The following is a 72,089-nucleotide window of genomic DNA, read 5'->3' on the forward strand; positions in this document are numbered from 1 at the left end:
AGGTGTGTCCCCACCCAACAGATATTGAGAGCCTGTGGAAACCAGCAGCAACCCAGAGGTTTCTCCCACCCCCATCACTCTCTTGGCCATCCCCTCCCTCTCACTGTCGGCCAATCGCTCCCTCCTCTTCATTCTCTTCTTTGGTGATGACGGCAGTGGAGAGATACCAACCCCCCCCCCCCGCCAGCTCCTCCACCATACCCCTCATCTCTTCCACCAGGGCACATTCCCCCCAGTCCACTTGCTCTTCCACCGTCTCCTTCTCCACCACTCCTCCATCGCTTTCTTCTCTCTCATGCTCCTCCACTCGGTTGCCGTCTTCCGCCGCTTTTCCTGGTTCTCCTACTCCCGTGCCTTCCGTTTCCTTCTCTCTTCCTTCCGCTGCTTCTTGCTCCTCCTCCTTCCTTGTGGCCTTCCCCTCTGGACCTGTACTCTGATCATGAGGCGTGCTTCCTTCCCCTCCTCTTCTTCCCCCATCCCCCGCCCCTGCTCCCCCCCCAGCCGCAGACGCATATGACCGCTGACGGGCCGGGCACCCCCGCCACAGGTGTGCTGACGAGCCACACCCATGGCACGTCTTAGGCTTGTCACAATCCCTCGCCTCATGATCCTCAGATGCACAAAATCTGCATTTTCTTGTACTGCATGAGGCGAATATGTGACCGTAGGCCATACAGCGTCTGCAAAATGGGGGCTGACGTGCATAAAACAACGTCCCCCTGTCAGCCCCTAGGGAGAACATAGCAGGAGGATGGAGGTAGCCACCATGTCCCTTTGGGTCCTCTCTGAGGAGGGCCTGGAAACCTCTCCTCCCATTCCAAAACCCAAGGGAGTCTTTGAGGTGCCTTGCTGAGGAGACGTTATCCATATATCTCCCCAGAAAAGCCCTCACCTCTTCGTCCTTAACGTAAGGGTTGTAAATGTTGACAGTTACAACCCTAAAATTATTCTTTGCCAGGCTTGTTATTTCGTAGTGGCACATCGGCCTCTCACCTCCCACTGCTCTTGCCCTTCTCAGGATATCATCGTGTTTTACCTCTGTATATAGTGCCACGTCGTATGCTCCCTCCAACGAGTTGCCTTGGAAACAAAACACGTCCTTCACCGTCAGCTTTAGAATCCCCATCAATATTATCCTTCCAAAAGATTCCCGTCCTAAAGGCTCCATCTCCTTTTCCTTCCAAGCAAACCTAATCGTGTTGGCCAGCCCAATCCCAGGGACCGACCGTGTTGATGTATTTAGCACCATCTCCGCAAGGAGAATGGCGCTCGTTCTCTTCTCTTCCAAAACAAGTGAAAAGAAAAAAACAAATGACTGAGCCTATTTGGTGCAAAACACAGAGACAGGAACAATCACCCACGAAACACTCAAAGAATATGGCTGCCTAAATATGGTTCCCAATCAGAGACAACGATAAACACCTGATTGAGAACCACTTCAGGCAACCATAGACTTTTCTAGATAACCCTACTAATTCACAATCCCAATACCTACAAAAAAAACAAGACAAAACACACCACATAATAAACCCATGTCACATCCTGGCCTGACCAAAATAATAAAGAAAACACAAAATACTAAGACCAGGGCGTAACACTATCATTAAACTGAAGACATAGTTTTTATCAAAGATTCTTTGTAATTAGTATTACACGATTAGACTGATTAATCATGTAACCGTAATTACTAGGAAGTCGGGGCACCAAGGACAAATATTCAGATTACAAAGTTATCATTTCTTAAAATAACTTATCAGATATTTTATCTGATCAATTAGTCTTCGAATTAATGAATTATTTACTTTACCTCACGTTAGTCTCATTCCAAACGTCGTAAATTGTTGGTTATCTGCACAAACCCAGTCTTCACTATGAGTCATCCACACATCAATTGTCTTAAATCATTTATTTATTACTAACTAAGTAATTCACAGAAATGCATAAACAAACAGTAAATATGGTTACATGAAATGATAGGAGAATGTGCCCTAGTGGGCTAAACTGGCATGGCGGCTTGTTAGACAAAAGGGGAAGTGGGGGTCGACTAATAAGTCACTACAGAGTTGATAATTATAACAATTGAAATGCTAATCCTTTACACATGAACGCTCACTCATTCGGGAACAATTGCAATCAATATATATATTTACGCTCAGTGTGTCGTCTTGATCTCCGGTGAAAAGTTTGTTTCTATTGTAGAATTGTCCGTCTTTCTCCCTCTCTCTAGGGTGTGGTTAAAAGGGATAGTTAAGAGTGACATTCATTTGTTTCGTTATAGAATGGATGTTTCGGCGGTTGTCGTTCTTCGCGTTCAATGATACCGAATTCCTAGCTGCAGACTAGTAATTAATATCAAAGACTTGTTCTTATTCTGTCAGTATCGATAGTCTAAGAGTTTAACCATGTGGTATGGTTAAAAGATTCAGCAATGGTCTACAACCTTTGTCTCCTCCTAATGGAGAAAAACATGGTCTGGTGATCATTTCTCAAAGTTGGGTTTTATTCGGATTGGCAGAAAAGGGCTGTCCCAGGACGCCTGACCCTAACTGGGCTCAGGGGCGGTCCTCTGATTTAGTTCAAATCCAATTCCCTTTTTGAGTTTTCCTTCATTAAACAGCCAAAATCATACACTTTTACAAACAGTATCATACTCACTCATTCATCTTATACAACAATTAGATGTAAACCTCATATCTGAGGCTATTATATAAACAGCGTTATGGTAATGTGGCCACACCATCTCCCATGAGCTTCCCCAAGTTGTGACAAACAGACCAGTTCGTAGCTGGATTCTTCACCCATCTTTTATACTTTCTCCGGAACATGAAATTTGTTCGTACCTCAAGTTCTGTGAGGTGGAAGGAATTGCTTTGTTCTCTATGAAAATGTACTCTCTCTATACTGTGTGTCCATGAGGAGATCCTCAGGAATTTACGACGTCTCTCTGACCACAGCAGCTTAATTGAAGGAGGCAAGGGAGAGGCAGGGAGAGGGGGATGGGACTTGTTATACCCAAGAGGCCAACGTCATGATAACACAATAACCCATAATGACAGACAATTTCTTTTTGCAAATATATTTTAAAAATATATTAAATATCACATTTACATATATATTCAGACCCTTTACTCAGTACTTTGATGAAGCACCTTTGGCAGCGATTACAGCCTTGAGTCTTCTTGGGTATGATGCTACACATTTCTCCCATTCTTCTCTGTAAATGCTCTCAAGCTCTGTCAGGTTAGATAAGAAGCATTGCTCCACAGCTATTTTCAGGTTTTTCCAGAGATGTTTGATCTGGTTCAAGTCTGGGCTCTGGCTGGGCCACTCAAGGACATTCAGAGACTTGTTCTGAAGCCACTCCTGCTTTGTCTTGGCTGTGTGCTTAGGGTCGTTGTCCTGTTGGAAGGTGAACCTTCGCCTCAGTCTGTGGTCCTGAGGGCTCTGAAGCAGGTTTTCATCAAGGATCTCTCTGTACTTTGCTCCTTTCATCTTTGCCTCGATCCTGACTATTCTCCCAGTCCCTGCTACTGAAAAACACCCCCACAGCATGATGCTTGGTTACATGGTTACATTGACCCAATCCTGTCTCAGAGCTCTACGGATTATTCCTTCGATATCATGGCCTGGTTTTTGCTCTGACATGCACTGTCAACTGTGGGACCTTATATAGACAGATGTGTGCCTTTCCAAATCATGTCCAATGAATTGAATTTACCACAGGTGGACTACAATCAAGTTGTAGAAACATCAAGGATGACCATTGGAAACAGGATGCACCTGATCTCAATTTTGAGTCTCATAGCAAAGGGTCGGAATACTTATGTAAATAAGGTATTTGTTTTTTTCACCTTCTCTTTTTAAAGCTGTTTTTGCTTTGTTATTTTGGGGTATTGTGTGTAGTTTACTGAGAGTCTAAACCCCCCAAATCCTCCAGTGGTGCACCTTTCCATGGCATGAATGGATGGATCAAAGTCTGGTTTACTTACGGGTTTAGACTTGAGATCAGTACTGTAATCTGGGCCTCATATTTGCTCAGAAGACTGCATGGCGTGTATAGAAGAAGTTTTAGAAACTTCCTTCTACTCCAACTCCATCCTGATTATTTTATTACCTCCTTTACAAATATTAATTTGAACAGAATTGGAGTCATCGCAATATTAGGCGTTTGGTTGCTGTGGTCCAGTGAGCGTTAGTGTGTGTTCCTTTACAAAATAGTAGCGAAGCTAGCGATAATGCCCTGGACCAAAGCTAGGCGTTTTTATATTTTTGTACACTGGTCATCTATTCAATCAGAATTCTCACATGAAAATGCAAGATACCTACAGATGTTAAACACAATTTTGCTTCGACAAACATCCACAGAATTGGAATGTGTTGCCATCAATCTGTCAGCAGATGGGGCTACATATTGTCAGCAGATGGGGATACATATTGTCAGCAGATGGGGATATATATTGTCAGCAGATGGGGATACATATTGTCAGCAGATGGGGATACATATTGTCAGCAGATGGGGATACATATTGTCAGCAGATGGGGATACATATTGTCAGCAGATGGGGATACATATTGTCAGCAGATGGGGCTACATATTGTCAGCAGATGGGACTACATATTGTCAGCAGATGGGGCTACATATTGTCAGCAGATGGGGCTACATATTGTCAGCAGATGGGGCTACATATTGTTAGCAGATGGGGCTACATATTGTTAGCAGATGGGGATACATATTGTCAGCAGATGGGGATACATATTGTCAGCAGATGGGGGTACATATTACGCTAAATCTAAAGCCATTACATTATCAGAACCAAAACTACATTAAAACATATACAATATTGTGGTATGCACAAATTCATTTGAGAAGGTGACTGTGTCTTTTCGACAAAATGAACAACAGTGAACAACAGTGTTTTATTTGACTCAGAGGAGGCTCGTTTGCTCAGTCGTGGTAATTCAAAACTCTGTGTGCAACATGTAAAGGCCCATGGGAGCTCTGTAATCATGCCCGATATCAGGTGATGCCATAATGACGTGTAACTGATATGTCTCCAGCAGCCTGAAGGAGTTGAGGATGGACGACCAGCCATGTTGCACTTTCAACCTAGCCTGGGTGCCAGTGTATTATTGCTTCGGAGCCATTGTTGGAAATCATGCAACCTTGTCGATTGCTCAAACAGTCTGGCTACGACATCCAGGCTACGTTCAACTTATTTTGCAATACGTACAGACAATTCCTGTTTAAAAGGGGAATGAACATATGACTATGCTCAATGAACACTTTGATAGTGATATCTCATATCTTTTGGGATGGACCTTCTGAGGCAGGGTTCGTCAAACCTGGTCCTTGTGCTCTCCAGGGCATGCTGTTTTTTGTTTTAACCTAACACTGTTGAATCAGGTGTATTAGTGCCTGACAAAAGCCTGCATACCCTGTCTGGATCTCTGTGACCAGGACGGAACAACACTGAATCTATCTGATCTGCTCCTAACCCTCTGTCTTTCCTTACCCAACCCTGCATCTACATGCACTAATGCCCACATAAAAGCACTTCTTCCTGGGGTGGCTATCGAGAAGCTGCCACCCGATTCCTCCAGTGTGTGTGGTTCCTCTGAGTACACACATCCATGCTTGGGACAGTTTCTGTGTGTTAGTAAGGGAATGCATGCATGCTGTGTTATGGGAATCCACCCATTCATTGCAGCCTAACATGCTAAACTGAACAAGCGCATGGCCAACCATTCATAAAGATTGATACAAGTTACACTTGTTATGACGCGTGCGCTCCAAGCCGCGCTACGCGCTAATAACTATAAACAATAACTGATGGCCGCTCTGATCGTTCAGATGAAAAGGTAACAGATTCGGTAGATTTGGGTGGATTCATGGACGCACAGATCTTCTGGATTAGACTGGGTTAAGGAAGAGAAAGAGGTGAGATCGGGCGATTGGTGATTTACTCCTTTTAATGATTTGAGATCTGGTGGACATTTCCACCTGACCTAATAATGCGCCCCTGGCCGAGCTGAGCAAGTGCCCATGAATTAAAGGATTATTCCACCAACTCCATGGGCCTTTTCTGCAGTACCTCCGTTTACTGGGTCAGATTGAATTGGACAAAGAATGGCTGTCACACCCTGATCTGTTTCACCTGTCTTGTGCTTGTCTCCACCCCCCACCAGGTGTCTCCTATTTTCCCCCATTATCCTCTGTGTACTTAAACCTGTGTTTTCTGTTGGTCGGTTGCCAGTTCATCTTGTCAGGTATTACCAGCATGTTTTGCCATTTTCCAGTAGCTTCAGTTTCTGTTTTCTAGTCCTCCCGGTTCTGACCATTTGGCCTGCCCTGACCCTATGCCTGCCTTTCATTCTGTCCCTGTTTGACTCTTTCTCGGATTACTGACCTCTGCCTGCCCTTGATCTGCCGTTTGTCTGCCCCCTGTTTTGTAATGAACATCTGTCTGCCTCCTGTGTCTGCATCTGGGGCTTTTCCCGAGTCTTGTCAGTACGAAACGGCCATGACTGACCAAGAAGACTTGGACCAGCTCCGCAACGCCATCTGCTCCCAAGGAGCCACCATTGGAAGACACAAGGAGTTACTTCAAAATCTTATGGAAGGATTCCAGACCTTGGCGGAATATCATGACCACGCTTTCAATACATTGCTGGGGCAATTCCACAAATGATTTATTAGGCAGCCAGCCACAAACCTCCCAGCCTCTCAGTAACCCCACTGTCAGCAGCGCGTCTCCCCAGCCCACCCCGGCTCCCCGAGAACCCAGCTTACCTCCTCCGGAGACATTCAGGAACCTGTTAGGCATTTCTCTCCCAGTGCTCCTTCATCTTCCCGCTGCAGCCCTCTTCTTTCCCTCAGACCACTCGAAGATAGCATACCTGATAACGCTGATGTCCGGGAGGGCTCCTGCCTGGGCTACAATAGTGTGGGAGCAACAATCCACCGTGTGCTTCAGTCTGGAGGAGTTCATGGCGGAGTTAAAAAAGGTGTTTGATTCTCCGTTGACCGGAAGAGAGGCTGCTCGGAAGCTACTCCTACTTCACCAAGATGGTCGATTTCCGCACGTTGGCTGCCGAGACTGCCTGGAACCCAGAATCTCTGTTCGACATGTTACTAGATGGATTATCAGAGGAGGTTAAAGATGAGCTCGCCGCCGGGAGCTGCCCATGGATCTCGACTCTCTAATCGCCTTGGGCGGCTACAGACGGCTACAGGAACGTAGGAGGGAGAGGAGATCTGATTCCAGTCACACTGATAGGAATTATGACATGGGAAATCGAGAACTACTCGCAGTGAAGATGGCGTTGGAGGAGTGGAGGCACTGGTTAGAGGGGGCGGAACATCCATTCCTAGTGTGGACTGATCATATAAACCTGGAATATCTCTGCATCACCAAGCTCCTCAACTCTAAGCCAGCTCGATAGGCCCTGCTATTCACTTGGTTCAATGGTCCTGCTGCCTCTCTCCCCACACATCTGATACTTCCCCATTCACTGGTGGATCTGGATGACATTTAATTTACATGATTTGATGCTGTTTGCTTTGACAGTGTGTATTTTCCCCTGCCTTGCTTTACCTTGATACACAGACAAACCCTATATTCCAATACAGAACATCTACATTGAACATTTCCCAAAATATAATCATAAATATCAAAACATAATTGTATATTGATTTCTTTAATTCTATCTCTGTATATGGTTAATCTGTGTTGACAAATGAATGTGATACCTTAACATGAATGAGATTTTTCTCATTGTTACTTTTCCAATTAGAAAGGAGAGCCGTGATTGTGTATGTTTTCACATAGTAAATTAATAATCTTCCTCCTTCTCTTCTTCCTCTCTTACAGCCATGGGGATGACTTGAAAGTCACGCCATTTGCACAGGTCAGTGTCTTATCATTACAGTATGCTTTACATTCATGATGTTTATTAGTTATTAGACCTTTCCCACTTGGCACACACTGGTTAAATCAACATTGTTTCCACATAATTTCAATGAAATTGCATTGAACCAACTTGGAATAGACGTGGCATTGACGTCTGTGCCCAGTAGGTTGTTACATTTTTGGGGACTGATATACTTCACTTGCATCATCAGTACCTCTTTCTCTCTCTCTCTATATATATATATATGTACCAGTACCAGTAAAAAATGTGTACATTCAAGGGTTTTTATTTATTTTTCCACATTGTAGAATAATAGTGATTACATCAAAACTAAGAAATAACACATATGGAGTCATGTACTAACCAAAAAAAGTGTTAAACAAATGAAAATATATTTTAGATTCTTCTAAGTAGCCACCCTTTCCCTTGATGACAGCTTTGCACAATCTTGGCATTTTCTCAACCAGCTTCACCTGGAATGCTTTTCCAACAGTCTTGAAGGAGTTCCCACATATAATGGGTACTTGTTGGCTGCTTTTCCTTAACTCTGCAGTCCAACTCATCCCAAACCATCTCATATGGTTTGGGGTCGGGTGATTGTGGAGGCCAGGTCATCTGATTCAGCACTCCATCACTCTCCTTCTTGGTCAAATAGCCCTTACACAGCCTGGAGGTGTGTTGGGTCATTGTCCTGTTGAAAAACAAATAATAGTCCCACTAAGCGCAAACCAGATGGGATGGCGCATCGCTGCAGAATGCTGTGATAGCCATGCTGGTTAAGTGTGCCTTGAATTCTAAATAAATCACAGACTGCTTCACGGTGGGAACCACACATGCGGAGATCATCTGTTCACCTACTCTGCATCTCACAAAGACAAAGCAATCTAAAATGTTGACTCATCAGACCAAAAGACAGTTTTCCACTAGCCTAATGTCCATTGCTCGTGTTTCTTGGCCCAAGCAAGTCTCTTTGTCTTATTGGTGTCCTTTAGTATCAATCAATCAAATGTATTTATATAGCCCTTTTTACATCAGCCGACGTCACAAAGTGCTATACGGAAACCCAGCCTAAAACCCCAAACAGCAAGCAGTGCAGATGTAGAAGCAAGGTGGCTAGGAAAAACTCCCTAGAAAGGCAGGAACCTAGGAAGAATCCTAGAGAAGAACCAGGCTCTGAGGGGTGGCCAGTACTCTTCTGGCTGTGAAGATTATAACAGAACATGGCCAAGATGTTGAAACGTTCATAGATGAACAGCAGGGTCAGATGGTCGTAGAGGGTGCAACAGGTCAGCACCTCAGGAGTAAATGTCAGTTGGCTTTTCATAGCCGATCATTCAGTTCGAGACAGCAGGTGCGGTAGAGGGAGAGAGTACAAAACAGCAGGTCCAGAACAAGATTTAACATCCAGTGAACAGGTCAGGGTTCCATGGCCGCAGGCAGAACAGTTGAAACTGGAGCAGCAGCACAACCAGTGGTTTCTTTGCAGCAATTCGACCATGAAGGCCACGTTCATGCAGTCTCCTCTGAACAGTTGATGTTGAGATGTTTCTATTACTGGAACTGTGAAGCATTGATTTGGGCTGTAATTTCTGAGGCTGGTAACTCTAATGAACTTGTCCTCTACAGCAGAGGTAACTCTGGGTCTTCCTTTCCTGTGGCGGTCCTCCTGAGAGCCAGTTTCATTATAGCACTTGCTGGTTTTTGCGACGTCACTTTCAAGGTTCTTGACATTTTCTATACTGACTGACCTTCATGTCTTAAAGTAATGATGGACTGTCATTTCTCTTTGCTTATTTGAGTTGTTCTTGCTATAATATGGACTTTTACCAAATAGGGTAATCTTTTGTATACCACCCCTACCTTGTCACAACACAACTGATTGTCTCAAACGCATTAAGAAGGAATGAAATTCCACAAATAAACATTTAACAAGGCACACCTGTTAATTGAAATGCATTGCAGGTGACTACCTCATGAAGCTGGTTGAGAGAATGCCAAGAGTGTGCAAAGCTGTCATCAAGGCGGCTACTTTGAAGAATCTCAAATATAAAATGTAGTTTGATTTGCATAACACTTTTTTGGTTACTAAATGATTCCATATGTGTTATTTCATAGTTATGTCTTCACTATTATTCTACAATGTAGAAAATAGTAAAATAAAGAAAAAACCTTGAATGAGTAGGTGTGCCCAAACTTTTAACTGGTACTATATACACTGCTCAAAAAAATAAAGGGAACAATTAAACAACACAATGTAACTCCAAGTCTATCACACTTCTGTGAAATCAAACTGTCCACTTAGGAAGCAACACTGATTGACAATACATTTCACATGCTGTTGTGCAAATGGAATAGACAACAGGTGGAAATTATAGCCATTTAGCAAGACACCCCCAATAAAGGAGTGGTTCTGCAGGTGGGGATCACAGACCACTTCTCAGTTCCTATGCTTCCTGGCTGATGTTTTGGTCACTTTTGAATGCTGGCGGTGCTTTCACTCTAGTGGTAGCATGAGACTGAGTTTATAACCCATACCAGTGGCTCAGGTAGTGCAGCTCATCCAGGATGGCACATCAATGCGAGATGTGACAAGAAGGTTTGCTGTGTCTGTCAGCGTAGTGTCCAGAGCATGGAGGTCCTACCAGGAGACAGGCCAGTACATCAGAAGACGTGGAGGAGGCCGTAGGAGGGCAACAACCCAGCAGCAGGACCGCTACCTTTGTGCAAGGAGGAGCAGGAGGAGCACTGCCAGAGCCCTGCAAAATGACCTCCAGCAGGCCACAAATGTGCATGTGTCTGCTCAAACGGTCAGAAACAGACTCCATGAGGGTGGTATGAGGGCCCGACGTCCACAGGTGGGGGTTGTGCTTACAGCCCAACACCGTGCAGGATGTTTGGCATTTGCCAGAGAACACCAAGATTGGCAAATTCGCCACTGACGCCCTGTGCTCTTCACAGATGAAAGCAGATTCACACTGAGCACACGTGACAGTCTGGAGACGCCGTGGAGAACGTTCGGCTGCCTGCAACATCCTCTAGCATGACCGGTTTGGCGGTGGGTCAGTCATGGTGTGGGGTGGCATTTCTATGGGGGGCCGCACAGCCCTCCATGTGCTCGCCAGAGGTAGCCTGACTGCCATTAGGTACCAAGATGAGATCCTCAAACCCCTTGTGAGACCATATGCTGGTGTGGTTGGCCCTGGGTTCCTCCTAATGCAAGACAATGCTAGACCTCATGTGGCTGGAGTGTGTCAGCAGTTCCTGCAAGAGGAAGGCATTGATGCTATGGACTGGCCCGCCCGTTCCCCAGACCTGAATCCAATTGAGCACATCTGGGACATCATGTCTCGCTCCATCCACCAACGCCACGTTGCACCACAGACTGTCCAGGAGTTGGCGGATGCTTTAGTCCAGGTCTGGGAGGAGATCCCTCAGGAGACCATCCGCCACCTCATCAGGAGCATGCTCAGGCATTGTAGGGAGGTCATTCAGGCACGTGGAGGCCACACACACTACTGAGCCTCATTTTGACTGTAGTGTGGTTTTCCACTTTAATTTTGAGTGTGACTCCAAATCCAGACCTCCATGGGTTGATAAATTTGATTTCCATTGATCATTTGATTTTGTTGTCAGCACATTCAACTATGTAAAGAAAAAAGTATTTAATAAAAATATTTCATTCATTCAGATCTAGGATGTGTTATTTTAGTGTTCCCTTTATTTTTTTGAGCAGTGTATTACTATGAGGTAAACAACAAAATGTTTGGGGTAAACTAAGACATTGTGTGTAAACAAATTAATTTCTTAGTTTATATGTATTGCTGTTGACAATACTGTATCTCACATAGTGTCTGATGTTCCAAACTGCATCCTGCCCTGTGTAGGTACTGGCAAGTTTGAGAACCTTACGGAATAACCTTGCTGCACTAACCAACTTGCAGCAAGATAGAGCTTCAAACAAGTGAGTAGAACTGTGCATTATGGCCCCACTCCGACCTGAGTTAAGTACCCTTAAATTGAATGTTATTCCTTTTTATGCATTTTGCTCTCCATTTGTATTCTGACCTTGAACTTCAGCACAACAATAGCATGCTATTCACCTGCTATTCGTTCTGGGTGGAGATCTAAGAAATGAAGGTGTGGCTGTCTACAGATACGCCATATTCTGACCTTGACGTAACCTCTCTAGGGTACATGAGATGGTAGCTTCCCACCTCTTCAACAGCCAGTGAAACTGCAGGGCGCCAAATTCAAAACAACAGAAATCGCATACTAAAAATTACTCAAACATACATGTATTTTACACCATTTTAAAGATACACTTGTTGTAAATCCAGCCACAGTGTCCGATTTCAAAAAGGCTTTACGACAAAAGCAAACCAAACAATTGTTAGGTGAGTGCCTATTCACAGAATAACACAGCCATTTTTCCAGCCAAAGAGAGGAGTCACAAAAAGCAGAAATAGAGAGAAAATTCATCACTAACCTTTGATCTTCATCAGATGACACTCATAGGACTTCATGTTACACAATACATGTATGTTTTGTTCTGTAAAGTTCATATTTATATCCAAAAATCTTAGTTTACATTGACACGTTACGTTCAATAGTTCCAAAACATCCTTTGATTTTGCAGAGAGCCACATCAATTTACAGAAATACTCATAATAAACATTGCTAAAAGATACACGTGTTATGCATGGAATTTTAGTTCCACTGCACCCGCTGTGTCAGATTTCAAAAAAGCTTTACGGAAAAAACAAACCATGCAATAATATGAGTCGGCGCTCAGAGCCCTATCAAGACACACATAAATCCGCCATATTATGCAGTCAACAAAAGTCATAAATAGCATTATAAATCTTCACTTACCTTTGCTGATCTTCGGCGGAATGCACTCCCAGGACTCCCACTTCCACAATAAATGTTTGTTTTGTTCAATAATGTCCATCATTTATGTCCAAATAGTTACTTTTGTTAGGCCGTTTGGTAAACAAATCCAAAGTCACGAAGCGCGTTCACTAAAAACAGACGAAATGTCAAAGTTCCGTAACAGTCAGTAGAAACATGTCAAATGATGCATTGAATCAATCTTTAGGATGTTTTTAACATAAATCTTAAATAATATTCCAACCAAATTGTCTTCAGAAGTGCGATGGAACAGAGCTCAATCTCATGTGAACGCGCATGGCCAGAGCATGGTCAGCTCATGGCAGACCTTACTCATTCCCTTCTCCTTCGGCCCCACTGCACAGTAGAAGCATCAGACAAGGTTCTAAAGACTGTTGACATCTAGTGGAAGCCTTAGGAAGTGCAACATTACCAATATCCCACTATATCTTCCATAGGAGCTGAGTTGAAAATCAACCAACCTCAGGATTTTGCCTGCCATATGAGTTATGTTATTCTCACAGACATCATTCAAACAGTTTTAGAAACAGAGTGTTTTCTATCCAAATCTACTAATAATATGCATATTCTAGCTTTTATGGCTTTATAGCAGGCCGTTTACTCTGGGCAAGCTTTTCATCCAGACGTGAAAATACTGCCTCCTAACCCAAAGAAGAGCAAACCTGCCGGGTTCCAAGTGGAAAAAGCATATACTCAATTTTTTCCAATAGAAATAACATCATTCTCCATGCACTGTAATTTACAACTTGATAAGAGCTATTTATAAGAGCTAGGTAAATTAGCAATCCGTTTGGATAAAGGAATTGTATATTTAAATTTCACTTGTTTTAAATCTATTTTACCTTATGGAGGCGTGAAACCAGTCATTGCCGAAAGGGTAATTAATATGGAGTTGGTTTCCCCTTTGCTGCTATAACAACCTCCACTCTTCTGGGAAGGCTTTCCACTAGATGCTGGAACATTGCTGCAGGGACTTAGTGAGGTCAGACACTTATGTTGGGCAATCGGGACTGGTTCGCAGTCAGTGTTCCAATTGAGGTCAGGGCTCTGTGCAGGTTCTTCCACACCGATCTCATTCAAACCATTTCTGTATGGACCTCGCTTTGTGCAAATAATGGTTTTAGCATTGTCATGCTAGAACAGGAAAGGGCCTTCCCCAAATTGTTGCCACAGTTGGAAGCACAGAATCATGTAGAATGTAATTGTATGCTGTAGCGTTAAGATTTCCCTTCACTGGAACTAAGGGGCCTAGCCCAAACCATGAAAAACAGCACCAGACCATTATTCCTCCTCCACCAAAATTTACAGTTGGTACTATGCATTAAGGCAGGTTGCGTTCTCCTGGCATCCGCCAAACCCAGATTCGCCCGCCGGACTGCCAGATGGTGAAGCGTGATTCCTCACTCCAGAACTCCTTTCCACTGCTCCAGAGCCCATTGGCTGCGAGATTTACACCATTCCAGCCGCATGGTGATCTTAGGCTTGTGTGCAGCTGCTCTGCCATGGAAACCCATTTCATGATGCTCCTGATGAACAGTTATTGTGCTGAGATTGCTTCAAGAGGCAGTTTGGAACTCGGTAGTGCGTGCTGCAACCGAGGACAGATGATTTTTACACGCCACATGCTTCAGCATGCAGCGATCCCGTTCTGTGAGATTATGGGGCCTACCACTTTGCGACTGAGTCGTTATCACTCCTAGATGTTTCCACTTCACAATAACAGCACTTACAGTTGACCGGGGCAGCTCTAGCAGGGCAGAAATTAGACGAACTAACTTGTTGGAAAGGTGGCATCCTATGATGCCACCTTTAAAGTCACCTTGAAAGTCACTGAGCTCTTCAGTAAGGCCCTTCAACTGCCAATGTTTGTCTAAGGAGATTGCATGGCTGTGTGCTCGATTTTATACAACAGTCAGCAATGGGTTTGGCTGAAATAGCTGAATCCACAAATTTGAAGGGGTGTCCACATACTCTTGTATATAGTGTATCAACTTCCCCACAGTAAAGTTTATGAAATGCTGCGTCATTTTGCAGAATTTTAATTCTACAAGCTTTTAACCTTTCTGATCTCCCCATCCCGGATCCGGGATCGTGAATACAGACTCAAGCTCATTACCATAACGCAACGTTAACTATTCATGAAAATCGCAAATTAAATGAAATAAATATGCTAGCTCTCAAGCTTAGCCTTTTGTTAACAACACTGTCATCTCAGATTTTCAAAATATGCTTCTCAACCATTGCAAAACAAGCATTTGTGTAACAGTATTGATGGCTAACGTAGCATTTAGCATTAGCATTCAGCTGGCAACATTTACACAAAAAAACAGAAAAGCATTCAAATAAAATCATTTACCTTTGAAGAACTTCAGATGTTTTCAATGAGGAGACTCTCAGATAGCAAATGTTCAGTTTTTCCTGAAAGATTATTTGTTTAGGACAAATCGCTCCGTTTTCTGCGTCACGTTTAGCTATGAAAAAACCCCTGTATCCAGGATTGTGTAAATCTATCAGCAAGCTCATTAGCATAACACAACGTTAACTATTTATGAAAATCGCAAATGAAATGAAATAAATATGCCATCTCTCAAGCTTAGCCTTTTGTAAACAACACTGTCATCTCAGATTTTCAAAATATGCTTCTCAACCATAGGAAAACAATAATTTGTGTAAAAGTAGCTAGCTAGCGTTAGCATTTCGCCTTAGCATTTAGCGTTAGCATTAGCGTTAGCATCCAGCACGCAACATTAACAAAAACATAAAAGCCTTCAAATAAAATAATTTACCTTTGAAGAACTTCTGATGTTTTCAATGAGGATACTCTCAGTTAGATAGCAGATGCTCAGTTTTTCCAAAAAGATTCCTTGTGTATTAGAAATAGCTCCTTTTATACATCACATTTGGCTACCAAAAAAAATCCGAAAATTCAGTCCTCAAAACGCGAACTTTTTTCCAAATTAACTCCATAATATCGACTGAAAACATGGCAAACGTTGTTTAGAATCAATCATCAAGGTGTTTTTCACATATCTCTTCATTGATACATCGTTCTTGGACACATGCTTTCTCCCCTGAATCAAATGGTAAAGTAGAAGCAGCTGGCAATTGCGCACCGAATTCGACGCAGGACACCAGGCGGACACTTGGAAAATGTAGTCTCTTATGGTCAATCTTCCAATGATATGCCTACAAATACGTCACAATGCTGCTAAGACCTTGGGCGAACGACAGAAAGTGTAGGCTCATTCGTTGCGCAATCACAGCCATATAAGGAGAGAATGGAAAACAGAGCTTCAGAAATTCTGCTAATTCCTGGGTGATGCATCATCTTGGTTTCGCCTGTAGAATGAGTTCTGGGGCACTTACAGACAAAATCTTTGCAGATTCTGAAACTTCAGAGTGTTTTCTTTCCAAAACTGTCAAGAATATGCATAGTCGAGCATCTTTTCGTGACAAAATATCGCGCTTAAAACGGGAACGTTTTTTATCCAAAAATGAAATAGCGCCCCTAGAGCTCTAACAGGTAGGGCTGGGCACTCTTGAATGTCTTAATTATTGGCTGACCCGATTTTCTCTTTCCGATTTCTAGCATATTAAAACCTCTTGCTCCCACCTGAGACGCAGACGTCTCATCTTGACACCTGGAAATGCAAATGCGCTACGCTAAATGTACTCGTTAAAACTCAAACGTTCATTAAAACACACATGCAGGGTATTGAATTAAAGCTACACTCGTTGTGAATCTAGCCAACAAGTCAGATTTTTAAAATGCTTTTCGGCGAAAGCATGAGAGCATGCAACACCCCAATATACCTGAAGGGGACGTAAACAAAAGAATTAGCGTAGCCGGCGCTACACAAAACGCAGAAATAAAATATAAAACATTCATTACCTTTGATGATATTCTTTGTTGGCACTCCTATATGTTCCATAAACATCACAATTGGGTCTTTTTCCCGATTAAATCCGTCCATGTATGCCCAAAATATCCATTTGTATAGCCTGTCTGGTTCAGGAAAAAAGTTCCCTTCCAACACGCAACGTCATTTTTTAAAATTATATAAGTTGCCTATATTATTTTACAAAACACTAAAACCTACTTTTGTAACCCAACTTTAGATATTTGTAAACGTTAATAATCGATCAAATTGATCACTGGGTGATCTGTATTCAATAGCAGCTACTCAAGAAAACGTTGTCCTTTGTCTCTCTTCCAAAATCAATTCCTGTATGCTGGACGAAATTAAGGATCTATTTGTCATTACACAAAGGATTTTTGTCAATGAAAATGACGTTTTTGGCGACATCGTGTGGAAGTTGTAGGAACTGCAAGCTCCCAGCTATATATTTTTGCTTGCAATAAACAATTCAGACTGGCGGATTAATACTTTTCTGTGGTTTTTGTGACCAGGTTTTTCGCTTGCTGTTCACGTTCTGTTATAGTCACAGATATTATTTAACCAGTTTTAGAAACTTCGAGTTTTCTATCCACACATTTCTATCATATGCATATACTATATTCCTGGCATGAGTAGCAGGACACTGAAATGTTGCGCGATTTTTAACAGAATGTTCGAAAAAGTAGGGTGTAGATATTGGCCACTACCAATATCGCATGTCAGTAGTCCTAATAACAATAGGCTTTACCAACTGAACTACCAGTAAATTAGCTATATCACAGCCATTTGGTTGTTGCTGAGGATCATTTGTAACATTTGATAATATAAAAAAAATAAGCCATGTAGGCTGATTAAATCGCATTCAAACACACTTTCCTAACCTTGAAATTTGCCTAAATAATCAAGATCAGAGTATTTTTAAATCAACCACTTGGTGCTGAAAAAGACGAATATGCATATATTTGTTGACAAAATTCTAATTGAAGGTCCACCGTATTTAAAAGGATTGTTTGAGATAAATGTACCGAAAACCCTATTGAATGAAAAAGTCCACAAGAAAATCTGTTGGCCATGAATTGGGAGGTTTTTTAGAGGTTGAATAACATTTATTCAGCGTGCGCAAGGAAACCATGCCTGCAAAGTCTGTCATGCACCTACATAAGGTAAATCTGAATAGCAACTACTGAGAAGTGCGTAGGAAAGGCACTACACAATGCAACAAATGTTAAAACCGAAAGTCCTATCTGGTGCAATGACACAAAGACAGAAGACAATCACCCACAAAACCCAACACAAACCCAGGCTACCTAAATATGGTTCCCAATCCGAGACAATTACTAACACCTGCCTCTGATTGAGAACCATATCAGGCCAAACATAGAAATAGACAAACTAGACATACAACATAGAATGCCCACTCAGCTCACGTCCTGACCAACACTAAAACAAAGAAAACACAATCGTTGTATTTCGTTGTATTTTTTGTTATTGAGCAAAATAGTTAAAACATTTGACATATATTCTTTATTTCTGTTGGGAGAAGGAAAGGCATTCCTGATCAAACACTTATTTATCTGTGGTTTCCTTCACCAGGTGGTCCCCTATGTGTAACCAACAACCACCCATCATCAAGTCCTCTTACTCAGGTAAGACCAATACACACACACACACACACACACACACACACACACACACACACACACACACACACACTTTTGAAGTGTATTATCTATTGAGCCGTGCTAGAGGACAAAGCTTCAGTTGGCCTCAATCCAAGCTTGTGTTCATTAGGGCATGCAACAGAAAACAGAAATAAGCATTTCTTATTGTACCAGTTCAGTTAGTCTCTCCCGGTTTAAGTCTGTTTTCTTCTGGTTTGTGCCTAATGAACACGACCCACTTGTTGTTGTGTCTTACGTCAGGTTGCATGTCTGGCTCTGTTCAAATGTCTGTTCCCTAATCCCTTTCTCCATTCCTTGTATTGATTACAGATCTGGATCTGAGAGGGTTGGATTAGTTAGTCTTTCACTTATCCATTCATGCATGAGTCAGTGATTACACTATGGAAGAAAAGAGAAAAGGAGGGATGTTTAAAGTGTATTGGGACTGTGGTGAATCTTGCAGTGCATTGGAGTTACATGGTGAGTGATGGTGGTGCAACACTAGCACCAGATATGTACAGCAGAGGAAGACAAAGGGCATGTTTTACACATTGGTGCCCTGTGGTGGTTTGTTGTTGTGGTTTCCAAAGCAGGCCATTAAGATATTTCTAGATGAATGATCTTTTAAGTTAATAGTGAATATTCAAAAGATAGTATGGTCTTTAAGATTGGTTTCGTGTCTTAATTCAGCTGGTAGTTTTTCACTCCTGCACGACTGTAATATAGATTTTAGCTTGAACACCACTTGCTATGTTATACTAGGCCTATCATGAACATCTAAAGTGTGTGTACATGCGTGTGTGTGTTTTGCACATATGTGTGTGTGTTTTGCACATATGTGTGTGTTTGGTCGGGAAGGAGCTGGAAAGGGAGCCATTGGGAAAAATAATACCTCCATTAGATCCCATTAACTAGAGCAATCAAGACCCAGCCTCATCCTTGGCACCTGACTGATTGATCCGACTTGATTATGAGGAGGAGGTGTTCTATATTGAGAACCCGGCTAAAAATAGCCAGGGTGCAGTCCCTGTCACGAATCCCGCCGAAGATGGTGCCTCTTCCTGTTCGGACGGCGCTCGGTGGTCTAATTGGTTGCACCTGTTTTGAGTTTAGTTTTGTTTGTAGGCTATTTAAGGGCACTAGGCCCGCTGGCTATTGTGCGGGCTTGTTCTCTGTTTTTGGTTTAATTTGTGGTCTCTATTTTTCCGGACAGTTTTAGTCCTGTTTGTTTGGACGGGTTGTTTCATGCGCCCTTGTGTTTTGCATGTCCGTTTTTCCGCAGTCATTGGAATAAAGATCCACCTAAGGAACTAACCTGCTCTCTGCGCTTGACTCCTCCACCCACCATTCATAGAAGCCGTAACAGTCCCCTTTTTTCTTTCCAATAATAGTGGAAATATGTGGCCATGTTTCCTCGTTTCAGCAATGTTGCAATACTGGTGTATGACCACAATACTTACTGTACGTTTAAAGGTAGGCAGTGAAATGAAGTTGACATGAGCTGGGTTGGGTTGGGTTCACCTCAAGCTGTTAGAGCGTGGTAGTTACTGAACCATAACAGCGGAGAAGTTTAACCTTGCGCTTCAACACTCTTAGTTGTTGCGAAAATTGACCCATTATGCGGTTTACTTTGTGCACCTACGTCATATCGCAAAGCCTACATTCAATTAGATTCATAAAGAGAAATCTTATTCTAAGTCGGATCTCTTCATGAATTCATCAGTTGATCACGTCGCCTCATCCCATGACCCATATCATGTTGTCTTCCATCAAACTCGGATGAAAACCTTTTTTAACGTATTTTCAATCAAAAAACCAGTGGAATTGTTCAATTTATGAGGCGCACATGCTTGTCTGCGGACCACTGCTGGTTTTGAGGGGGTACTGCAGGTGTTCCGTACTTAATATTTTCTGATTATTTAATTTTGATGTAAAAAAATAATTAATGTACAAAATTATAATAACAGTTGGAAGTATAAACAGTCCTATAAGCAATTTTACATTACTTTACAATGTACATTTTACATTACTTTACCAGGTCAATTTTACATTACTTTACAATGTCAATGATAATAATAATAGACCTTTAATTTGTTACATTCACTGCTAAAATGGTCCAAATTTGACTGCCAAGATATTTTATGTGTAAAGAATTCTGAGACTCCGCAAATGGTGGTCATAAAGAGCTTTTGACAGTGATTTGGTGGTCCCCGGAATGGTAAAGGTTTGGAACCTATGGTAAGGTTTCCCAAACCTCTCCTTGAGTCAACTAATCCTTGATTAGCTAAATCACATGTGCAATAGTATAGCAATAAAACAAGGGGAATGGAATTACTGGGGGTACTTGGGCAGAGATTTTGGAAATCCAAAGTTATCGTACTAGGTAGCCCTTTAGCTAATTCTACCAAGCGACATTGTTTGCTGACGATTGACTTAGTGTAGCACAAATACTATCGCAATATCAACAAATAACATACATTACCAGCAAAGCTGTCATCAAAGGATGGCTACTTTGAAGAATCTCAAATGTAAAATACATTTTGATTTGTTTAACACTTTTTTGGTTACTACATGATTCCATATGTGTTATTTCATAGTTTTGATGTCTTCACTATTCTACAATGTAGAAAATAGTAAAATAAGAAACCCTTGAATGAGTAGATGTGTCCAAACTTTTGACTGGTACTGTACCTCAAGACATAGCACCATAACTACCTTTGCAAGCTGATGCTGGGACACATTTTAGTAGAATGCCATTTGTCCTAAAAGGTAACAGATTTACACTAGTGAATTTTTTTCATACTTGAGTCACCATGGCAGGGTATTTCGGAGCCTTTTAAAAGATTATCTACACCAATTTGTGGTGTTCATTTGCTTTTGCCTCACAACTCATGAGGACATCAGAATACTGTTGGTAAATTACTATAATTTGTAAAGACACAGAAAATGGTGTGTGTCACATACTCGTTTCACCACACATTTTAGATGTATCAATTTTACAGATGTCTAGAGCATTGTCTGCCCTAATCTGGGATTAAGTAAAAACACAGGGAATACAGTGCCTTGCGAAAGTATTCGGCCCCCTTGAACTTTGCGACCTTTTGCCACATTTCAGGCTTCAAACACAAAGATATAAAACTGTATTTTTTTGTGAAGAATCAACAACAAGTGGGACACAATCATGAAGTGGAACGACATTTATTGGATATTTCAAACTTTTTTAACCAATCAAAAACTGAAAAATTGGGCGTGCAAAATTATTCAGCCCCCTTAAGTTAATACTTTGTAGCGCCACCTTTTGCTGCGATTACAGCTGTAAGTCGCTTGGGGTATGTCTCTATCAGTTTTGCACATCGAGAGACTGACATTTTTTCCCATTCCTCCTTGCAAAACAGCTTGAGCTCAGTGAGGTTGGATGGAGAGCATTTGTGAACAGCAGTTTTCAGTTCTTTCCACAGATTCTCGATTGGATTCAGGTCTGGACTTTGACTTGGCCATTCTAACACCTGGATATGTTTATTTTTGAACCATTCCATTGTAGATTTTGCTTTATGTTTTGGATCATTGTCTTGTTGGAAGACAAATCTCCGTCCCAGTCTCAGGTCTTTTGCAGACTCCATCAGGTTTTCTTCCAGAATGGTCCTGTATTTGGCTCCATCCATCGTCCCATCAATTTTAACCATCTTCCCTGTCCCTGCTGAAGAAAAGCAGGCCCAAACCATGCTGCTGCCACCACCATGTTTGACAGTGGAGATGGTGTGTTCAGGGTGATGAGCTGCGTTGCTTTTACGCCAAACATAACGTTTTGCATTGTTGCCAAAAAGTTCCAATTTTGGTTTCATCTGACCAGAGCACCTTCTTCCACATGTTTGGTGTGTCTCCCAGGTGGCTTGTGGCAAACTTTAAACAACACTTTTTATGGATATCTTTAAGAAATGGCTTTCTTCTTGCCACTCTTCCATAAAGGCCAGATTTGTGCAATATACAACTGATTGTTGTCCTATGGACAGAGTCTCCCACCTCAGCTGTAGATCTCTGCAGTTCATCCAGAGTGATCATGGGCCTCTTGGCTGCATCTCTGATCAGTCTTCTCCTTGTATGAGCTGAAAGTTTAGAGGGACGGCCAGGTCTTGGTAGATTTGCAGTGGTCTGATACTCCTTCCATTTCAATATTATCGCTTGCACAGTGTTCCTTGGGATGTTTAAAGCTTGGGAAATCTTTTTGTATCCAAATCCGGCTTTAAACTTCTTCACAACAGTATCTCGGACCTGCCTGGTGTGTTCCTTGTTCTTCATGATGCTCTCTGCGCTTTTAACGGACCTCTGAGACTATCACAGTGCAGGTGCATTTATACGGAGACTTGATTACACACAGGTGGATTGTATTTATCATCATTAGTCATTTAGGTCAACATTGGATCATTCAGAGATCCTCACTGAACTTCTGGAGAGAGTTTGCTGCACTGAAAGTAAAGGGGCTGAATAATTTTGCACGCCCAATTTTTCAGTTTTTGATTTGTTAAAAAAGTTTGAAATATCCAATAAATGTCATTCCACTTCATGATTGTGTCCCACTTGTTGTTGATTCTTCACAAAAAAATACAGTTTTATATCTTTATGTTTGAAGCCTGAAATGTGGCAAAAGGTCGCAAAGTTCAAGGGGGCCAAATACTTTCGCAAGGCACTGCATGTGGCTCAGCGAAAATGCCCCTTGCATCATTTACTAATGCGGCTTAATCGTGAGAATATTCAGGCTGACTCACTACCATTCATAATCCCACTGGCGGAATACTCTGAGTGTTGTGTGTGTCATCATGTTTTCTTTGTATGTTTTTAACAATCAGAACAACTAGTCAAAGTCTTAGAACAGGACATACAGAGGCTTGCGAAGGTATTCAACCCCTTTAGCATTTTTCCGATTTTGTTGCCTTTACAACCTGGAATTAAAATAGATTTTTTGGGGGGGGTTGTATTATTTGATTTACACAACATGCCTACCACTTTGAAGATGCAAAATATTTTTTCTTGTGAAACAAACAAGAAATAAGACAAAAAAACAGAACTTGAGCGTGCATCACTATTCACCCCCCCCCAAAGTCAATATTATAGAGCCACCATCTGCAGCAATTACAGCTGCAAGTCTCTTGGGGTATCTCTATAAGCTTGGCACATCTAGCCCCTGGGATTGTTGCACATTCTTCAAGGCAAAACTGCTCCAGCTCCTTCAAGTTGGATGGGTTTCGCTGGTGGACAGCAATACTTAAGTCATACCACAGATTCTCAATTGGATTGAGGTCTGGGCTTTGACTAGGCCATTCCAAGACATTTAAATGTTTCCCCTTAAACCACTCGAGTGTTGCTTTAGCAGTATGCTTGGAGTCAACAGGGGCGGCAGGGTAGCCTAGTGGTTAGAGCGTTGGACTAGTAACCGGAAGGTTGCAAGTTCAAACCCCCAAGCTGACAAGGTACAAATCTGTCATTCTACCCACTGTTCCTAGGCCATCATTGAAAATAAGAATTTGTTCTTAACTGAATTGCCTAGTTAAATAAAGAAAAAAAAAATTGTCCTGCTGGAAGGTGAACCTTCGTCTCAGTCTCAAATCTCTGGAAGAATTTCCCTGTATTTATTTCCCTCAATTCAGTTTCTCAGTACCTGCCAATGAAAAACATCTTCACAGCATGAGGCTGACACAACGATTTCTTCACTGTGGGGATAGTATTCTCGGGGTGATGGAAGGTGTGCGCTGAGAGTCGGGAAGCAAGTTCAGGTTTTGCGCCAGACATAGTGCTTTTCTTGATGGCCAAAAAGCTCAATTTTTGTCTCATCTCACCAGAGTACCTTCTTCTATATGTTTGGGGAGTCTCCCACAGGCCTTTTGGCGAACACCAAATGTTTATTGCTTATTTTTTTCTTTAAGCAACAGCTTTTTTTCTGGCCACTCTTCCGTAAAACCCAGCTCTGTGGAGTGTACGACTTAAATCTCTGCTGTGGAGCTTTGCAGCTCCTTCGGGGTTATCTTTGGTCTCTTTGTTGTCTCTCTGATTAATGCCCTCCATGCCTGGTCTGTGATTTTTGGTAGGCGGCCCTTTCTTGGCAGGTTTGTTGTGGTGCCATATTATTTTAATTGTTTAATGATGGATTTAATGGTATTCTGTGGGATGTTCAAAGTTTCTGATATTTTTTTATAACTCAACCCTGATATGTACTTCTCCACAACTTTGTCCCTGACCTGTTTGGAGAGCTCCTTGGTCTTCATGGTGCTGCTTGCTTGGTGGTGCCCCTTGCTTAGTGGTGTTACAGACTCTGGGGCCTTTCAGAACAGGGTTATATATGCTGAGATCATGTGACAGATCATGTGACAGATCATGTGACACTTAGATTGCACACAGGTGGACTTTATTTAACTAATTAAGTGACTTCTGAAGGTAATACATATGCACGCACCACTTTTCCATTTGAATTTTTTATTTAATTTTTTGAACCAAGTAATTTTTTTCATTTCACTTCACCAATTTGGACTATTTTGTGTATGTCCATTTACATGTAATCCAAATAAAAATCTATTTCAATTACAGGTTGTAAATGCAACAAAACAGGAAAAACACCAAGGGGGATGAATACTTTTGCAAGGCACTGTATCTGTCTGTGTTGCACCTGTGGTAAAGACCTAGAACCAGGTTACCCTCATTTTAGCCCAACCTTAACCATTAGGGGGTTCAGTAGACATCTGACCCTGGTTCAGTAGTTAGAGGCAACTTCAAACATTTTCAGATTTGAATCTGTGACTCCCGTCCAGTCTGGGTAGCCTGGTGTGGATCATGGAGTGATGCATGACACAGATTTTCCTGCTATCCCAGATCTGGGAATCTTTTGGGCTGGATAAAGCACATCTCCATCCGGACCGTTGAAAGATTTGTGTGTAACCACTGGATTTCATGCGTGTGTGTTTTGTTTTCTACTCGTGGAGCAGGGGGGCTGCTTTACTGTGTTTTTGGAAGGCTGGACTCATTCTATTGTGACACTATATAACTATTTCCCCCTTAGATTCTAGAACTGTGGATACTCAAACTGTATGTTGTGGATTCTAGAACCTCTCACTCTGGATTGTAGAACTGTGCATTGTGAATACTATAACTGCCCTCAGTGGAACTTTCGCTCCTTGGGATTCTAGAACTACTTCTACTACTGTAACTACTATCAGGAGAGGGACAGATGGGTGATTGACGCTTTAGGGGTTATCAAAGACACTTAGCTGCAACTAGAGACCATCTCAGAGACAAGTTTTTCCCCCTTTTAAATCTCTCTCTGTGGAGACGCTATCATCACCATTGCCAGATTTTGCCCCCTAAGCTTCCCTTACTATGAAGTGTCACCCATGCTTCACACTGGCAACCTGGGCATGGTGCTTGTCTACGGAGTCATCACCGATGAAACACAAGAGATGACATCGCACAGCCCTGTCAAGCCCCTCAAAACTGACCACCACCACTCACCACCGCTCCCTGTCCCTGTCCCCCTGTCCCCTGTCTCCCTCTTCCAGAGGAGGCCAACCAGAAGCTGGCCACGGAGATGCTGGAGGAGCTGGACTGGTGCCTGGACCAGCTGGAGACCCTGCAGACCAGACACTCTGTCAGCGAGATGGCCTCCACCAAGGTAAGACCACTATCTACTTAGTATTAGTAGTAATAATGAAGTAGTAGCTATCTTCACAATACTCGCTATACGCTTTGTTTGAAAGAGTGAGACCAACTGCCACATGGCAGTGGGCATGGTGTTGGCTAGTGTATTTTGAGATAGCTCTTTACAGTAGGCTCACATGTTCTAGGTGCGTATGCTTTGGGTGAAAGAGTGTGAGCAACAGGGCAGAGGCATGACGTTCTAGTGGATTTGGTTGAGCTAGCGCTCTACAGCAAGCCTACATGGTCTGTGACCTAGGTCTAAGTCTCAAAACGGGATGGAGAGAGGACACAGAGTGTGATCATAAGTGACCAGTCACATCTCTCTCTCTCTCTCTGAGCCCAGTAAGATACTGAAATGTACAAAGAACATCAGCACCATCATGAGACATATGACAATAACACAACTACAGCCTTAGGTTATATCTCAAGGGTCAAAAATCTCCTGCATATTTAATTATTGCACCCAAATGCACAGTACTCATGTTGTGTACCAGGCACGATATGCACTGACGATTTCACCTATGAGCAATTCTCTTTTTGTCCACAGTCACATTACATATATGAAGGTTACAGGTGGATGGATTGTTGACTGTCTTGCAGAGGATGAGGTTTGTTGGAAAGAACAGTAATACTGCAGGTTGAATTCCTTATTATAGGGGTGTTTCAGTTGAACATGCGTACAGTACTGCTGTTTCTGGTTATATCACTTCCTGCTCGCTGCTTTCCAAGCGGCTGCTTATTTGATGGCGCTGTTAGTTAACCCTTGCTCGCCCTATGGGGTGTAGGTCTCTTAAGTGTAGCTAATAAATAGTTATTTTATTCAGTCTTTTACCCGTGTGTTCCCCCTGGGAGCAGCTAATAACTAGCCTAGCGAGACACACAGAGTCAGACTCGCTGCCCCACTGTTGATCAGCTAACGTAGCAGCAGCTAGACAGGCTCTTGGATAGCACCTCACTTAGATCCAAGATGTCCGTCGCAGGGAGCCAGTCTCAGGGAGACTCCGGAGTTGTCTCCAGTCGATAACTGATGTCATTAGTATGCTCGACCATGTCGACCATGTCGAAGAGGAATGAAAGGCAGCAGAATGTGTTTCTGCCTGAGTAGTTTTGTCACTGTGTATCGCGAGGGAACTATGTTTGGGGCAGTTTGTGTGTGCGTGTGTGTGCTTTGTTGCTGTTTTTGTAACAGGTTCTGGTTTGACCTCTAGCGTGCAAACGACTGTTTATTCCAGTATGTGACACATATGTTGCCCATTACTGCAACACCTTGTATTTGTTAGACTGGAAGATATCAATTGATTATAGCAATAATCTACGGCCCAGTATTTTTATGGCAGTGTGTGTATATGTGTGTGTTTGTGCGGATAATAATATGTGTGTATGTAAGGGTTAATTTTTCTGACAGAGTGATTTTTTTATTAAGTGTGTGTGTTGCCGACTGATGTGTGTGTGTGTGTGTGTGTGTGTGTGTGTGTGTGCTGGAAAGAAGGTCGGGGCCAGTCCGGGTAGCCTGGTAAACCAGTCCGGCTCTTCCTGTGTGCGGCTCTTTTTCCCTGGGCCGATGCCACAGATCTGGGCCAGAGTGTGTGAATATGCCAGTCGTGGGCTGACTGCCTTGGTCCTCCACAACATAGAAAGTGGATATGCATTGATCCATGTCACAATGGTCAAATTCGAACGCAACTGGAGAATGTCAGAATGGTAAAAAAATAGAGAGAGATTTTCCCTAATTTTAACATTTTAACAACTTTCATATTGTCTATATTAAAAAATCACAATTAATAACAGGCTTATAACATGTTATTGGTGCACGATTTCTACTCAATTTATCAATGGGAAGCAAAACCCAGCTAACAATTCTGAGAGTGTAAGGACCGACGCTAGAGATGAGAAGCAGGTACGGGGAGTCAACATTTAATGAGGAACAAGCATGAAACAAGACAGGCACAAACAACTGGGTATACCCAGTCCCAACAAACCGGTAGGGGCATGGGAGCCTGGCGAACTGGCTGAGGCGTGGGAGCCTGGCGAACTGGCTGAGGCGTGGGAGCCTGACTACCCAGTTAAGGCGTGACAGACTGATGATCCCGCTGGCAGGTGGGAGCCTGATGAGCCGGCTGAAGCGTAGACGCCTGGTGAGCCGGCTGAGACCTGACGTGGGATGGGCACCTGCTGAGCCAACCGGGACAAGAAAACCTCTCGAGCCAGCTAGGGCGTGGAAGCCAGACGTGCTGGCTTAGGCACCCCCGGTTCTATAGGCGGCAGCCCCCAGACCCGGCGTTTTATTTTTTTTATTTTTGTATTTATTTTACCTTTATTTAACCAGGTAGGCAAGTTGAGAACAAGTTCTCATTTAGAATTGCGACCTGGTCAAGATAAAGCAAAGCAGTTCGACAGATACAACGACACAGAGTTACACATGGAGTAAAACAAACATACAGTCAATAATACAGTATAAACAAGTCTATATACAATGTGAGCAAATGAGGTGAGAAGGGAGGTAAAGGCAAAAAAGGCCATGGTGGCAAAGTAAATACAATATAGCAAGTAAAACACTGGAATGGTAGTTTTGCAATGGAAGAATGTGCAAAGTAGAAATAAAAATAATGGGTTGCGAAGGAGCAAAATAAATAAATAAATTAAATACAGTTGGGAAAGAGGTAGTTGTTTGGGCTAAATTATAGGTGGGCTATGTACAGGTGCAGTAATCTGTGAGCTGCTCTGACAGTTGGTGCTTAAAGCTAGTGAGGGAGATAAGTGTTTCCAGTTTCAGAGATTTTTGTAGTTCGTTCCAGTCATTGGTAGCAGAGAACTGGAAGGAGAGGCGGCCAAAGAAATAATTGGTTTTGGGGGTGACTAGAGAGATATACCTGCTGGAGCGTGTGCTACAGGTGGGAGATGCTATGGTGACCAGCGAGCTGAGATAAGGGGGGACTTTACCTAGCAGGGTCTTGTAGATGACATGGAGCCATTGGGTTTGGCGACGAGTATGAAGCGAGGGCCAGCCAACGAGAGCGTACAGGTCGCAATGGTGGGTAGTATATGGGGCTTTGGTGACAAAACGGATTGCACTGTGATAGACTGCATCCAATTTGTTGAGTAGGGTATTGGAGGCTATTTTGTAAATGACATCGCCAAAGTCGAGGATTGGTAGGATGGTCAGTTTTACAAGGGTATGTTTGGCAGCATGAGTGAAGGATGCTTTGTTGCGAAATAGGAAGCCAATTCTAGATTTAACTTTGGATTGGAGATGTTTGATATGGGTCTGGAAGGAGAGTTTACAGTCTAACCAGACACCTAAGTATTTGTAGTTGTCCACGTATTCTAAGTCAGAGCCGTCCAGAGTAGTGATGTTGGACAGGCGGGTAGGTGCAGGTAGCGATCGGTTGAAGAGCATGCATTTAGTTTTACTTGTATTTAAGAGCAATTGGAGGCCACGGAAGGAGAGTTGTATGGCATTGAAGCTTGCCTGGAGGGTTGTTAACACAGTGTCCAAAGAAGGGCCGGCGTCACCATCAATGAGAACGCCAGCACTCCCCGATGCTTCGTTAGATGGCTGCTGTAAGGGAAATATTCCATGTATGTTAGTAAAAACCCTTTCAGAATGTTTTTTGGTTTTAAAGTTAGGAGAACATTCCCTTAACCTCACTAGGGTATGTGGGACACCTCGTCAACAGCCAGTGAAACTGCAGGGCGCCAAATTCAAAACAACAGAAATCCCATAATTAAAATTCCACAAACAAGTATTTTACACAATTTTAAAGATACAATTGTTGTAACTCCAGCCACAGTGTCAGATTTCAAAAAGGCTTTACGACGAAAGCACACCAAACGATTATGTTAGGTTCGAACCAAGTCACAGAAAAACACAGCCATTTTTCCAGCCAAAGAGGAGAGAGGAGTCACAAAAAGCAGAATTCATGACGCACGATCACTAGGTGCAGACGAAAAGTCAAAAAGTTTCGTTACAGTCCATAGAAACATGTCAAACGATGTATAGAATCAATCTTTAGGATGTTTTTAACATACATCTTACATACATACATTACATACATCTTCAATAATGTTCCAACCGGAGAATTCCGTGAACGTGCGTGGTCAGCTCATGCCTCTCCGGCATACATCTGACTCAATCCCCTCTCATTCGCCCCCACTTCACAGTAGAAGCCTCAAACAAGGTTCTAAAGTCTGTTGACATCTAGTGGAAGCCTTAAGAAGTGCAATATGACCCCTTTCTCTTTCAACCCTTCCTTTCCCCATCACTTTGTTTTCTTGTGATTGTTTTTCCCGCTGCACTGAGCATGCGCCTGACTCATCTGCATCGCTCTGCCCAGCTGCATACTGATGATAGCACACACATTCACACTGTGCACAGACCTGCAAACCCTGACATCAATTCAATCCCGGCCCTGTGCTCTGGGTGAGAGCAGCAACAGTGGCCAGAGGGAGAGAGAGACAGGAGACAAGACTGTGGATACTGCGTGTGCGTCTGTCTCTCTCTTAGCAGTTATGTTAAATATTCCTTAATGTGATTGCATTCATCACATAAGGTCACAGTTTGATTATACTACTTTATTAGAGACCATACCATAACATACACCTCTGTGCTGATCCAGTGCCCTTTTTCTCATTTGGATTCCAACTTGACTCACCTAGCATGAACTAACTCACTTTTGTACATCGTGCTGGTCCGTACAATTGACCTTATTTTAGCGCCCCAAAAACGTAATACATCCAGATCAACTGTAATGTCAATACCATTGTTAAGCACAATTTCTCCCCTTTTCCAACCCTTTTCCAAGAAAATCAATGACGAGATGATGCCCATCTCTGCATGATTCAAGAAGGCAATGAGCTCCTTCGGGTCTTTTTAAAAATGGCGGGTGGGGAAGCGAAACCTACTGCGTGATAGTGAAAGGGGGAGATGAGCCATGTGGGGAAATAACTTTTTGTCCACCTTATCACCTCTAAAATGTAAATAAAACACTATAAAGAGTTTATATACACATTTGAAGGTTTGTGTCGAATTTGAATCAGGGTTTTAGGCCGGTGCTAATGTGATCTTCAGATGTAAACAGAGGCTTTTGAGAGTCATGATAGCTTTCAGTTATGATGCAAAAAATGACTAGGTATCCCCCTTACCCTGTCCCTTTCTTGTTTTTAAACGGTGATTGGTGTGCTACACCTGGTGGAGAGAGGATGTATGACAGAATGAGTTGCTTTATGTCATGACACTCAACAATTTAACGTACAGCGTCAGAGGGGTCCGTTTTTCCACTTTTCTCCAATAGTATCGAGCCATTACCATGTCAATCAACGCTTGAATAGAAACCTAGTTCACACCCCAGATGTTGATGTCAACACAGTCGCTACAGTCCCATTAGTTTTCATTGCAGCCTCGTTTGAATGTCGCTGTTGTGCAAATTTGTACAGAATGGGGTTAGTCACCGTTACATGCATCACATCACATAATAGAGTTCATGAGTTCAGCTGTATTGCAGTTAAGTAAGAATGAGTAACTGGGGAGTGTCTCTGCAAGAATGCTCTTTACTAAACCCGGCCAAGTCATCACACACATACAGTGCATTCAGATCTACCTCATTTCTATCAACATGTTAAATGTGCAACCAGAGGGAAAAAAATTCTATATCACCTGTACTCCACACACAGAGACGCGCACAAAGCTCTCCGTCGTCCTCCATTTGGTAAATCCGACCACAATTCTATCCTCCCGATTCCTGCTTACAAACAAAAATTAAAGAAGGAAGCACCAGTGACTCGGTCTATAAAAAAGTAGTCAGATGAAGCAGATGCTAAACTACAGGACTGTTTTGCAATCACAGACTGGAACATGTTCAGGGATTCTTCTGATGGCATTGAGGAGTACACCATATCAGTCACTGGCTTTATCAATATGTGCATCGAGGACGTCGTCCCCGCAGTGACTGTACGTACATACCCCAACCAGAAGCCATGGATTACATGCAACATTCGCACTGACCTAAAGGGTAGAGCTGCCGCTTTCAAGGTGTGGGACTCTAACCCGGAAGCTTATAAGAAATCCTGCTATGGCCTCCAATGAACCATCAAACAGGCAAATTGAATCGTGCTACTCCGGCTCTGACGCTTGTCTTATGTGGCAGGGCTTGCAAACTATTACAGACTACAAAGGGAAGCACAGCAGCGAGCTGTCCAGTGACACGAGCCTACCAGATGAGCTAAATCACTTCTTTGCTCGCGTCGAGGCAAGCAACATTGAGGCATGCATGAGAGCATCAGCTGTTCCGGAAGACTGTGTGATCACGCTCTCCGTAGCCGACGTGAGTAAGACCTCTAAATAGGTCAACATTCACAAGGCTGCGGGACCAGACGGATTACCAGGACGACCATGTTTCAAGCAGACCACCATAGTCCCTGTGCCCAAGAACACGAAGGCAACCTGCCTAAATGACTACAGACCCATAGCACTCACGTCCGTAGCCATGAAGTGCTTTGAAAGGCTGGTAATGGCTCACATCAACCCCATTATCCCAGAAACCCTAGACCCACTCCAATTTGCATACCGCTCAAACAGATCCACAGATGATGCAATCTCCATTGCACTCCACACTGCCCTTTCCCACCTGGACAAAAGGAACACCTACGTGAGAATGCTATTCATTGACTACAGCTCAGTGTTCAACACCATAGTACCCTCAAAGCTCATCACTAAGCTAAGGATTATGGGACTAAACACCTCCCTCTGCAACTGGATCCTGGACTTCCTGACGGGTAGGTCCTCAACAATGGAGCCCCCCAGGGGTGCTTGCCCAGTCCCCTCCTGTACTCCCTGTTCACCCACGATTGCATGGCCAGGTACGACTCCAACACCATCATTAAGTTTGCAGAGGACACAACAGTGGTAGGCCTGATCACCGACAATGACAAGACATCCTACAGGGAGGAGGTCAGAGACCTGGCTGGGTGGTGCCAGAATAACAACCTAGCCCTCAACATAGCCAAAACTAAGGAGATTATTGTGGACTACAATAATCCCCCCCCCCCCCCAGCTGCAACATCGAGAGCATCCTGACTGGTTGCATCACTGCCTGTTATGGAAATATCTTGGCCTCTGTCCGCAAGGCACTACAGAGGGTAGTGCGTACCGCCCAGTACATCACTGGGACTAAGCTGCCTGCCATCCAGGACCTCTACACATAGTGGTGTCAGAGGAAGGCCCTAAAAATTGTCAAAGACCCCAGCCACCCCAGTCATAAACTGTTCTCTCTACTACCGCATGGCAAGCAGTACCGAAGTGCAAAGTCTAGGACAAAAAGGCTTCTCAACAGTTTTTACCCCCAAGCCATAAGACTCCTGAACAGGTAACCAAATGGCTACCCAGACTATTTGCATTGTGTGACCACCCTAACCCCTCTTTTACACCTCTGCTACTCTCTGTTTATCATATATGCATAGCCACTTTAACTATACATTCATGTACATACTAACTCAATTGGCCTGACCTACCCCGCACATTGGCTAACCGGGCTATCTGCATTGTCCCGCCACCCACCACCCGTCAACTCCTCTTTTACGTTACTGCTACTCTCTACTTATCATATATGCATATGTCACTTTAACCATATCTACATGTACATACTACCTCAATCAGCCTGACTAACCGGTGCCTGTATATAGGCTCGCTACTGTTATTTTTCACTGTCTTTTTACTGTTGTTTTTATTTCTTTAATTACCTGTTGTTCACCTAATGCCTTTTTTGCACTGTTAGAGCCTGTAAGTAAGCATTTCACTGTGAGGTCACATTCCCAGTGGGTCAGAAGTTTACATACACTCAATTACTATTTGGTAGCATTGCCTTTAAATTGTTTAAGTCGGGTCAAACGTTTCGGGTAGCATTCCACAAGCACCCACAATAGGTTCGGTGAATTTTGGCTCATTCCTCCTGACAGAGCTGGTGTAACTGAGTCAGATTTGTAGGCCTCCTTGCTCTCACACATGCTTTTTCAGTCTGCCCACCAATTTTCTATAGGATGAGGTCAGGACTTTGGAGGTATGCTTGGGGTCATTGTCCATTTGGAAGACCCATTTGCGACCAATCTTTAACTTCCTGACAGATATCTTAAGATGTTGCTTCAATATATATACATCATTTTCTTTCCTCATGATGCCATCTATTTTGCTAAGTGCACCAGTCCCTCCTGTAGCAAAGCACCCCCACATGATGCTGCCACCCCCATGCTTCATGGTTGGGATGGTGATCTTCAGCTTGCAAAGCCTCCCCTTTTTCCTCCAAACATAACGATGGTCATTATGGCCAAACAGTTCTATTTTTTTTGTTTCATCAAAGCATGGTGGAAAACAGACTGCCTAAGTCTGATTCCCAATCAGAGACAACGATAGACAGCTGCCTCTGATTGGGAACCATACCCGGCCAACAAAAAAATAGAAAAATAGAATGCCCACCCAAATCACACCCTGACCTAACCAAATAGAGAAATAAACAGGCTCTCTAAGGTCAGGGCGTGACAGCTTCAACATGTTTCTTCAAAATGTACAGCTGTGTGTCATCCGCATAGCAGTGAAAGTTAACATTATGTTTCCGAATTACATCACCAAGAGTTAAAATATATAGTGAAAACAATAGTGGTCCTAAAAATGGAACCTTGAGGAACACCGAAATTTACAGTTGATTTGTCAGAGGACAAACCATTCACAGAGACAAACTGATATCTTTCCAACAGATACGTTCTAAAACAGGCCAGAACTTGTCCGTGTAGACCAATTTCGGTTTCCAATCTCTCCAAAAGAATGTGGTGATCAATGGTGTCAAAAGCAGCACTAAGGTCTTGGAGCTCGAGGACAGATGCAGAGCCTTGGTCTGATGCAATTAAAAGGTAATTTACCACCTTCAGGAGTGCAGTCTCAGTGCTATGATGGGGTCTAAAACCAGACTGAAGCGTTTTGTATAAATAGTTTATCTTCAGGAAGGCACTGAGATGCTGCGCAACAGCTTTTTCTAAAAAAAATTGAGGGGAATGGAAGATTGGCTGATGGTTTTTATATTTTCTGGGTCAAGGTTTGGCTTTTTCAAGAGAGGCTTTATTACTGGCACTTTTAGTGAGTTTGGTACCCATCCAGTGCATAGGGAGCCATTTTATTATGTTCAACATAGGAGGGCCAAGCACAGGAAGCAGATCTTTCAGTAGTTTAGGTGTAATAGGGTTCAGTATGAAGCTTGAATGTTTAGAGACCATGATTATTTTCATGAATGTGTCAAGAGATATAGTATTAAAAAACTTAAGTGTCTCCCTTGATCCTAGTTCCTGGCAGTGTTGTGCAGACTCAGGACAACTTAGCATTGGACAAATATGCAGATTCAAAGAGGAGTCGGTAATATGCTTTCTAATGATGGTCTTTTTGTCAAAGAAGTTCATGAATTTTCACTGCTGAAGTGAAAGCCATCCTCTCTTGGGGAATGCTGCTTTTTAGTTAGCTTAGCGACAGTATCAAAAATAAATGTTGGATTATTCTTATCCTCCTCAATTAACTTCTTGCATCGAGCAATCCCGTATCCGGGAGCGTAATCATAGCCTCAAGCTCATTAGCATAAGGCAACGTTAACTATTCATGAAAATCGCAAATGAAATTAAATAAATATATTGGCTCACAAGCTTAGCCTTTTGTTAACAACACTGTCATCTCAGATTTTCAAAATATGCTTTTCAACCATAGCTACACAAGCATTTGTGTAAGAGTATTGATAGCTAGCATAGCATTAAGCCTAGCATTCAGCAGGCAACATTTTCACAAAAACAAGAAAAGCATTCAAATAAAATAATTTACCTTTGAAGAACTTCGGATGTTTTCAATGAGGAGACTCTCAGTTAGATAGCAAATGTTCAGTTTTTCCAAAAATATTATTTGTGTAGGAGAAATCGCTCCGTTTTGTTCATCACGTTTGGCTAAGAAAAAAAAACGAAAATTCAGTCATTACAACGCCAAACTTTTTTCCAAATTAACTCCATAATATTGACAGAAACATGGCAAACGTTGTTTAGAATCAATCCTCAAGGTGTTTTTCACATATCTATTTGATGATAAGTCATTCGTGGCAGTTGGGTTTCTCCTCTGAAGCAAATGGAAAAATGCACGCAGCTGGAGATTACGCAATAATTGCAACGGAGGACACCAAGCGAGCACCTGGTAAATGTAGTCTCTTATGGTCAATCTTCCAATGATATGCCTACAAATACGTCACAATGCTGCAGACACCTTGGGGAAACGACAAAGTGTAGGCTCATTCCTTGCGCATTCACAGCCATATAAGGAGACATTGGAACACAGCGCCTTCAAAATCTGGGCAATTTCATCTTGGTTTCGCCTGTAGCATCAGTTCTGTGGCACTCACAGATAATATCTTTGCAGTTTTGGAAACGTCAGAGTGTTTTCTTTCCAACGCTGTCAATTATATGCATAGTCGAGCATCTTTTCGTGAGAAAATATCTTGTTTAAAACGGAAATGTTTTTTTATCCAAAAATTAAAAGAGCGCCCCCTATATCGAAGAAGTTGGAAAAATAAGATGATCAAGGAGCAGTGAGGGTTCTTCGATACTGCGCGGTACTGACATTCCAAGCTAGTGGGAAGACTTCCAGTTGAGTGGAGCGCGATTTCTGTTCCAATTGTCTGGAAGCTTGCTTCAGGGCTCAGGTATTTTCTGTATACCAGGGAGCTAGTTTCTTATGACAAATGTTTTTTGTTTTTAGGGGTGCGACTGCATCTAGGGTATTACGCAAGGTTAAATTCAGTTCCTCAGTTAGATGGTTAACCGATTTCTGTAGTCTGACGTCCTTGGGTAGGTGGAGGGAGTCTGGAAGGGCATCTAAGAATTTTTGCATGGCTTTTGATGATCCTTGGTTGGGGTCTAAGCAGATTATTTGTTGCGATTGCAAATGTAATAAGATGGTGGTCCAATAGTCCAGGATTATGAGGAAAAACATTAAGATCCACAACATTTATTCCATGGGACAAAACTAGGTCCAGTGTATTACTGTGGCAGTGAGTAGGTTCAGAGACATGTTGGAGTCGATGATGACTCCGAAAACCTTTTCGAGTGGGTCTGTGGACTTTTCCATGTGAATATTAAAGTCACCAAAAATTTGAATATTACCTGCCATGACTACAAGGTCCGATAGGAATTCAGGGAACTCGGTGAGGAACGCTGTATACGACCCAGGAGGCCTGTAAACAGTAGCTATAAAAAGTGACTTAGTAGGCTGCATTGATTTCATGACTACAAGCTCAAAAGACGAAAACATAGTCATTTTTTTTGTGAATTGAAATTTGCTAACGTAAATGTTAGCAACACCTCTGACTTTGCTAGATGCGTGGGGGATATGGTCACTACTGTAACCAAGAGGAGAGGCCTCATTTAACACAGTAAATTCATCAGGCTTAAGTCATGTTTCAGTCAGACCAATCACATCAAGATTTTAATCAGTGATTAGTTGATGGACTATAACTGCTTTGGAAGTGAGGGATCTAACATTAAGTAGCCCTAAATTGTGATGTGAGATATCACAGTCTCTTTCAATAATGACAGGAATGGAGGTGGTCTTTATCCTAGTGAGATTGCTAAGGCGAACACCGCCATGTTTTGTTTTGCTCAATCTAGATCGAGGCACAGACACAGTCTCAATGGGGATAGCTGAGCTGATGACACTGACTGTGCTTGTGGCAGACTCCCCTAAACTGGCAGGCTGGCTAACAGCCTGCTGCCTGGCCTGCACCCTATTTCATTGTGGAGCTAGAGGAGTTAGAGCCCTGTCTATGTTTATGTTCATAGATGAGATGAGAGCACCGCTCCAGCTAGGATGGAGTCCATCATCTTTTGGGATGGGCAGAAAACAGTTTTCATCCAGCGATTGAGATGTGAGACTGCTGTAGAGCTCATCACTCCCCCTAACTGGGAGGGGCCAGAGATAATTACACGATGCCGACACATCTTTCTAGCTGATTTACATGATGACGCTATGTTGCACTTGGTGACCTCTGACAGTTTCATCCTAACATCATTGGTGCCGACGTGGATAACAATATCCCTATACTCTCTAAATTTGCCAGTTTTGGCCTTAGCCAGCACCATCTTCAGATTAGCCTTTACGTCAGAAGCCCTGCCCCCTGGTAAACAGTGTATGTTCGCTCGCTGATTCTTTTAAAGTCTAATACTGCGGGTAATGGAGCCGCCAATGACTAGGGTTTTCAATTTGTTAGAGCTAATGGTGGGAGTCTTTGGTGGCTCAGACCCCGTAACGGGTGGAGGAGACTCTTAAAAGTTTCTGTCGGCTGAATGAGCGACACCGGTTGAACATTCGGACAGCATCCATGAGAAAATTGTCTGGCTGCGGCGACTTTGCGAGGCTATTGATAAACTCAGCAAAAAAAGAAACATCTTCTCACTGTGTTTATTTTCAGCAAACAAAACGTGTAAATATTTGTATGAACATAACAAGATTCAACAACTGAGACATAAACTGAACAAGTTCCACAGACATGTGACTAACAAATTGAATAATGTGTCCCTGAACATAGGGTGGGGGGTCAAAATCAAAAGTAACAGTCAGTGTCTGGTGTGGCCACCAGCTGCATGAAGTACTGCAGTGCATCTCCTCTTCATGGACTTGCTGTGAGATGTTACCCCACTCTTCCACCAAGGCACCTGCAGTTCCCGGACATTTCTGATGGGAATGGCTCTAGCCCTCACCCTCCGATCCAACAGGTCCCAGATGTGCTCAATGGGATTGAGATCCGGGCTCTTCGCTGGCCATGGCAGAACACTGAGATTCCTGTCTTGCAGTAAATCACTCACAGAACGAGCAGTATGGCTGGTGGCATTGTCATGCTGGAGGGTCATGTCAGGATGAGCCTGCAGGAAGGGTATCACATGAGGGAGGAGGATGTCTTCCCTGTAACGCACAGTGTTGAGATTGCCTGCAATGACAACAAGCTCAGTCCGATGATGCTGTGACACACCACCCCAGACCATGACGGACCCTCCACCTCCAAATCGTTCCTGCTCCAGAATACAGGCCTCGGGTGTAACGCTCATTCCTTCGACGATAAACGCGAATCCGACCATCACCCCTGGTGAGAAAATAACGCTACTCGTCAGTGAAGAGCACTTTTTGCCTCATGTCTGGTCCAGCGATGGTGGGTTTGTGCGATGGTGGGTTTGTGCCCATTGGCGACGTTGGCGAGGACCTGCCTTACAACAGGCCTGCAAGCCCTCAGTCCAGCCTATCTCAGCCTATTGTGGACAGTCTGAGCACTGATGGAGGGATTGTGCATTCCTGGTGTAACTTGGGCAGTTGTTGTTGCCATCCTGTACCTATCCCGCAGGTGTGATGTTCGGATGTATCGATCCTGTGCAGGTGTTGTTACACGTGGTCTGCCACTGCGAGGACGATCGATCAGCTCTCCGTCCTGTCTCCCTGTAGCTCTGTCTTAGGCGTCTCATAGTACGGACATTGCAGTTTTTTGCCCTGGCCACATCTGCAGTCGTCATGCCTCCTTGCAGCATGCCTAAGGCATATTCACGCAGATGAGCAGGGACCCTAGGTATCTTTCTTGTTGTGTTTTTCAGAGTCAGTAGAAAGGCCTCTTTAGTGTCCTAAGTTTTGATAACTGTGACCTTAATTACCTACCATCTGTAAGCTGTTGGTGTCTTAACAACCGTTCCACAGGTGCATGTTCATTAATTGTTTATGGTTCATTGAACAAGCATGGGAAACAGTGTTTAAACCCTTTACAATAAAGATCCGTGAAGTTATTTGGATTTTTACGAATTATCTTTGAAAGACAGGGTCCTGAAAAAGGGACGTTTATTTTTTTGCGGATTTTACTACTCTCTCTCTTTTCCTACACTTAAATTACCCTTAGCCTTACGAGTGCCTTACGAGTGCGTCTGAAGCTGGGCTTGCAGCACGGCTATCCTCACCATGAGATTATAGATTTCTTGTATATCAAATCAAATCAAAATCAAATGTATTTGTCACATACACATGGTTAGCAGATGTTAATGCGAGTGTAGCGAAATGCTTGTGCTTCTAGTTCCGACAATGCAGTAATAACCAACAAGTAATCTAACCTAACAATTCCAAAACTACTACCTTATACACACAAGTGTAAAGGGATAAGGAATATGTACATAAAGATATATGAATGAGTGATGGTACAGAACGGCATAGGCAAGATGCAGTACATGGTATCGAGTACAGTATATACATATGAGATGAGTAATGTAGGGTATGTAAACCAAAGTGGCATAGTTTAAAGTGGCTAGTGATACATGCATTACATAAAGATGCAGTAGATGATATAGAGTACAGCATATGCATATACAGTGGGGAGAACAAGAATTTGATACACTGCCGATTTTGCAGGTTTTCCGACTTCCACCATGTAGAGGTCTGTAATGTTTATCATAGGTACACTTCAACTGTGAGAGACGGAATCTAAAACAAAAATCCAGAAAATCACATTGTATGATTTTTAAGTAATTAATTAGCATTTTATTGCATGACATAAGTATTTGATCACCTACCAACCAGTAAGAATTCCGGGTTCTCACAGACCTGTTAGTTTTTCGTTAAGAGTCCCTCCTGTTCTCCACTCATTACCTGTATTAACTGCACCTGTTTGAAGTCGTTACCTGTATAAAATACACCTGTCCACACACTCAATCAAACAGACTTCAACCTCTCCACAATGGCCAAGACCAGATACTTGTTCTCCCCACTGTACATATGAGATGAGTAATGTAGGGTATGTAAACATTATATTAAGTAGCATTGTTTAAAGTGGCTAGTGATATATTTTACATCAATTTCCATCAATTCCCATTATTAAAGTGGCTGGAGTTGAGTAAGTGTGTTGGCAGCAGCCACTCAATGTTAGTGGTGGCTGTTTAACAGTCTGATGGCCTCGAGATAAAAGCTGTTTTTCAGTCTCTCGGTCCCTGCTTTGATGCACCTGTACTGACCTCGCCTTCTGGATGATAGCGGGGTGAACAGGCAGTGGCTCGGGTGGTTGTTGTCCTTGATGATCTTTACGGCCTTCCTGTGACATCGGGTGGTGTAGGTGTCCTGGAGGGCAGGTAGTTTGCCCCCGGTGATGCGTTGTGCAGACCTCATTACCCTCTGGAGAGTCTTACGGTTGTGGGCGGAGCAGTTGCCGTACCAGGCTGTGATACAGCCCGACAGGATGCTCTCGATTGTGCATCTGTAAAAGTTTGTGAGTACTTTTGGTGACAAGCCCAGTTTCTTCAGCCTCCTGAGGTTGAAGAGGTGCTGCTGCGCCTTCTTCACGACGCTGTCTGTGTGGGTGGACCAATTCAGTTTGTCCGTGATGTGTACGCCGAGGAACTTAAAACGTACTACCCTCTCCACTACTGTCCCATCGATGTGGATAGGGGGGTGCTCCCTCTGCTGTTTCCTGAAGTCCACAATCATCTCCTTAGTTTTGTTGACGTTGAGTGTGAGGTTATTTTCCTGACACCACACTCCGAGGGCCCTCACCTCCTCCCTGTAGGCCGTCTCGTCGTTGTTGGTAATCAAGCCTACACCTGTAGTGTCGTCCGCAAACTTGATTGAGTTGGAGGTGTGCATGGCCACGCAGTCGTGGGTGAACAGGGAGTACAGGAGAGGGCTCAGAACGCACCCTTGTGGGGCCCTAGTGTTGAGGATCAGCGGGGTGGAGATGTTGTTACCTACCCTCACCACCTGGGGGCGGCCCGTCAGGAAGTCCAGTACCCAATTGCACAGGACGGGGTCGAGACCCAGGGTCTCGAGCTTGATGAAGAGTTTGGAGGGTACTATGGTGTTAAATGCTGAGCTGTAGTCGATGAACAGCATTCTCACTTAGGTATTCCTCTTGTCCAGATGGGTTAGGGCAGTGTGCAGTGTGGTTGAGATTGCATCGTCTGTGGACCTATTTGGGCGGTAAGCAAATTGGAGTGGGTCTAGGGTGTCAGGTAGGGTGGAGGTGATATGGTCCTTGACTAGTCTCTCAAAGCACTTCATGATGACGGAAGTGAGTGCTACGGGGTGGTAGTCGTTTAGCTCAGTTACCTTAGCTTTCTTGGGAACAGGGACAATGGTGGCCCTCTTGTAGTAACATAAACATTATGCCGTATATTATGAGTACAGAGACTGCAATTAGACGGCATAATGTTAATGTTACTACTTAGCTTTCGACTGGCGGGAAGTCCTGTAAAACCATATCCAGATAAAGCGTCTGGGGTGAAAAAGATTAATGAAAAAAGTCACCTACCAACCAGTAAGAATTCCGGCTCTCACAGACCTGTTAGTTTTTCGTTAAGAGTCCCTCCTGTTCTCCACTCATTACCTGTATTAACTGCACCTGTTTGAACTCGTTACCTGTATAAAAGACACCTGTCCACACACTCAATCAAACAGACTCTCCACAATGGCCAAGACCAGAGAGCTGTGTAAGGACATCAGGGATAGAATTGTAGACCTGCACAAGGCTGGGATGGGCTACAGGACAATAGGCAAGCAGCTTGGTGAGAGGGCAATTATTAGAAAATGGAAGAAGTTCAAGATGACGGTCAATCACCCTCGTTCTGGGGCTACATGCAAGATCTCATCTCGTGGGGCATCAATGATCATGAGGAAGGTGAGGGATCAGCCCAGAGCTACACGGCAGGACCTGGTCAATGACCTGAAGAGAGCTGGACCACAGTCTCAAAGAAAACCATTAGTAACACACTACGCCGTCATGGATTAAAATCCTGCAGCGCACGCAAGGTCCCCCTACTCAAGCCAGCGCATGTCCAGGTCAGTCTGAAGTTTGCCAATGACCATCTGGATGATCCAGAGGAGGAATGAGAGAAGGTCATGTGGTCTGATGAGACAAAAATAGAGCTTTTTGGTCTAAACTCCACTCGCCGTGTTTGGAGGAAGAAGGATGAGTACAACCCCAAGAACACCATCCCAACCATGAAGCATGGAGGTGGAAACATCATTCTTTGGGGATGCTTTTCTGCAAAGGAGACAGGACGACTGCACCGTATTGAGGGGAGGATGGATGGGGCCATGTATCATGAGATCTTGGCCAACAACCTCCTTCCCTCAGTAAGAGCATTGAAGACGGGTCGTGGCTGGGTCTTCCAGCATGACAATGACCAGAAACACACAGCCAGGGCAACTAAGGAGTGGCTCCGTAAGAAGCATCTCAAGGTCCTGGAGTGGCCTAGCCAGTCTCCAGATCTGAACCCAATAGAACATCTTTGGAGGGAGCTGGAAGTCCGTATTGCCCAGCGACAGCCCCGAAACCTGAAGGATCTGGAGAAGGTCTGTATGGAGGAGTGGGACGAAATCCCTGCTGCAGTGTGTGCTAACCTGGTCAAGGTCTACAGGAATCATATGATCTCTGTAATTGCAAACAAAGGTTTCTCTACCAAATATTAAGTTCTGCTTTTCTGATGTATCAAATACTTATGTCATGCAATAAAATGCAAATTATTTACTTAAAAAATCATACAATGTGATTTTCTGGATTTTTTTAGATTCCGTCTCTCACAGTTGAAGTGTACCTATGATAAAATGTACAGACCTCTACATGCTTTGTAAGTAGGAAAACCTGCAAAATCGGCAGTGTCAAATACTTGTTCTCCCCACTGTATGTATGCTAAGTATGCTATTATTTACCTTTTATATTCTACACAATGTCATATATGCACAGGAGCAATCCCCCCCTCTCTATCTCATTTTCTTTCTCTTCCCTCTTTCTGTGTCCAGTTCAAGAAGATGTTGAACAGGGAGCTGTCTAACCTGTCTCAGATGAGTTGCTCGGGGACCCAGGTCTCTGAGTTCATCTCCAGAACCTTCTTAGGTAAGACTGACTGCCCTTGCTGTTTGGTTGTCAGTACTTATAACAACAAGTACATGTAAAGAGTCTCAATCACTCAGTCCACAAAAATGTCCCCTGAAACTGAAACTCCCAATAGCCGAAAAGCCTCCAAATAATTTGGGTATTGGGCAATTCCACGATAACAGAATTACACTGAGACTCTGATTTTTCACTTTAAAATGTATGTTAAACAAAAAACATTGCTTTTAAAGTTTAACAAACCATACAACTCTATGCACAATGACTACTTTCAACATTTTACACAGTAAAACAAATTAACAATTACAGGAAAAATATGCAGATGCAAAGTTTAGTAACAGAATGATGGTAAAATATCCTTTTTTTAATCTGTTACCCAAATTTGTATCTGCACAGTTCTTCCTGTAAATGTGTTTTTCATTTTTTTTTTAATCGGTGAAATTGTTAAGTAGTCCGTAGAGTTCTGTGGTTTGTTAAACTTTGAAATCAATGTTTTTTGTTTGGTATACTTTTTGGTATACCATTCTCAGTGTAAATCCGTTACGGAATTGCCCTATAACAATCCATATCGTTTGATAAAATGTAACCATGTTTGTTTAGTCAATGAGGACCAATCCTAACCTGAGATCAGGGTGTGAAAATCAAGTCCCCAATTGACATCAATACATGATTTATTGGAGAGTGTGATCTCAAGTTAGGCTTCAGCCAACAAGCATTAAATATTTAACAACAACAAATAACTTTGTGTATTGTCTAACAGTCCCTCCCTCTCGTCCTATATCTATCCCCTCCTTCATTCACTCTTCCCCAGACAAGCAGCATAGCGCGGAGAGGCCATGCCCCGAGATGCAGAAGGTGAAGACGGACAAGAAGAATGCCAAGCCCATGATTCAGATGAGTGGTGTGAAGACCACTAGCCTCTCCAACTCTAATATACCCCCCTTTGGGGTCAAGGCCGGGACAGACGACAAACTGGCAACGGTGAAGGAGCATTTTGACATTATATTGACATTTTAGTCATTTTGCAGACGCTCTTAGCTTCTCTTAGCCAGAGCGACTTACAATCAGGGTATTCAAATAAGGTAGATAAAACAATCAGATATAGGAGCAGTCTTTTGGTGGCGCTTTTGTTTTACAGACTAAAGTCAACTATTTATCTGTTATGAACTTAGGAAAGAAATACTGTTGTGCCCTTGAGGAAGGAACTTAAAGATGCAGTCTGGGATCTTAAGCACTTACAAAATCCTAACATATTGTACAAATTGGAATTTGTAACATGTCACACACATTTAATGTTGTTGTTACAATGTGGAACATATCATGTGGCTCAGTTGGTAGAGAATGGTGCTGGCAACACCAGGGTTGTGGGTTCAAATCCCACGGGGGACTAGTATGGAAATGTTTATTCTAGTCATTTTCCCTCCTACAGTACTATAGTACTTTCCCTACTATAGTTCCATTATAGTACTTTACAGCACCATCGTAGCTAGCTGGAGATGACCACCAGAGCTAACCCATGTTCTTGTGCTTATTAAACGTCTAGCACGGATCACCACTTCAGATTTAGGCCAAAATCAATCAAGTTGCTGGTGATAGGATGCCTAAAAGTGTCACCTCAGTAAATTTCCCATATAGTGATATGGACTAAATTGATTCTATTGAGATCCAGGAAATAGAATGGCTTTAATTAAAGGGTCACCTATATAATGCTACGCCACAGTGGATTGCTGATTTGCATACAGGGCATGTGGTAATACGGGAGATTGGCTGGATTCAACCAAACATGCTATGTGGTGTGAATACCCAATCCAGAAAAGTAACGAAGTAGCTGTGATGATACTGGCTTTGCGTTATTTGTCTCTTAATTGTCTGTTGTTAGACTGTGATACAGACATTGTCTCGAAACATCTTTACTTAGAATGTGATTTTGTACAGCGCAGTATGGATAAACCTACAATGTTGTTTTGGTTGAATTCCAGACTATACCGGAGTTATGCATTTTTGTCATGGAAAATGTGTAATTGTGTATTAATGTATATCATTTCTCCTTATAATACACTAGATGTCAAAAGTATGTGGATACCCTTTCAAATTTGTGGATTCTGCTATTTCAGCCAGACCCATTGCTGACAGGTGTATAAAATCAAGCACACAGCCATACAATCTCCATAGACAAACATCGGCAGAACGTCCCATACTGAAGGGCTCAGTGAATTTCAACGTGGCACCGTCATAGGATGCCACTTTTCCAACAAGTCACTTCATCAAATTCCTTCCCTGCTAGCGCTGTACCGGTCAACTGTAAGTGCTGTTATTGTGAAGTGGAGACGTCTACGAGCAACAACTGTTCAGCCGCAAAGTGGTAGGCCACACAAGCTTACAGAATGGGATTGCCGAGTGCTGAAGGGCGTAGCATGTAAAAATCATCTGTCCTCAGTTTCAACACCCTTGTTCCAAACGGCCTCTGGAAGCAACATCAGCACAATAACTGTTCGTAGGGAGCTTCATGAAATGGGTTTCCATGGCTGAGCAGCCTCACACAAGCCTAACATCACCATGCACAATGCCAAGCGTCGGCTGGAGTGGTGCAAAGCTCACCTCCATTGGACTCTGGAACAGTGGAAACGCTGCACCATCTGAATTATGCTTCACATTCTGAAAGTCCGATGGACGAATCTGGGTTTGGTGGATGCCAGAAGAACCTTACATGCCCCAATGCATAGTGTCAACTGTAAAGTTTGGAGGAGGAGGAATAATGGTCTGGGGCTGTTATTCATGTTCCGGGCTAGGCCCCTTGGTTCCAATGAAGGGAAATATTAACACTACAGCATACAATGACATTCTAGACGATTCTGTGCTTCCAACTGTGTGGCAACAGTTTGGGGCGCTGTCCTGTTTCAGCATGACAATGCCCCCGTGCACAAAGCAAGGTCCATACAGAAATGGTTTGTCTAGATTGGTGTGGAAGAACTTGATTGGCCTGCACAGAGCCCTGACCTCAACACCATCGAACACCTTTGGGATTAATTGGAACGCTGACTGTGAGCCTACTACTATTGTGGCTGAATGGAAGCAAGTCCCCGCAGCAATGTTCCAACATCTAGTGGAAACCATCATTTTGGAATGAGATATTTGCTGAGCAGGTGTCCACATACCTTTGGCCATGTAGTGTATGTTTGGAGGAAAGTGGTGTGTCTAAAACGGGCCATGATGTCTGATTTCAGGAGCTTGAGGACATCAATAAATGGGGTCTTAATCTTTTCAAAGTCACAGAGCTTTCGGGGAACCGGCCTTTAACAGTAATGATGCACACAATTTTTCAGGTAAGAATGTTTATACGAATTTACTGTGTGTGTGTGTCGGAGTAGTATGTGTGAATAGCTGTCAGTTGACCCATAATGCTGACATTATGTCTCATGTTCTCTCATTTTCAGGAAAGACATTTATTTAAAACATTCAAAATACCATTAGACACCTTTATAACTTACCTGATGACTCTAGAAGACTATTACCATGGCGATTTAGCCTATCACAATAACATCCATGCTGCTGATGTCACCCAATCCACTCACGTGCTTCTGTCCACGCCTGTTCTAGAGGTAGGGGAATGTACCATCTCCGTTTCTTTATGGGGGGGAAACTTTGTTGGTAGGATTTGATACTGTCAATATGGCCACCTCTTAACTTTTTTGCTTATGTTCTGTTAATAATATTGTGTTTTTAACACAGCAATTATATCTGTTTTTATATTTGTCTTGTTTAAAACTTGCTTTAAATGTAACCTAAGTTGTGTTCATTAGGGCAGGCAACAGAAAACGGTTTAAAACATTTTGCAATGGATAACAAAGATCATAGTTTCTTATTCGACAAGTCCAGGTAGTCCCTCTCTGTTCCAATCCGTTTTCTTCCCTTTTGAATGACCCTGGTTTTGATGGATTGAACAGTGAAGTTCATACAGTGAGATTGTGTTCATTGTTTTGTTGTGCTCATATAGTAATGTTACACCTCTTGTCTTCGCAGGCTGTGTTCACAGACCTGGAAATCCTTGCTGCCATCTTTGCCAGTGCTATTCATGACGTAGACCACCCGGGGGTCTCCAACCAGTTTCTCATCAGTACCAGTGAGTGGTCTTTCCCATGCTTTGCAGTTATGAGCTTTTCGACCTCACATGACATGCCGTTTTTGCCTTTTATCGCAGTGCTAAAGTAGATGGCTGTTTTAAGATGAGCTTTTCTCTTCAAATACATTTTTTAATTTTCACATACACATATTTAGTAGATGTTATTGCGGGTGTGTCGAAATGCTTGTGTTTGAGTGATTATTTTACAAACATAGTGTGTAAAAGAATTGGATCCATTGCACTTCGGGGAATCCCCTTCATTAGACACGCAGACAGGAGGCGATGACTCCATATGAGTTCATTGTGGAGGACACAAAGAGATTTCTATCATTCCGAGAGTGTGAGTGAGTTAGTTGGCTGGGAGACATGGTACTCACGGTTATAAATACATACAGTTATCTACCAATGGGAAAAACATGTAGCCTGGTCCCAGATCTGTTTGTGCTGTATAATCATCTCCTATGGACATGAACAACTTTAGCGTGACAATGACCGTATAGTTGGCAAGACAGCAAAAACAGATCTGGGACCAGGCTAGAAAATATTGCCTTGCAAGACAAATGAACTCAGTTCAAACTAAATGGTATTGTAGATAGAATGAAGGGTACATTGATTCATATTGAAACCGGATTCATTGTCTTAGTATAAGATTATACAATGTTGGGATTGGACTGTCTGTTCTCTAGGCTGATTGACTGGGAGCGGATTTTGATCCTGACCAGTTAAGCAATCCTGATATGACATAACATGTGTTAGCCTAGCCACCATGGCAACAAATTAATTGGACCCATCCTTTGGAATCCATGTGAGCTTGCGTGAACACGCGTGTGTGTGATTTTGTGTGTGTGACTGTGCGCCTGCGTATGTGCAATAGATAGAGATATATATTTGACTTGTCTCTGTCAAATGAGGTAGGGATTACTCAGAGTAGTAGGCATTGTGTGTTGTGTCTGAGAGTGCGCGCTTGTGCGTGCGTGTGTAGTAAAAGTGTCCCAATATGTTTCTTTGACTACTTGATTCACTTTATTCAATATGCAATGTGCATGATTGTGGCAAAGAGAGGGAGTGAGATATCAAATCTACAGACACACACACACTCGCAAAAATGGACGTGCTTCTCTAGAAATACCTAATGAATATTACCCTGAAGTATGTTACTCTAATATTCAAAATGATGTCCGAAAAACTGCTTTCTAACCATTTGCTTTTATCTGTGTGTTTTCTCTCCAGACTCAGAGCTGGCCCTCCTGTACAATGACTCGTCAGTCCTGGAGAACCACCACCTGGCCGTGGGCTTCAAGCTGCTGCAGGAAGAGAACTGTGACATCTTCCAGAACCTGACCAAAAAACAGCGTCAGTCGCTCCGGAAAATGGTCATAGACATAGTGAGTGGGATGGATGGGTGGTTGGGTGGATGAACCTAGCTAGTAAAGGGATTAATTAATTAATGAGTGAGTGATACAGATATGAATATTGCAAAATATTTGTCAAATGAAAGTGAGTGAGTTCCAGTTTAGCACCCAATTCAACATGTTGTTGTTTGTCCCTGTAGGTACTAGCTACTGACATGTCCAAGCACGTGAATCTTCTGGCGGACCTGAAGACCATGGTGGAGACCAAGAAAGTCACCAGCTCTGGAGTTCTACTACTAGATAACTACAATGACAGGCTACAGGTTGGCTGCTACTTCACATATCGTCACCCTGCAGGCAAAACTGGTCGCAATTACGTCTTTTGTAATGTCATGGTCAGGTTGTAGAAAGTGTCATTGAATACCGCTTGCACACTCTTTCCTGCTTCTAGCTGAAATAGGGTGTAATCATTAGTCCAACAGTTGCAAACCAGTGTTTCTATTGGACAAATTCAGATATGTTTATCCCCGTTTTGTTCAGTTTGCTTCCGTTTTTCAGATTTAAAAAAATAAGAAAAAATTCAACAGAATTTTTTTCAACACCCCTGATCACACGTAAACACAGCAGTTCACTTTCATAGTAGCCACGTTGTATTCCTTCAATGCTCTCTCCTTCTCTCACCTTGTCCCTTCTCTTGTGGACTTCAATGCACAACACATCAGCTCTGTGACCAGGCGAAAACCTTTCCAAGCCAAACCGCTACACACAGCCTACATCATTGTCACCATATTAGCTAAAGTAACGTCCTAGTCAGCATAGATAATAGAACTAACGCGTTTGTAAACCAGCTACAATCATGCAGTAACGTTAAAGTGTATAGTCAGTAAGCAGTTACACCGGGGGGCCCCGGTGGAAATAAATGAGTAACACCAAAAGCTTACCTTGACTTGGAAGGGTTCCAGTGTTGTGTTGGATAGTCATAGCCAGCATAGCTCACATAGCATCCCTCTGTTATAGCCAACTAGCTAACATAGCATCCCTCTGTCATAGCCAGCTAGCTAACATAGCATCCCTCTGTCATAGCCAGCTAGCTCACATAGCATCCCTCTGTTATAGCCAACTAGCTAACATAGCATCCCTCTGTCATAGCCAGCTAGCTAACATAGCATCCCTCTGTTATAGCCAACTAGCTAACATAGCATCCCTCTGTCATAGCCAACTAGCTAACATAGCATCCCTCTGTTATAGCCAACTAGCTAACATAGCATCCCTCTGTTATAGCCAACTAGCTAACATAGCATCCCTCTGTCATAGCCAGCTAGCTCACATAGCATCCCTCTGTTATAGCCAACTAGCTAACATAGCATCCCTCTGTCATAGCTAACATAGCATCCCTCTGTCATAGCCAACTAGCTAACATAGCATCCCTCTGTCATAGCCAGCTAGCTAACATAGCATCCCTCTGTCATAGCCAGCTAGCTATCATAGCATCCCTCTGTCATAGCCAGCTAGCTAACATAGCATCCCTCTGTTTGAGCAGGGTGTTTCAGTAGGTTAAACTAGCTAGCTGCATTTGCTAGCTAAATAAGTGAAATGACAAAATCTTTCTCTCTGGCTTCTTCATTTTGGAAGAAATGAATTTACTCAAAACTGTTCAACTATTGTTTTTCTCTCTCTTTGAGTCAACTACTCATCACATTTTATACACTGCAGTGCTAGCTATCTGTGGCTTATGCTTTCAGTACTAGATTAATTATTTGATCCTTTGATTGGGTGGACATGTCAAGTGCTCTTACTGTGTAACTCTATGGGAAGGGGTGAGAACGATGAGCCTCCTAGGTTTTGTATTGAATAACTTGTTTAATGTTTTACAATTTAAATTTTTATGAAATTCACTGAGGAGGATGGTCCTCCCCTTCTGCCTCTGAAGAGCCTCCACTGACACACACAATCATATTAGAACATTAATAGTGTGAGAAAGAAGATAACCTGCAGGGCTCCAGTAGTGTCTCCAGGTTCTGCAGTTTCTCCAGTTCAGCTGTGGTTGGCATGGTGATGTTTGTTTTCTGTTGGGCCAGAGCATCTCTCAGTGGTTGTTGGTTTCTGTGGACACGCTTGACCATTTCCAGAGTGGAATTACATCTTGTTGTGAGTGACCCATGTGTAACTTGCTGTTGTCCTAGCTCTGCAGAATTTGGTGGGCTGTGTTGGAAATGCACACATTGTTTTCTGCATTTGACTAAGGCCTTGTCGAACCCAACATTGTGATGGACCTTTGGAGACTGTGCGCAGTGCAGGACAGGTGTTCAATAGGCAGATGTCTCGCAGCTGCAATTATGTTCCGTGCACTGTCTGTGCAAAGTGTGGTAACTTTTTTTTCCAATGTTTGACTGCTTTGCAACATCCATGAAATGGTCGGAACACTTTTCAGCATAGTACCTCTCTTCTGTCTTGAATACGGCCAGAGCGTGTGAATTCCTCAATGTGGTGCGCAGTAACCCCAAGCGAGTTGTGGTTACTCACCAAAGTCCAGTGCTCTCCCATGAGAGCAACAGCTGTTGCATGTTTCAACTGCTCCGCTTTCGTACAGCTCGTGTGTTCTTGTAACGACGGTGGCTCTCGAGGGTAACTCATAAGTTGAGTCGTTTGATGCGATCTGAATGATGTCCCTCAAGCCTTTGTCCTCCACAATGTGGACTGGCCTGCAAACTGTAGCTATCCACTTGTCTATAGCTTGTGCTAGCTTGCTGCTCGTCGACATGTCCATAGGCCTCCGGCGCGCAAACATTTCTAGCTAAGCCTGCCATAGACGTCCTCCATTGCTACTAGTAACATTACTTGTATTGCCGGCGTCAACAGTGTGTATCGCTTCTAAATGACAATGAAGACTTGATGTACTTTATCCAGAGAGCCATCTGGGAGGGATCTGAAATTGAATTTGCCATTTAAAAGCCCCTCACTAGCATTCTCCATCATTCAGTCATTCAAGTAGCTAGCCAGTGGTTGTCAAGCTGCCGGGACTTGAATTTGAGGGGGTCAAACTAAGAACATATGTTAATTTTGTGACTACATCTTTACCTGACCCTCTCCTTCTCTCCCTTCCTCTCTCTTGGGGCCTGCAGAATGTTTTTTGTGCCGTTGATAATAGGAGAGGTTTACAGTTGATCTTTTAATCATTGCTTCTTTTGCTGTTTTACATATGTGAGGGCTGACATGTGATGGTTGTTAATGTGTTTGCATAAAGGGGATTTTCTATTCTAATTCTCTCTCCAGGTACTCCAGAACATAGTGCACTGTGCAGACCTCAGTAATCCCACCAAGCCCCTGCAGCTGTACCGCCAGTGGACCAACCGCATTATGGAAGAGTTCTTCAGCCAGGGGGACAGGGAGAGGGAGAGAGGCATGGAGATCAGCCCCATGTGTGACAAACACAACACGTCTGTCCAGAAGAACCAGGTAAGTACAGTACACACATACAGTGCCTTGCGAAAGTATTCGGCCCCCTTGAACTTTGTGACCTTTTGCCACATTTCAGGCTTCAAACATAAATATATAAAACTGTATTTTTTTGTGAAGAATCAACAACAAGTGGGACACAATCATGAAGTGGAATGACATTTATTGGATATTTCAAACTTTTTTAACAAATCAAAAACTGCAAAATTGGGCGTGCAAAATTATTCAGCCCCCTTAAGTTAATACTTTGTAGCGCCACCTTTTGCTGCGATTACAGCTGTAAGTCACTTGGGGTATGTCTCTATCAGTTTTGCACATCGAGAGACTGACATTTTTTCCATTCCTCCTTGCAAAACAGCTCGAGCTCAGTGAGGTTAGATGGAGAGCATTTGTGAACAGCAGTTTTCAGTTCTTTCCACAGATTCTCGATTGGATTCAGGTCTGGACTTTGACTTGGCCATTCTAACACCTGGATATGTTTATTTTTTAACCATTCCATTGTAGATTTTGCTTTATGTTTTGGATCATTGTCTTGTTGGAAGACAAATCTCTGTCACAGTCTCAGGTCTTTTGCAGACTCCATCAGGTTTTCTTCCAGAATGGTCCTGTATTTGGCTCCATCCATCTTCCCATCAATTTTAACCATCTTTCCTGTCCCTGCTGAAGAAAAGCAGGCCCAAACCATGATGCTGCCACCACCATGTTTGACAGTGGGGATGGTGTGTTCAGCTGTGTTGCTTTTACGCCAAACATAAAATTTTGCATTGTTGCCAAAAAGTTCAATTTTGGTTTCATCTGACCAGAGCACCTTCTTCCACATGTTTGGTGTGTCTCCCAGGTGGCTTGTGGCAAACTTTAAACAACACTTTTTATGGATATCTTTAAGAAATGGCTTTCTTCTTGCCACTCTTCCATAAAGGCCAGATTTGTGCAATATACGACTGATTGTTGTCCTATGGACAGAGTCTCCCACCTCAGCTGAAGATCTCTGCAGTTCATCCAGAGTGATCATGGGCCTCTTGGCTGCATCTCTGATCAGTCTTCTCCTTGTATGAGCTGAAAGTTTAGAGGGACGGCCAGGTCTTGGTAGATTTGCAGTGGTCTGATACTCCCTCCATTTCAATATTATCGCTTGCACAGTGCTCCTTGGGATGTTTAAAGATTGGGAAATCTTTTTGTATCCAAATCCGGCTTTAAACTTCTTCACAACAGTATCTCGGATCTGCCTGGTGTGTTCCTTGTTCTTCATGATGCTCTGCGCTTTTAACGGACCTCTGAGACTATCACAGTGCAGGTGCATTTATACGGAGACTTGATTACACACAGGTGGATTGTATTTATCATAATTAGTCATTTAGGTCAACATTGGATCATTCAGAGATCCTCACTGAACTTCTGGAGAAAGTTTGCTGCACTGAAAGTAAAGGGGCTGAATAATTTTGCACGCCCAATTTTTCAGTTTTTGATTTGTTAAAAAAGTTTGAAATATCCAATAAATGTCGTTCCACTTCATGATTGTGTCCCACTTGTTGTTGATTCTTCACAAAAAAATACAGTTTTATATCTTTTTGTTTGAAGCCTGAAATGTGGCAAAAGGTCGCAAAGTTCAAGGGGGCCGAATACTTTCGCAAGGCACTGTATAGTGTGCACAAGAGCGCCCACACACACACAAAGAAAGTCAATATCTGACCTGACAATTTATTTCAGTACAAACTCAAGCTGATACACATTTTCTCTCCAGGTGGGGTTCATCGACTACATCGTCCACCCACTGTGGGAGACCTGGGCTGACCTGGTGCACCCTGACGCCCAGGACATCCTGGAGACTCTGGAGGAAAACAGGGAGTGGTACAAGAGCACCATCGCCCAGAGCCCCTTGCCCGCCCTGAACAAATCTGACCACAGCAGCGGCTGCCTCCCTGGGGCCAAATTTAAGTTTGAGCTCACACTGGAGGAGGACAGAGACGGACACGGAGAAAGACAGCGGGAGTCAACCGGAGGAGGGGGAAGAGGAGAAGAATAGTTGTGACTCGAAAAACGCTCTGCATGCAGGACTCGGACGAAGAGGAGGAAGAGGGTGAAGGCCGTGTACCGAGTATGGTGGAGTTGGTGGAGGGAGAGGGGAAAGGGAAAGAGAAGGGCGAGGAGGAGCTGATACATAGCAGCAGGTAAAACGGTGCGGGTTGCCAAACTGCGAAAGAGAGACTGTCACGTTACAACAACATCAAGGGATGAGGTGAATACTAGTAATTGCCATGATGTCAGTAACACTGAGTCATCATGAGTTCCAAAGCGCACGTTGCCCTGCTCAAGCCCAGGCCTCTCCTCACTACACTCCGACTAGATGCGATATGGGGGCACAGACCCCCCTCCTCCCCTCCCCTTAAGACTCCCTTCCTTGGAGCCCCACACTTTTGCACTCAAGAAAATTTGTCAACATTATTGCCTCCATTTTTGTTTACGTTCTTGTTTGTTCGGCCTGTCTGGAGTGAGGTGTATGTCTGTCGATGCCCGGTGGATTTGAGTTCAAAGGCCAAACTCCACCTCCCACCTCTCCTCTAGCTCCTCACTTCTAGTGCAGGAAGTGTTATTTGATTCCCTGACTGAGCACATGGGCAACAAATAGGATGCTTGGAACAGTCCCAACTGTAGCATCATTGGAGGACAGACAAAGACTGGGAAAGATGGACTGCAAGGTGACCCCAGTCCACTAACACGATCTGAAAAACCTATATTAAAACCTATATTAAAACCTATATAAAAACCTATATTAAAACCTATATAAAACCTATATTAAAACCTATATAAAACCTATATAAAAACCTATATTAAAACCTATATAAAACCTATATTAAAACCTATATTAAAACCTATATAAAAACCTATATTAAAACCTATATTAAAACCTATATAAAACCTATATAAAAACCTATATTAAAACCTATATAAAACCTATATTAAAACCTATATAAAACCTATATTAAAACCTATATAAAAACCTATATAAAAACCTATATTAAAACCTATATAAAACCTATATAAAAACCTATATTAAAACCTATATTAAAACCTATATAAAACCTATATTAAAACCTATATAAAACCTATATTAAAACCTATATTAAAACCTATATTAAAACCTATATTAAAACCTATATTAAAACCTATATAAAAACCTATATTAAAAACCTATATAAAAACCTATATTAAAACCTATATAAAACCTATATTAAAACCTATATTAAAACCTATATAAAAACCTATATTAAAACCTATATTAAAACCTATATAAAACCTATATAAAAACCTATATTAAAACCTATATAAAACCTATATTAAAACCTATATAAAACCTATATTAAAACCTATATAAAAACCTATATAAAAACCTATATTAAAACCTATATAAAACCTATATAAAAACCTATATTAAAACCTATATTAAAACCTATATAAAACCTATATAAAACCTATATTAAAACCTATATTAAAACCTATATTAAAACCTATATTAAAACCTATATTAAAACCTATATAAAAACCTATATTAAAAACCTATATAAAAACCTATATTAAAACCTATATAAAACCTAAATTAAAACCTATATAAAACCTATATAAAAACCTATATTATAAGGAGAGACAAAGACATATGTTGCGAGATGATTTCAAAGATACCTTTTTTTCTGAAGTTCGACTTCCTTGAAAACGTACTGGTAGAAAATTCAGCCAAAACGCTGTTTTTGACCTCAGTTTTGTACGTAAAACAGACATTTTTCTAGATTGTACTTTTGCTAACAGAAAGAGAAAAAGCAGAGGAAGATGTTCAATTGAGAATCGTTGTAATTTATTGCAACCATTTGGAGAAGAGGTGTGTAGCATCATAATGGGTGTGGTCTTTCCTGCAATGTGTGCTTGTACTGAGTAGATATGACTAAGGTCTTTACACTCACTCTGCTTTTTTGTTGTCTTTTATAACTTCTCACCCAGGTATTTCAGATAGTGGTATCTTATATGAACGTGTGGTATTCTGCTTGAGAGCTTTGGGGTTATTCCTGTAACTTTACTGCAGGTTTAAATTTACCACCTGTTTTTATTTTTCAAAACAGAAAGAAGCTGGTAACTACTGACCTTAAGAATATTATACTAATAATAATTATGAATAATGTGCGTATGCCATTTTTCCATTTGAATATGATATGTCTTGTAAACATCCTGAGTATGATGCATGTAGCGATCAGTTCTATCCAAATAGACTATCCAATCTATCTATACATTGTTAAATATGTTTTGAAATAGGTGGTACATGTTTCTCAGCTGTTAAAGGTAGAGTCAGCAATGTGACATATATTTATTTGTTATTTTACCAGGTAAGTTGACTGAGAACACATTCTCATTTGCAGCAACAACCTGGGGAATAGTTACAGGGGAGAGGAGGGGGATGAATGAGCCAATTGTAAACTGGGGATTATTAGGTGACCGTGGTGGTTTGAGGGCCAGATTGGGAATTTAGCCAGGACACCGGGGTTAACACCCCTACTCTTGCGATAAGTGCCGTGGGATCTTTAATGACCTCAGAGTCAGGACACCCGTTTAACGTCCCATCCGAAAGACAGTACCCTACACAGGGCAGTGTCCTGGGGGATTGGGATATTTTTTTTTAGACCAGAGGAAAGAGTGCCTCCTACTGGCCCTCCAATACCATTTCCAGCAGCATCTGGTCTCCCATCCAGGGACTGACCAGGACCAACTCTGCATAGCTTCAGAAGCAAGCCAGCAGTGGTATGCAGGGTGGTATGCTGCTGGCAATAAGCAGAAAGTAAACAGCTAAGTGGGTTAATTTCCGTAACAACTAAGAGTGTTGAAACGCTGTTTTGGTCTCTTGGCAACCACGTTGTGAACGCGTGAAGCGAACTCATGCAGATGCGCCGATAATATGTGTGACTGTGCGAGAGCGAAGTCATGCATCTTGCTCATCGCAATATCTGTGGTGCTGCTCATGGCAATGTCATTTTGCCGACTCTATCTTTAAGGTTTATGAATAAACCCCATTGACCTTCAGTAAGCCTCCATAAACATTTGTAGTTCTCAACAGCATTGGGGAGTAGTGAACTGCAATTAGTTCAGCTAGTAATTTAACTACAATTTGCAGTATGACTAAATTCAAATCTAGGTAGTATTTTCAGCAGTTAATTACTTTTTTGCCAGGTGTAGCAAACTACTGGAATTACACACTACTTGTTTAGCTAAAATAAAATATATTTTACTTAACTAAAATTACTTTGAAAATGTAGTTCACTACATCCAAACTAATTTATGAAAGATGATTGATCATATGTAAATCTAAATTGCAAGGTCAGTTCACTTTGGGGTCATGTGTTAACAGAATGTGTAATTTTGCCTATTAAACACAAAAACAATGTTTAAAGTGAGAATTGTGCAGATCTGATGACGAAAAAGAAAGGAAATTGTAGTTTACACAATTTGTAAATGTTTTAAGTCTAATCAAATTTTATTTGTCACATACACATGGTTAGCAGATGTTAATGCGAGTGTAGCGAAATGCTTGTGCTTCTAGTTCCGACAATGCAGTAATAACCAACGAGTAATCTACTGCAAAACCTAGTTAAATTACTAGTTGAATTACATATAGTTCACTATTCTCTACAACCGGTTAACATATCCTTGCAATTTGTTATCTATGAAATTTCAGATTTACATAAGTTTTCACCAAGTAGTTTGGATGAACTGAATTATTATTATTTTTTTTTAATTCAAAGTAACAAAGGGTAGCTTTAGTGCAGCTTAATTATTCCATTGTGAAGTAACTGTTAGCTTGGTAAACTGTATCTATTAAACTAAACTATTATCAATTATATCTGTTACACTTTAGAGTACAGTCACATGATTTATATTTTTTATATTTCGTAATTTCAAAACTTAAGTACAAAGGGATTTGAGCTAATGATTTCTTTAGTGTAAAACGTAAATAATAAGGGTGTAATAATATTTATGTATATATTTATACATACATACATACATACAGTGCCTTCGGAAAGTATTCAGACCCCTTGACTTTTTCCACATTTTGTTCAGTTACAGCCTTATTCTAAAATGGATTAAATTAGTTTTTTTCCTTAATCAACCTACACACAATAATGACAAGGCAAAAACAGGTTTTTAGACATTTTTGCTCATTTTATAACAATTTTAAAAAGGATAAATTACATAAGTATTCAGACCCTTTACTCAGTACTTTGTTGAAGCAACTTTGGCAGCGATTACAGCCTAGATTCTTCGTGGGTATGACGCTTGGCACACCTGTATTTGGGAGTTTCTCAATAATATTAAGGGATTAGAAATCTGTGGCTTAAAAACTAAGGTGTCATTGTACGCTGATGATTCATGTTTTATTTTAAAACCACAAATATAATCTCTCCACGGCCTCATAGAGGATCGATATAATTTTGCTAACTTCTCTGAATTAAAACCGAATTAACTATTAAGTAACTATATTACGTATTGGATCACAAAAAAATGCACATTTTACATTACCGTGTAGTTTAGCAAATAAATGGTCTGATGAGGATGTGGACATACTCTGTATACAAATCCCAAAAGAAAGAAATTATCTCACTCCATTTTTATTGCTAACATGGACGGAAAAATCTTTAGTCATATCACAGTTTACCTATTTGCTTATGATTTTTGCCTACACCTAGTGACATGCTTTTTAAATTATATGAACAAAAAAGACCTCTCACTAAAGGCATCAGTCATACAAAAGTTATCCTTAAATCCAAAATGGTTAAGCGGTTAAGAGCGTGGGCCAGTGGGTTCTCTAGTAAATTAGTAAGAATGTCTCACCCCATGTTATAGAATGTCTAAAGTGGACATTTGGGCGGCAGGTAGCCTAGCGGTTAAGAGCGTGGGCCAGTGGGTTCTCTAGTAAATGAGTAAGGCAGGTAGCCTAGCGGTTAAGAGCGTGGGCCAGTGGGTTCTCTAGTAAATTAGTAAGAATGTCTCACCCCATGTTATAGAATGTCTAAAGTGGACATTTGGGCGGCAGGTAGCCTAGCGGTTAAGAGCGTGGGCCAGTGGGTTCTCTAGTAAATGAGTAAGGCAGGTAGCCTAGCGGTTAAGAGCGTGGGCCAGTGGGTTCTCTAGTAAATTAGTAAGAATGTCTCACCCCATGTTATAGAATGTCTAAAGTGGACATTTTGGCGGCAGGTAGCCTAGCGGTTAAGAGCGTGGGCCAGTGGGTTCTCTAGTAAATGAGTAAGGCAGGTAGCCTAGCGGTTAAGAGCGTGGGCCAGTGGGTTCTCTAGTAAATTAGTAAGAATGTCTCACCCCATGTTATAGAATGTCTAAAGTGGACATTTGGGCGGCAGGTAGCCTAGCGGTTAAGAGCGTGGGCCAGTGGGTTCTCTAGTAAATGAGTAAGGCAGGTAGCCTAGCGGTTAAGAGCGTGGGCCAGTGGGTTCTCTAGTAAATTAGTAAGAATGTCTCACCCCATGTTATAGAATGTCTAAAGTGGACATTTGGGCGGCAGGTAGCCTAGCGGTTAAGAGCGTGGGCCAGTGGGTTCTCTAGTAAATTAGTAAGAATGTCTCACCCCATGTTATAGAATGTCTAAAGTGGACATTTGGGCGGCAGGTAGCCTAGCGGTTAAGAGCGTGGGCCAGTGGGTTCTCTAGTAAATTAGTAAGAATGTCTCACGCCATGTTATAGAATGTCTAAAGTGGACATTTGGGCGGCAGGTAGCCTAGCGGTTAAGAGCGTGGGCCAGTGGGTTCTCTAGTAAATGAGTAAGGCAGGTAGCCTAGCGGTTAAGAGCGTGGGCCAGTGGGTTCTCTAGTAAATTAGTAAGAATGTCTCACCCCATGTTATAGAATGTCTAAAGTGGACATTTGGGCGGCAGGTAGCCTAGCGGTTAAGAGCGTGGGCCAGTGGGTTCTCTAGTAAATTAGTAAGAATGTCTCACCCCATGTTATAGAATGTCTAAAGTGGACATTTGGGCGGCAGGTAGCCTAGCGGTTAAGAGCGTGGGCCAGTGGGTTCTCTAGTAAATGAGTAAGGCAGGTAGCCTAGCGGTTAAGAGCGTGGGCCAGTGGGTTCTCTAGTAAATGAGTAAGGCAGGTAGCCTAGCTGTTAAGAGCGTGGGCCAGTGGGTTCTCTAGTAAATTAGTAAGAATGTCTCACCCCATGTTATAGAATGTCTAAAGTGGACATTTGGGCGGCAGGTAGCCTAGCGGTTAAGAGCGTGGGCCAGTGGGTTCTCTAGTAAATGAGTAAGGCAGGTAGCCTAGCGGTTAAGAGCGTGGGCCAGTGGGTTCTCTAGTAAATTAGTAAGAATGTCTCACCCCATGTTATAGAATGTCTAAAGTGGACATTTGGGCGGCAGGTAGCCTAGCGGTTAAGAGCGTGGGCCAGTGGGTTCTCTAGTAAATTAGTAAGAATGTCTCACCCCATGTTATAGAATGTCTAAAGTGGACATTTGGGCGGCAGGTAGCCTAGCGGTTAAGAGCGTGGGCCAGTGGGTTCTCTAGTAAATTAGTAAGAATGTCTCACCCCATGTTATAGAATGTCTAAAGTGGACATTTGGGCGGCAGGTAGCCTAGCGGTTAAGAGCGTGGGCCAGTGGGTTCTCTAGTAAATGAGTAAGGCAGGTAGCCTAGCGGTTAAGAGCGTGGGCCAGTGGGTTCTCTAGTAAATTAGTAAGAATGTCTCACCCCATGTTATAGAATGTCTAAAGTGGACATTTGGGCGGCAGGTAGCCTAGCGGTTAAGAGCGTGGGCCAGTGGGTTCTCTAGTAAATTAGTAAGAATGTCTCACCCCATGTTATAGAATGTCTAAAGTGGACATTTGGGCGGCAGGTAGCCTAGCGGTTAAGAGCGTGGGCCAGTGGGTTCTCTAGTAAATGAGTAAGGCAGGTAGCCTAGCGGTTAAGAGCGTGGGCCAGTGGGTTCTCTAGTAAATTAGTAAGAATGTCTCACGCCATGTTATAGAATGTCTAAAGTGGACATTTGGGCGGCAGGTAGCCTAGCGGTTAAGAGCGTGGGCCAGTGGGTTCTCTAGTAAATGAGTAAGGCAGGTAGCCTAGCGGTTAAGAGCGTGGGCCAGTGGGTTCTCTAGTAAATTAGTAAGAATGTCTCACCCCATGTTATAGAATGTCTAAAGTGGACATTTGGGCGGCAGGTAGCCTAGCGGTTAAGAGCGTGGGCCAGTGGGTTCTCTAGTAAATTAGTAAGAATGTCTCACCCCATGTTATAGAATGTCTAAAGTGGACATTTGGGCGGCAGGTAGCCTAGCGGTTAAGAGCGTGGGCCAGTGGGTTCTCTAGTAAATGAGTAAGGCAGGTAGCCTAGCGGTTAAGAGCGTGGGCCAGTGGGTTCTCTAGTAAATGAGTAAGGCAGGTAGCCTAGCTGTTAAGAGCGTGGGCCAGTGGGTTCTCTAGTAAATTAGTAAGAATGTCTCACCCCATGTTATAGAATGTCTAAAGTGGACATTTGGGCGGCAGGTAGCCTAGCGGTTAAGAGCGTGGGCCAGTGGGTTCTCTAGTAAATGAGTAAGGCAGGTAGCCTAGCGGTTAAGAGCGTGGGCCAGTGGGTTCTCTAGTAAATTAGTAAGAATGTCTCACCCCATGTTATAGAATGTCTAAAGTGGACATTTGGGCGGCAGGTAGCCTAGCGGTTAAGAGCGTGGGCCAGTGGGTTCTCTAGTAAATTAGTAAGAATGTCTCACCCCATGTTATAGAATGTCTAAAGTGGACATTTGGGCGGCAGGTAGCCTAGCGGTTAAGAGCGTGGGCCAGTGGGTTCTCTAGTAAATTAGTAAGAATGTCTCACCCCATGTTATAGAATGTCTAAAGTGGACATTTGGGCGGCAGGTAGCCTAGCGGTTAAGAGCGTGGGCCAGTGGGTTCTCTAGTAAATGAGTAAGGCAGGTAGCCTAGCGGTTAAGAGCGTGGGCCAGTGGGTTCTCTAGTAAATTAGTAAGAATGTCTCACCCCATGTTATAGAATGTCTAAAGTGGACATTTGGGCGGCAGGTAGCCTAGCGGTTAAGAGCGTGGGCCAGTGGGTTCTCTAGTAAATTAGTAAGAATGTCTCACCCCATGTTATAGAATGTCTAAAGTGGACATTTGGGCGGCAGGTAGCCTAGCGGTTAAGAGCGTGGGCCAGTGGGTTCTCTAGTAAATGAGTAAGGCAGGTAGCCTAGCGGTTAAGAGCGTGGGCCAGTGGGTTCTCTAGTAAATTAGTAAGAATGTCTCACCCCATGTTATAGAATGTCTAAAGTGGACATTTGGGCGGCAGGTAGCCTAGCGGTTAAGAGCGTGGGCCAGTGGGTTCTCTAGTAAATTAGTAAGAATGTCTCACCCCATGTTATAGAATGTCTAAAGTGGACATTTGGGCGGCAGGTAGCCTAGCGGTTAAGAGCGTGGGCCAGTGGGTTCTCTAGTAAATGAGTAAGGCAGGTAGCCTAGCGGTTAAGAGCGTGGGCCAGTGGGTTCTCTAGTAAATTAGTAAGAATGTCTCACCCCATGTTATAGAATGTCTAAAGTGGACATTTGGGCGGCAGGTAGCCTAGCGGTTAAGAGCGTGGGCCAGTGGGTTCTCTAGTAAATTAGTAAGAATGTCTCACGCCATGTTATAGAATGTCTAAAGTGGACATTTGGGCGGCAGGTAGCCTAGCGGTTAAGAGCGTGGGCCAGTGGGTTCTCTAGTAAATGAGTAAGGCAGGTAGCCTAGCGGTTAAGAGCGTGGGCCAGTGGGTTCTCTAGTAAATTAGTAAGAATGTCTCACCCCATGTTATAGAATGTCTAAAGTGGACATTTGGGCGGCAGGTAGCCTAGCGGTTAAGAGCGTGGGCCAGTGGGTTCTCTAGTAAATTAGTAAGAATGTCTCACCCCATGTTATAGAATGTCTAAAGTGGACATTTGGGCGGCAGGTAGCCTAGCGGTTAAGAGCGTGGGCCAGTGGGTTCTCTAGTAAATGAGTAAGGCAGGTAGCCTAGCGGTTAAGAGCGTGGGCCAGTGGGTTCTCTAGTAAATGAGTAAGGCAGGTAGCCTAGCTGTTAAGAGCGTGGGCCAGTGGGTTCTCTAGTAAATTAGTAAGAATGTCTCACCCCATGTTATAGAATGTCTAAAGTGGACATTTGGGCGGCAGGTAGCCTAGCGGTTAAGAGCGTGGGCCAGTGGGTTCTCTAGTAAATGAGTAAGGCAGGTAGCCTAGCGGTTAAGAGCGTGGGCCAGTGGGTTCTCTAGTAAATTAGTAAGAATGTCTCACCCCATGTTATAGAATGTCTAAAGTGGACATTTGGGCGGCAGGTAGCCTAGCGGTTAAGAGCGTGGGCCAGTGGGTTCTCTAGTAAATGAGTAAGGCAGGTAGCCTAGCGGTTAAGAGCGTGGGCCAGTGGGTTCTCTAGTAAATTAGTAAGAATGTCTCACCCCATGTTATAGAATGTCTAAAGTGGACATTTGGGCGGCAGGTAGCCTAGCGGTTAAGAGCGTGGGCCAGTGGGTTCTCTAGTAAATTAGTAAGAATGTCTCACCCCATGTTATAGAATGTCTAAAGTGGACATTTGGGCGGCAGGTAGCCTAGCGGTTAAGAGCGTGGGCCAGTGGGTTCTCTAGTAAATGAGTAAGGCAGGTAGCCTAGCGGTTAAGAGCGTGGGCCAGTGGGTTCTCTAGTAAATTAGTAAGAATGTCTCACCCCATGTTATAGAATGTCTAAAGTGGACATTTGGGCGGCAGGTAGCCTAGCGGTTAAGAGCGTGGGCCAGTGGGTTCTCTAGTAAATTAGTAAGAATGTCTCACCCCATGTTATAGAATGTCTAAAGTGGACATTTGGGCGGCAGGTAGCCTAGCGGTTAAGAGCGTGGGCCAGTGGGTTCTCTAGTAAATGAGTAAGGCAGGTAGCCTAGCGGTTAAGAGCGTGGGCCAGTGGGTTCTCTAGTAAATTAGTAAGAATGTCTCACCCCATGTTATAGAATGTCTAAAGTGGACATTTGGGCGGCAGGTAGCCTAGCGGTTAAGAGCGTGGGCCAGTGGGTTCTCTAGTAAATTAGTAAGAATGTCTCACCCCATGTTATAGAATGTCTAAAGTGGACATTTGGGCGGCAGGTAGCCTAGCGGTTAAGAGCGTGGGCCAGTGGGTTCTCTAGTAAATTAGTAAGAATGTCTCACCCCATGTTATAGAATGTCTAAAGTGGACATTTGGGCGGCAGGTAGCCTAGCGGTTAAGAGCGTGGGCCAGTGGGTTCTCTAGTAAATTAGTAAGAATGTCTCACCCCATGTTATAGAATGTCTAAAGTGGACATTTGGGCGGCAGGTAGCCTAGCGGTTAAGAGCGTGGGCCAGTGGGTTCTCTAGTAAATGAGTAAGGCAGGTAGCCTAGCGGTTAAGAGCGTGGGCCAGTGGGTTCTCTAGTAAATTAGTAAGAATGTCTCACCCCATGTTATAGAATGTCTAAAGTGGACATTTGGGCGGCAGGTAGCCTAGCGGTTAAGAGCGTGGGCCAGTGGGTTCTCTAGTAAATTAGTAAGAATGTCTCACCCCATGTTATAGAATGTCTAAAGTGGACATTTGGGCGGCAGGTAGCCTAGCGGTTAAGAGCGTGGGCCAGTGGGTTCTCTAGTAAATGAGTAAGGCAGGTAGCCTAGCGGTTAAGAGCGTGGGCCAGTGGGTTCTCTAGTAAATTAGTAAGAATGTCTCACCCCATGTTATAGAATGTCTAAAGTGGACATTTGGGCGGCAGGTAGCCTAGCGGTTAAGAGCGTGGGCCAGTGGGTTCTCTAGTAAATTAGTAAGAATGTCTCACCCCATGTTATAGAATGTCTAAAGTGGACATTTGGGCGGCAGGTAGCCTAGCGGTTAAGAGCGTGGGCCAGTGGGTTCTCTAGTAAATGAGTAAGGCAGGTAGCCTAGCGGTTAAGAGCGTGGGCCAGTGGGTTCTCTAGTAAATTAGTAAGAATGTCTCACCCCATGTTATAGAATGTCTAAAGTGGACATTTGGGCGGCAGGTAGCCTAGCGGTTAAGAGCGTGGGCCAGTGGGTTCTCTAGTAAATGAGTAAGGCAGGTAGCCTAGCGGTTAAGAGCGTGGGCCAGTGGGTTCTCTAGTAAATTAGTAAGAATGTCTCACCCCATGTTATAGAATGTCTAAAGTGGACATTTGGGCGGCAGGTAGCCTAGCGGTTAAGAGCGTGGGCCAGTGGGTTCTCTAGTAAATTAGTAAGAATGTCTCACCCCATGTTATAGAATGTCTAAAGTGGACATTTGGGCGGCAGGTAGCCTAGCGGTTAAGAGCGTGGGCCAGTGGGTTCTCTAGTAAATGAGTAAGGCAGGTAGCCTAGCGGTTAAGAGCGTGGGCCAGTGGGTTCTCTAGTAAATTAGTAAGAATGTCTCACCCCATGTTATAGAATGTCTAAAGTGGACATTTGGGCGGCAGGTAGCCTAGCGGTTAAGAGCGTGGGCCAGTGGGTTCTCTAGTAAATGAGTAAGGCAGGTAGCCTAGCGGTTAAGAGCGTGGGCCAGTGGGTTCTCTAGTAAATTAGTAAGAATGTCTCACCCCATGTTATAGAATGTCTAAAGTGGACATTTGGGCGGCAGGTAGCCTAGCGGTTAAGAGCGTGGGCCAGTGGGTTCTCTAGTAAATGAGTAAGGCAGGTAGCCTAGCGGTTAAGAGCGTGGGCCAGTGGGTTCTCTAGTAAATTAGTAAGAATGTCTCACCCCATGTTATAGAATGTCTAAAGTGGACATTTGGGCGGCAGGTAGCCTAGCGGTTAAGAGCGTGGGCCAGTGGGTTCTCTAGTAAATGAGTAAGGCAGGTAGCCTAGCGGTTAAGAGCGTGGGCCAGTGGGTTCTCTAGTAAATTAGTAAGAATGTCTCACCCCATGTTATAGAATGTCTAAAGTGGACATTTGGGCGGCAGGTAGCCTAGCGGTTAAGAGCGTGGGCCAGTGGGTTCTCTAGTAAATGAGTAAGGCAGGTAGCCTAGCGGTTAAGAGCGTGGGCCAGTGGGTTCTCTTGTAAATTAGTAAGAATGTCTCACCCCATGTTATAGAATGTCTAAAGTGGACATTTGGGCGGCAGGTAGCCTAGCGGTTAAGAGCGTGGGCCAGTGGGTTCTCTAGTAAATGAGTAAGGCAGGTAGCCTAGCGGTTAAGAGCGTGGGCCAGTGGGTTCTCTAGTAAATTAGTAAGAATGTCTCACCCCATGTTATAGAATGTCTAAAGTGGACATTTGGGCGGCAGGTAGCCTAGCGGTTAAGAGCGTGGGCCAGTGGGTTCTCTAGTAAATTAGTAAGAATGTCTCACCCCATGTTATAGAATGTCTAAAGTGGACATTTGGGCGGCAGGTAGCCTAGCGGTTAAGAGCGTGGGCCAGTGGGTTCTCTAGTAAATGAGTAAGGCAGGTAGCCTAGCGGTTAAGAGCGTCGGCCAGTGGGTTCTCTAGTAAATTAGTAAGAATGTCTCACCCCATGTTATAGAATGTCTAAAGTGGACATTTGACATTTGGGCGGCAGGTAGCCTAGCGGTTAAGAGCGTGGGCCAGTGTGTTCTCTAGTAAATGAGTAAGGCAGGTAGCCTAGCGGTTAAGAGCGTGGGCCAGTGGGTTCTCTAGTAAATTAGTAAGAATGTCTCACCCCATGTTATAGAATGTCTAAAGTGGACATTTGGGCGGCAGGTAGCCTAGCGGTTAAGAGCGTGGGCCAGTGGGTTCTCTAGTAAATGAGTAAGGCAGGTAGCCTAGCGGTTAAGAGCGTGGGCCAGTGGGTTCTCTAGTAAATTAGTAAGAATGTCTCACCCCATGTTATAGAATGTCTAAAGTGGACATTTGGGCGGCAGGTAGCCTAGCGGTTAAGAGCGTGGGCCAGTGGGTTCTCTAGTAAATGAGTAAGGCAGGTAGCCTAGCGGTTAAGAGCGTGGGCCAGTGGGTTCTCTAGTAAATTAGTAAGAATGTCTCACCCCATGTTATAGAATGTCTAAAGTGGACATTTGGGCGGCAGGTAGCCTAGCGGTTAAGAGCGTGGGCCAGTGGGTTCTCTAGTAAATTAGTAAGAATGTCTCACCCCATGTTATAGAATGTCTAAAGTGGACATTTGGGCGGCAGGTAGCCTAGCGGTTAAGAGCGTGGGCCAGTGGGTTCTCTAGTAAATGAGTAAGGCAGGTAGCCTAGCGGTTAAGAGCGTCGGCCAGTGGGTTCTCTAGTAAATTAGTAAGAATGTCTCACCCCATGTTATAGAATGTCTAAAGTGGACATTTGACATTTGGGCGGCAGGTAGCCTAGCGGTTAAGAGTGTGGGCCAGTGGGTTCTCTAGTAAATTAGTAAGAATGTCTCACCCCATGTTATAGAATGTCTAAAGTGGACATTTGGGCGGCAGGTAGCCTAGCGGTTAAGAGCGTGGGCCAGTGGGTTCTCTAGTAAATGAGTAAGGCAGGTAGCCTAGCGGTTAAGAGCGTGGGCCAGTGGGTTCTCTAGTAAATTAGTAAGAATGTCTCACCCCATGTTATAGAATGTCTAAAGTGGACATTTGGGCGGCAGGTAGCCTAGCGGTTAAGAGCGTGGGCCAGTGGGTTCTCTAGTAAATGAGTAAGGCAGGTAGCCTAGCGGTTAAGAGCGTGGGCCAGTGGGTTCTCTAGTAAATTAGTAAGAATGTCTCACCCCATGTTATAGAACACATATGTCAGAGTCAAGGCCCGCGGGCCACATCCGGCCCGCAAGAAGGTTTTTTACGGCCCCTGGGATGATCTTGATTTATTATTAGAACCGGCCCGCAGCAAGCCGGCAGCCCGCAGATCTTTTACACGCACCAATACTACATTTCCCACAATGCAAAGGTGACGCACCGAGCAGTAGGCTGCTTCATTTCAATATTTATTGGCACAGCAGTCGTCAGCATCACAGTAAAATTAACTTTCAGATACCCATCAAAAATGGCAAAACGGAAGGTGGATACTGAGAACCGGGGGTTTCAAACAAGGTGGGAGTCGGAGTATATGTTCACGAAGGTAGCTGGAAAACCTGTGTGTCTTCTGTGTGGAGAAAGTGTGGCGGTACTGAAAGAGTATAATCTGAGACGACATTATGAAACGAAACACGCGGACAAAAACAAGAATATGGACATGGAACAAAGGCTACAAAAGGCCAGTTTTATTTTGGCAGAAGAGATCGCTAAATCAGCCCGGCCATTTACGGAGGGGGATTTCATCAAAAACTGCATGATTAAAGTTTGTGACGAAGTTTGCCCAGAAAAAAGGCAACTCTTTTTAAATGTGAGTCTGAGCAGAAACACCATTGCCGAGAGAGTAGACCAGTTGTCCATCAATCTAAAAGAGCAGCTTGTGAAAAAGGGAAAAGATTTTATTGCATATTCCTTGGCTGTGGATGAGAGCACCGACATTTCTGACATTGCCCAGTTGTCAATTTTCATCCGCGGAGTGGACTCCAACCTAAGCGTGACAGAGGAGTTTTTGGCTTTACGTCCTATGCATGGCACAACTACGGGGCATGATTTGTATGAAGAGGTGTCAAGATGTGTAAATGAGATGGAGCTGCCTTGGGAAAAACTTGTGGGTTTGACAACCGACGGAGCACCTGCGATGTGTGGACACAGGAGCGGACTGGTGGCGAAGATACGGGAAAAGATGCAAGAGGAAAACGCGACAGGTGAGCTGACAGCTTATCATTGTATCATACACCAGGAAGCGTTGTGCGGTAAAGCCTTGAAAATGGAGCATGTAATGAGCATCATCACGCGCAGTTAACTTTATCAGAGCCAAAGGTTTGAATCACCGCCAGTTCAAGGCATTTCTGACGGAGTTAGAAACGGAGCATGGTGATTTGCCTTATCACACAGAGGTGCGATGGCTAAGCCAGGGAAAGGTGCTTCAAAGATGTTTCGAGCTTCGTGAGGAGATTTGTCTGTTCTTGGACAGCAAAGGGAAAGACACAACACAACTCCGAGACGAAATGTTTCTGTGTGAAATGGCTTTTCTGTGTGACATTACGAGTCATCTGAATGCAATAAACTTGCAGCTGCAGGGTCGGGATCGTGTCATCTCTGATATGTACAGTACAGTGAAGGCATTTAAAACCAAACTGACTCTGTGGGAGACGCAGATGCGGAAAGAAAATTTGAGCCACTTTCCCAGCTGCCAGACCATGAAAGAGAAGCTCTCTACCAGTGCGTTCCCGAGCACACAGTTGGCTGATAAAATAGGTATGCTTGCCGCTGACTTTCGACGCCGATTTGCTGACTTTGAAGCACAAAAAAGCAGGTTGGAACTGCTCGGTAACCCATTTGCTGTTGACGTGGAAAGCTCACCACCAAACCTCCAAATGGAGTTGATTGACCTCCAATGCAATGATGCACTGAGGGCAAAATATGCGGCAGTGGGTGCTGCGGAGTTCGCCCGTTTCCTCCCCGGCACAATGCCCCAGCTGCGCATCCAGGCTGCTCAAACGTTGTCTATGTTTGGCAGCACATACCTGTGTGAACAACTGTTTTCTTTGATGAACCTGAACAAAACATCACACAGAAGTCGACTTACTGCTGAACACCTCCACTCAATTCTGAGGATTTCTTCAGCTCAGAGCCTTACCCCGAACATTGATGAACTTGTGGAAAAGATGGGACACCACCAAGTATCACCCTCAACCTCAAACAAGTGAACATTACTGTGCAATCACATATTTAGAGTTTTTACTCAGTTCAAGTTTAAAAGTTAAAATTTAATATTTGTTTTCACTGCATGTTACTTCTCCTTAAACAAAGTGTTGTTTTTGATTAATAGATTTTTGCACTTTATTTTTTTGTATTTCAATCCAATTATATTTTAAAAATATTTCAGTTGAGTGGATGATAGAAAATTGCTATTATTGTTTTTTCTTTGAAGTAAATTTAGCCCACTTTTGCTAAAATAGAAAATATAGTCTACTGATGGTGCCTTGAATACCGGTTTCTTTCATTTAATGTTCATGTTATGGGGATATTTATATAAAGGAAATTTGTCTTTTGTGTCTGTTGAAAATTAAAGATTACTGACAGAGCCATAAGAAAATATTGCTTTATTTATCTGATCATATTGTAATATATTTGTTAGGTTTTCAGTAGGTTCAATTAGGTTCACTAGACTATATGCGTCATTTAAAAAATTTTCAATGAACATTCGAACAGTCCGGCCCTCGTCTTGTAGCTGATTTTTTTATTTGGCCCTCCGTCCATTTGACTTTGACACCCCTGTTATAGAATGTCTAAAGTGGACATTTGGGCGGCAGGTAGCCTAGCGGTTAAGAGCGTGGGCCAGTGGGTTCTCTAGTAAATGAGTAAGGCAGGTAGCCTAGCGGTTAAGAGCGTGGGCCAGTGGGTTCTCTAGTAAATTAGTAAGAATGTCTCACCCCATGTTATAGAATGTCTAAAGTGGACATTTGGGCGGCAGGTAGCCTAGCGGTTAAGAGCGTGGGCCAGTGGGTTCTCTAGTAAATGAGTAAGGCAGGTAGCCTAGCGGTTAAGAGCGTGGGCCAGTGGGTTCTCTAGTAAATTAGTAAGAATGTCTCACCCCATGTTATAGAATGTCTAAAGTGGACATTTGGGCGGCAGGTAGCCTAGCGGTTAAGAGCGTGGGCCAGTGGGTTCTCTAGTAAATGAGTAAGGCAGGTAGCCTAGCGGTTAAGAGCGTGGGCCAGTGGGTTCTCTAGTAAATTAGTAAGAATGTCTCACCCCATGTTATAGAATGTCTAAAGTGGACATTTGGGCGGCAGGTAGCCTAGCGGTTAAGAGCGTGGGCCAGTGGGTTCTCTAGTAAATGAGTAAGGCAGGTAGCCTAGCGGTTAAGAGCGTGGGCCAGTGGGTTCTCTAGTAAATTAGTAAGAATGTCTCACCCCATGTTATAGAATGTCTAAAGTGGACATTTGGGCGGCAGGTAGCCTAGCGGTTAAGAGCGTGGGCCAGTGGGTTCTCTAGTAAATGAGTAAGGCAGGTAGCCTAGCGGTTAAGAGCGTGGGCCAGTGGGTTCTCTAGTAAATTAGTAAGAATGTCTCACCCCATGTTATAGAATGTCTAAAGTGGACATTTGGGCGGCAGGTAGCCTAGCGGTTAAGAGCGTGGGCCAGTGGGTTCTCTAGTAAATGAGTAAGGCAGGTAGCCTAGCGGTTAAGAGCGTGGGCCAGTGGGTTCTCTAGTAAAT

The 72,089-nt window shown here is 43.2% G+C and overlaps 1 pseudogene; it reads left to right on the forward strand.

The window, feature by feature from the left end:
- The first annotated feature begins 24,921 nt into the window (after positions 1-24,921).
- LOC110509354 lies at positions 24,922-55,733 on the forward strand (annotated as a pseudogene).
- Positions 55,734-72,089: the final 16,356 nt, after the last annotated feature.

The sequence above is a fragment of the Oncorhynchus mykiss genome, chromosome Y (genome assembly GCF_013265735.2).
Source record: "Oncorhynchus mykiss isolate Arlee chromosome Y, USDA_OmykA_1.1, whole genome shotgun sequence".
Classification (NCBI taxonomy): Eukaryota; Metazoa; Chordata; class Actinopteri; order Salmoniformes; family Salmonidae; genus Oncorhynchus; species Oncorhynchus mykiss.